Source organism: Lissotriton vulgaris, chromosome 1_2 (genome assembly GCF_964263255.1).
Source record: "Lissotriton vulgaris chromosome 1_2, aLisVul1.2, whole genome shotgun sequence".
Classification (NCBI taxonomy): Eukaryota; Metazoa; Chordata; class Amphibia; order Caudata; family Salamandridae; genus Lissotriton; species Lissotriton vulgaris.
This window is the reverse complement of record NC_141686.1, coordinates 254,748,868-254,820,956: the sequence shown is the minus strand read 5'-3', so window position 1 is coordinate 254,820,956 and position 72,089 is coordinate 254,748,868.

Genomic DNA, 72,089 nt, shown 5'->3' with positions numbered 1-72,089 from the left:
TCTCAAAGTAGCATCCAATCAACGCAGGGTGTGTTACTCATCTGATGAGTGTTCAACCACAGCCGCAATGACAACCACAGGTGCAACAAGGAGAGGCACAAGGAGAGGCGCAAGGAGTGGCGCAAGGAGTGGCGCAAGGAGTGGCGCAAGGAGTGGCACAAGTAGAGGCGCAAGTAGAGGCGCAAGTAGAGGCACAAGTAGAGGCACCTCTACAGGCGCATGGAGAGGCACAACTGCCCACAATGCTTGTTCCTTCAGAAGTAGGGGCACATCAGGAAATCGAGATTCAAGCGGAGGTATCATCCAAGCAAGCCACTCCTCCTGATGATCCATTGTCTTCCAGATCCCCAGCAAGGAAAAGGTCAAGGAGGGCTAGTACAAGTTCTTCTTCAAGCCCCCTTCCTTCTGATGATCTAGATCTTGATTGGCACCCACCAATGCAGTCTGAGAGGGAGGCACTCCATGGGCCGACAAAGCTAGGTAAAAGGAAGGTTGCAGCAAGGCTTTCACTTATGGGTGACGACGAAGAAGAAGTAGAAGTGGTGTATTCTGCTGCTGATGAACAGTCTGACGATGACGACCCAGTCATCACAGTCGTCACTCCAGCCCCAGCGAGCATGCAGCAGACAGACATTTTTACCCTATCCAAAAATGCTGCTGTGCAGGATGTGTGTGGCGTGGCACCACTGGTGGTACCAACACAGGTAACTACTACACCAACACGACCTACAGCTTCCATATTTTCTCATCAGAAGGGCCGGCAGAGACCTCCATCCAGCTCGACCTCCATTACCTCAAGTAAGTGGTGCTGTAAGTGCACAACAGAGTCAAATTCCGCCACGCCTATCCTCCACTTCATCTGGCATTGAAACTAGCACCTCCACCACCACCAGAAATCTCAACTCTCCAGTTTGGGACTTTAGTATTAGCAAAAAGGCGGAAACCTAGTCATTTGTTCGATTTGTAAACAAGTAGTTAGTCGGGGTAAACTTGGTACCAACTGTGGTACCGGAGGCCAGAGAGGTCATCTCAAAAACCACCACATTATCCAGTGGGAGGCGCACCTAAGTAACATCCGGAAAGCCAAAAGTAGAAATCCAAATGTAGACATTGATATTGCATCTGATGACGAGGAGGAGCTGATCGTGCAGGGGGGAGGTGAAGAACCGAGAGATATTTTTTCTGGGACACACAGTACCCCTGGCAGCAGCACTGCACTGGTAGCGCCCACACCCCCCTCTTACCCAGCAACATCAAGGAGGCACAGTAGTCTGGTAAAGAAAGTAATGCGAAAAAGTACATCAATGAGCCTAACTGAGTTGAAGAGGTCTGGATCCTCATCACATATGAAAACGGTCCAGACCACCATTAAAAGCATGTTTTGGTCGGAGGCGCCATTTGAAACGCAACCACCCAATGTAATGTAATGCTGGCTAAAATGTTAGCGCGGACCTTCTCCCTTTTTCTTTCGTGGAAGGGGTGGGTTTTCTAGAATTTGTGGCAACAGTCGGCCCTAAATGGAAGGTTCCTATCCGGTCCTATTTTGCCAGAGTTGCGGTTCCAGCACTACATCAAGATGTGCTGGAGGTGATTGGGGCAGCTTTGCAGAAGAGTTCTGTTCACACTATCCACCTGACAACAGACATGTGGACCAGTTGCCAAGCCTTTGATTACATGTGCAGCACTGCACACGGGGTCTCTTTTGCAGGGGTTAGAGACAAGATAGCTGCAGGTGTTGACAGTGCCACAATTTTTCAAGCTACTCGGAAACATGCAACAGTAGCCATGTTTGCCCTGGAGAAATCTCATACTGCAGTAAACATTTTGGAGGAGTTTAACAGTAAGGTCTTTAAATGGCTGCATCCAAGAAAGCGCATGATTGGTTATGTTTCCACGGATAATGGCAGTAATATAGTTAGGGCCATGGCTGATGGTGGCTATTTCAGAGTGCCGTGTTTGGCGCACAGTATTAACATTGTTATTTATGATTTCTTGAAAAAAGAAAACAAAGTCAGTAAGTTACTGACCACCTGCCGAAGAATCTGCACACATTTCAGCCATTCTTTTAAGGCCTGGAAGCAGCTGAGGATCATTCAACGTGTCCCTAGAGTGCTAGTCAGAGGACTCATCCAGGAGGTGGCAGCACATTGGAACTCAACCTTCTACATGCTTGAGCGTCTGTTTGAGCAGTACTTGGTAATCAATGAGAATGTCTTTAACGCACGGGGTGCTTCTATGAAAGACATGAGGCTAAAGGTTGAGCAATGGGACCTTGTTAAGAGCGTGACAGACATGCTTCGTCCGTTTGAGGTCTTCACACGTGAAGTCAGCAGGGAGGACTGAACTTTGGGCAAAGCTATCCCATTGATGCGCATGCTAGACCACCAACTGAAGGCGATTCTGTGAATTGGGCCCATCCTTCTTCGTTTCACATGGTGCTGCTCTTTGTTTCGCTCGAAGTCCAAAAGCAGGGGGCGCTGTTGTTCATGTAACACGGAACCAGCTTGAGCCAAGAATGTGCTTGGAAGGTTGGCTTTATAAGCTGGCGCTTTTGTTTCTAAAAAGACAGCAGCCGATGATCAATACCGTCATGAGAGCTCGAGCCTCACTTCACGAGGGTTCTTTAATGCATTTTCAATACAACGTCACGTGCAGCAAAGAGGTTTTAAAGCTTAGAGCACCATCAGGGCAATGCGCATTGCCTGTTTAAATGTTTTGTTTTATAAAGCGTTTCACGCTGAAAACCACGGGAACATCATCAGCATTTTAATGGTAGTTCCTCAACGTTACTTCATCTTACAATTATGAAATTAAAGGATTTTGAAATGATTTTGTACTTGTAACGCGCACTTATACCCCAACCGGGTTTCAAGGTGCTGTACGCATACCGCTGTGGAACCCTTCCTGGCTTTTCCCTGTGAAATGTCCACTCCTGGGTACCCCCAAGGTGAAGCCAGGCATCCTAGCGCTGTTGGGGCCGTTGTGGAGATTAAGCAAGCTATTGCCCAGAGTTGCAGAGTGGGACCCATGATTACAATAGGCACTGAGGCGAGGATTATCAGGTTTGAGGAAATTGAGCCCAAGACCCGCCAAGGGGGGAATTGAACCGTGGTCCTGGGCCAGACCTCTGCATCAGCATCTGCCACTCTAACGATTGAGCCACACTTCTCCCTGTGAAAGGAGCTGAAACAAAAAAAATAATACTTTTAATGCGTTTTTTAAAAAGCGTCCCAGCAGCACGTCATTTGCTGGCCACCGCTCTGTAATAAAACAAGCATTGGCCACACAGCCATAAAAGAAACGGGGCTCGTGGCCGTGAACGCGATCGTGGGTACGCGTTCTGTGGTGTGGCAAAAAAATGACACACCTATAAGATATTCATTAGGATGTTATTACCCCTCATCTCCCTGTCCAACTCATTCGGTTTTTCAAAATCAATCTTTTAAACATTTGCAAGACAACCAAAGTCCTCGGAGACGACCTGGTATTGGGTTGTGGACAGTATGGGAGACAACAGAAAATACCCTAAGTCTATCGATCCCTTCGTATTTCACTTCTGTCCTTGGAGAAGTAGGAGCTGTGCTTGGAGTTCACCTTTCAACACATCGTGCACTGACCTCACTGTTATGGAGCAGGGAAGAATGTGGTATACAAGAGCGAACATCGTATGTCTGATTTATGTGCTGAGAAAGATGATGGAATTTAGCGGAGCTGCTGTTTTCTTTTTGGGTGGCAAAGCAATTTCGCAACAAGTTAATATTTATTTTCTTTGGAACGTGCAAACATGCAAAGGGTTAGGTTTTCTAAGTGGCAGCCGAGTATGTGAACATAATGGGCGTTTTAGGGTTGGAATTATGGGGCATATTATCAAGAGGGTTTATCTCCGCTTTTTTGGCTTTAAAAGCCAAGAAAGCGGAGATAAAATTATCTCCCTATTACCTAGCTGCAGCTAACACCAGTTAGTGACAGCTAGTAGGAGATAGCGACCATCTTGGGCCCCACTTTGCATGTCAGTGATATTTATCACTAATGAGATGCAAAGTGGGCGTGCCAAGATGTTAGAGACTGAAAACAGTCGCTAACATCACTATCTCCTATTACCAACTTTTGGAGATATTCGCGCTAAGCGGGAATATCTCCAAAAGCTAACACCTGCCCTGAGCAGTTCTTAGCCATGTTATCCAATGGGAGGTGGATAACATGGCTAAGAGCATTAGCTCGCTAATGCATGAATATCGCTGACTTTTCAGCGATATTCATGCTTTGCGGCGATTTTTACCACATTTGCGTTAAACCTTGGTAATACCAAGGTTTATTTGCGGTAAAAATCGCCGCAGCGCTGCGGTAAAGTTTTGTCTCTAACCAAGCAATAGCGATAATTATCGCTATTGCTTGGTAATATGCCCCTATGTTTTTTGCCATTCAGTGAGGCTATATTTGGCAATTCAAATGTATGTACTGAATGAAGTGCATGCAGGGTTTCTGGTACAGTGTTTTAACTATATAATGTTTTACAGAATGTAACTTATTTCTCATCATGATAAATGTTTAAAGTGCGACAACGCACCCTCAAAGGGTGTGTACCTACTTCTGTAAAGGAGATGGGAATCAGAATATATTCTTCAGAAGCTCGTATATAGCTTCGTGCAGCTCTCGTGCTTCATGTAGGTGCCTATGTAAGGCAGATGGCGGTGCCGCAAAAGTGAAAGTAATTGCGGTCGTAAGGGTGCCCGCGAGATGGCGCCTCAGCTTGTAAGCACCCGCCCGCGGGCTTAACCGCAAGCTCTAGGTCACCACCAAATGCGTGTGATATTATTTCCTAAAGCCCTTACTAAAAGTCTCGCCAGGGCAGCGCATGCGCTGGCTCAGGCAAGACCTAAAAAGGGACATGTTACACATATCACTACACTCAGTGGCAGGCCCAATGAGGTGCCTGCCACTTGGTGCAGTGATTTGTAGGGAGGCATCATAGATGCCCCCCAGGTCCCATGTCTGTGGGCTGTGGGGAAAGGGGCCTGCAATGGGCCCCCAATGTCCCTTTCCACCAGCTTTTCCATGGCGGGTGAACCACCATGGCTGGGATGGCGAGTAAGGGACATCGTAATCCCTAGTGCGGTGCCTGGTAGGCACCACTAGCATTGCAGGAACAACAAGCCCCTCCGCCGCTCTGGTGAGCTCAAGGAGCCCGTCGGGTGTGTGGCAGTTGGTCTTTCCGACCACCAGTGAACCACCCGCCATTGTAATATGGCGGGCGCTGATACACTCATCGATGGAGGTTGGACCGCCACCGTTATGGCGACATGGCGGTCTCACCGCCATTATAATCACCCCCTATGTTTGGTGTGCATGCAAATCCTACATTGCGAACGCCTGGTGAGTTGCACTACTACTGCTGAAAAAGGCCAATGGAGGTAACAATGGGTCAGGTGTACTAGCCTATAGGGTCTTGTGACGTGACAGAGTCACTGTCGATCTAGGGTGGGCTTCTTCGTATGCCTGCTCACAAGACTGGAGGTGAACTGCAGTATGGATTGTGGTGGACAGGCCTTCAGGGTTAACTCACACTTACCACCATTAGGGTCCACCTGCGGGTGCTAAGACAGTAGGGCTTCTAAGGTCTATCTGTATAAGCTAAAATAATTAGAACTGTTGAAAACAATCGTATTAAATGTTTCCACTCCACCCATCAACCAGGTATCGCCGTCCATTTAGGAATGGTGCTCTTCATCACCCTGGGAAAACAATGTTGTTCAAAGAAAGAAGATAAAAAGAAAGTAGCGCTTTCACTGGCAAACTCTGTAAAGTGGCGCTAATGTGAGTGGGTGTAACGAACAATCTGGCCTGTCTGCTGATCACGCTTTATTGCCTTATTTAGGTACTAGCAGCCCGTCTCGACGTTGTCCGGGTATGAATTGCTGTCGGCCAGTAGTATATTGTTTTGTAGGACTTCGTTTTGATAGCATTTCTTATCTGTGACTGGCCAGTGAAACGCTCCAATTCACAGTGCACTGCTGATGCACTTAAGAGTGCGCGTTCAGTAGTGTGTGAACTCGAGTTTCCCTACTTTATTTTTCCTTGCAATATTATATAGCGCGAACTCGACAATGTGGCATGAGCACAATTTACATTACAGAAGAACACATTAATTTGTGGTAGGCACGGGGAGACAAAGCAATTTGCCTGGAATCACAGGATGTTGACCTGATGCCGAGATTCAAACGTAGCTCCCCAGCTCTAAAGTTCGCAATTTTAGAACTTGTGGCGGGAGGTGTGTCTAAAAGTGTATGTCAGTGCTGGCCATCAAGAGAGAGACCTGTGCATTTTTCAAATCGGTGTTGAAAAAATATGAGTATGTTGCTGGAGATGTGGGTCGCCATGCCACCAATGCACTTACCGGGGGAGGGTAAACACCCATTATTCTGCAACTTTCTTTCCGCAGACCATCACTCCGCATACTTTCATTATGAAAGTACCATGACTCCGCAAGGCCATTATAACGCATGGCATTACATGTTATATGCTTTTACCATGCATACATTTACAATGAAATACGTTGTAAATGCATGAATGGTAAAAGCATGTTTTTTTTAAATGTTCGGATAAGGTAAGTATAGGTATAGGGGTATATGTTTTGGGGTACTGAGGTATATGTTTTGGGGTGTTTGGGTATTTTAAGGGTTCAGATATAGTTTTGGGTTATGGGGTACAGGGGTAGTTTTAGCGTTTAGGGATAGGTATGGGTTTTGGGGTACAGGCGTATTTTTAGGGTTCAGGGCTAGGTTTGGGTTTTGGGGTATAGGGTTATTTTTAAGGTTCAGGGGTAGTTTTGGGCTTTGGGGTACAGGGGTATTTTAAGGGTTCAGGGCTAGGTTTGAGTTTTGGGGTACAGGGGTATTTTTAGGGTTCAGGGGTAGGTTTGCGTTTTGGGGTACAGGGTTATTTTTATGGTTCAGGGCTAGGTTTGGGTTTTGGGGTGCAGGGGTATTTTTAGGGTTCAGGGGTAGGTTTGGGTTTTGGGGTACAGGGGTATTTTAAGGGTTCGGGCTAGGTTTGGGTTTTGGGGTACAGAGCTATTTTTGGGTTCAGGGGTAGGTTTGGTTTTTGGGGTACAGGGGTATTTTTAGGATTTAGGTATAGGTTTGGGTTTTGGGGTACAGGGTATATTTATAGGGTTACGATGGGTTAGTGTTTAAGGGTGTTGGGGTATTTAAAGGAGTAAGGGTGGCTTTTGATTATGGGGTGCAGAGGTACTTAAAGGGAGCAGGGTGAACATCGGAGCTGGAATGTGCAGAACCTGGGAAGAAAAAACAATGAAATATTTGACACGACGCGCGCCCCGCAGCCGCCCACACCCCCAGCACGGTATATGAAACATGGCATGAAGTGCAGATTGTTTAAACAACAGATGATGGACAGAATGCAGAACAATCTCATACGTTCACCCCAATACAGAGATCTGGGCCAAAATCCATCATTTTTTTTGCACTCCACTCCTCCTCAGCCATGGCCCTGTGCCTAAGAGAAACATTCTAGGCCCTTTGAACTACTAAGCCATGTCTTTCCTGGAGCTGACTCACACATGCTGGGACCAATTTCTGGCTATCAACCATTATCAATTAAGATAGCTTGACTCTAGAGGCGTGGAGAGCATGGCACTCACGTCTGAGCATACCCATTCCACTCGGGGTGACAAATGCAAAAACAACAGTTGATGGACAGAATGCAGAACAATGTCATACATTCACCCCAGTACAGAGATCTGGCCCTAAATCCATCGTTGTTTTGCACTCCACACCACCCCAGTTCAGACATGGCCATATGCAAATCAGCCTTGACCCTGTGCCTCATGGGAACAGACCAGCCCAAAGGGTGGAACATACCACATGCCCCCAGCATTTGTCACGCCCCCACAGCACAACGCATACACGCCCACAAGGGACTACTTTGCTGTCACGGTTCTTTAACTTTTTAAATGTATATGGTGGGCGCCTGCATAGCCTATGTCCTTCTGCTGCAACTGCCCTTTCCAACGCTGTATTGGGTGTTGTGATTGGTGCTGTGGTTCCTGAGATTACCCGCCTCAAAGGTTTGGGCTCTCTCTTTATTATATTAGTATGGATTTAATTATTTTTTCTCTCTGTGCTGACCACTCTCCATTGCTTTATTTAGGTATTTAATTATCTTTTGAATAGAAAACGGTCAGAAAACGATAACATTTCTAGTCAAAGTGTTCCAACTTTTTTGGATCCCTTTCACAGGGGAACAAATGAAGAAAAGGAGAGATAAGAGAGAGTACAAGAGCCGTCTCTTGAAATCAGGACGTAAGGAGGAGTGAGACAGAGACAGAAAGAGATGGAGGAATAAAGAGAGAGAAAGGGGAGGTGGGCAGCTGCCAGAGGCTTTCTCCTGGCATGAAGGAAAAGAAACAGAGATTTTTTCCTTCCCTGCCCTTCCCAGAACGTAGAGCCTTCCTACAGCATAGCAAAGGGCAGAGGGCGGGTAGTCTCTGACTCCAGGCAGGTCTAGTGCAGGGCCATTAGGTGGTGCTTTCACGCACAAATGGCCCTGCGAATACCAGAAGGGGGAGGGGAAATTCTTTTGTCCCCTCGTCCCCCCCACCCTTGTCCCCCGTGTTCCCCCCACTTGAAAATCTGGGGGGATATATCCCCGCGTCCCCAACACTTCCTACGCCCATAAACATAAGGGGCATGGGCTTGGTAGGGGAGAATAAAAAGGACGGGTGATTGTGGGGAAGAACAAACAGAAATTTGAGAGAGAGGAGGGAGATTAACACAGACAGGGGCGGGAGTGGAAGGAAGCAAAATGGACGGGATATGGTAGACAGCCTGAAAACACACACAGAGTGCTTGCAAAATTAAAATGTTGCTTTTAAATTATATGCATTAAAACACCTGTTCTGTAAATTTATGTCATAAAAGCAGTGACAATCGGTAATGCTTTAAAATTTAGATGTATGTTCTCAAGGACTTATCGCCGAGTTAAGGGCACTTTATCGCAGCCAAAGTGTAGATAGATTTATCGCACCATTCACAAGCTGGTGATAACAGCTGATATCGCCAGTTATCCTGCGATAGCAGCCGCAAAAAACATCACCAAAGATGACCCCGGCAGCTAACGCTAATGAGATGCAGAGTAGGTGTTCCCGTGCAAGCAGCTGCAACAACTCCACTTCGCAACATTCAAAATGACCAGCCAGATCGGCGATAAGATCACAAAACATGCGATAAAGCGCGTTAGCAGCAGTGATTTAACACCTGCTCTTACCTGGTGTTAAGTCGAACGATAACCTGCACCACAAAAGGGAGCCCAGCCCACAGCCACTCCTGAAGAACAACAGATGCCGTGAAGCTACTGATCTTGCAACTGGGAGTCCCAAGAGGACCACAACCACCACCCCCCACCACCCCAGGACACCTCCCCTACCAACCACTGCAATCCCCCGGACTATCACAGAGGCAGCGCAGACGAAGACAGCAGACCTTCAGAAAATGCACCAGCTTCACAGACTTAAAGCCAGAGGAAGTCATTACCTACTACAGGCTCAAAAGGACAACCATCCTCCGCATTGCCCACCAGCTGACAGTACCAACACAGCGGACAGTCAACATCCCTCCCCAGAAAAAACTGCTGGCTCTGCTGCACCTGTTGGCCTCTGGGACTTTCCAACCAACAATGGCTAAAGTTGGAGGAGTCTCACAGCCAGCCCTATTCACACACCTGTCTTGGATGCCATCATCAGCTTGGTACCCCATCACCTTTACTTCCCACACACTACGCAGAAACAGTTGGAGACCAAGCAAGACTTCTATGCCATACCTGGCTTCCCGCACGTGTTGGGGCAATCGACTGCACACATGTACTCCTCGGGCCCCCAGCCGCCACTGCACACAATTACCGCAATAGGAAGCACACACATTCTATCAATGTGCAGGCAATAGTCGACCACCGGGGACTCTTCCTTAATGTCATCGCCAACTACCTAGGCAGGGTGCATGATGCCTTCATCTTCCGACAGTCCATCATTAACCAGAGCTTTGAGGCTGGCACCTATGGGAATGCACTGCTCTTTGGTAAGTACCAAATGCACATACCACACACATCAACTCCACAATCATGCAAATCACAACTCTGGGAATGCACATATTACTAACTCACATACAACATGCCAAACAACATGTCCACCTATCAGACACAACAACACAACTTACTGTGGTAACCTGGGCAAGCCATGTACACAAGTCATCCACGCCATGGCACCTCAGCCTCACAATAGCAGAATGTGGGGAGATGTAGGAACCATGCATGTGCAAAGGGGGCAAGTGACCCATGAAAGAGAATGTTCACAAGGCAAGTGCAGTGAGGATGTGCTGGTACAGAATTCAGTATGCAGACCACATACATTACCATGTCGACATACTCTGCTGGGGTTTAGAGTGTAGTGGAAAGTGGACGCAACCATGTGACCTTAGCCATTAGTATGCCAAGCCAGCGTAGCGGTGTGAATAAAAATCCTGTTGCCCTGGGCGTGTTTCTCATCCGGAATTGCAGACGTGTCTGCCAGGGCGGCTCCTCTCACCCTGCCATGAGGCCGACGTCGTGAGCGGTGGTGCCTACAATCCTGTGCGCCTTTTGCAAACCAGGCCGCTGGTCCTCAGACTCGTCTAGGCTGCCCCTGCCGACCCAGGCCTCTCTGCTGCCCTGCAGACACTGGTGTGTGTCAAAGAAGGCCCACGATGTGCCGGTGCAAGCTCCAAGCCTGAGGCCAGAGACCTTGGCAGCCTCCTCAGACCATCACGGCCTCCGGGACACACGACCGAAGCACTCCTTTCTCATTGATGTACTCCATCGCTGCCTCCGGCCTACACTGCGGTCAAGTAGGTCACACATTTGGAACTGAGTCTTGATTTAGTAAAGGCAGAGTACGTACCATTGAACAAGTCTCATCGCAGACTGTACCCCCTTTCTGCTCCGGGGCCACTAACTTTGTGCAGCTCAAGTCATGGACCCTTACGGTTTGAATTTTGGACTTCTGAATGTCTGATCACTAACCTGTGTGTTTCTGTTGTAGTGTTGGCACCAACCGTCCCGCAATGGATATAATTGCAATGTAGCATGCCCCCGGAATGCGTCCTCGGCCAAAGGGATAAATGAATGAACGCAAGGTCGCTTGGGGTACAGGAGATGATAAGCGTGGCTCAAATCCACCTGAGCGACTTACCTCACTCATATACCATTACCATCCGATAAGCCAGCCGGACAGTGGAGAAGAATTAGTAATATATTTATTTGGCCATAATATTCATCTGCAGATGGGCCCTGTCAGGTCTACACCCCAGGGAGTGCACCGAGAGGACTGCCCCATCCCATCACGACAATACATTATAACATAGCAATTCAGAGTAAAACCACGCCCAGACTGGAAAAGTACTGGGCTCAGCAGAGGGTGAACAATGAACTCACACACCAGGCATCTGCACATGCAAGGGCAACATTATTATCTTTACTCCAAGGCCACAGAGCCGAGACTCTGCTTCTCCAGAGCTCGGAAACATTTCTGCTCATAAAGGAGGGGGGAAAACCGTACCATGAGATATAGGAGCTGCAGAGCAAATGTCAGCATCAGAAGTCTCTCTGCTATTGACAAGCTTCTCTCTCTTACAGGAAAGTATACAGAAATATCAATAATGGGAACCTAACCAAGGGAAAGCATTGTACTACAGCAGGTCTCCTAACTTAGAAGACAAAAATAAGACAAAAGCTTACACATTACAGAAACAATTCTATCCATCTGAAGCTTGCATATTACAAAAATAGCTCAGTGGGTTGCAGCACATGAATAATAAGCTGTAACTGCATATTGGTTAGACACATTAGGCTAACATATTCACAACATCATTATGCCATTCTGTAAGAGGAAAATTACAATCTATCAGGAGATACATGTCAACAGTTGTGTGAGTCGCTATTACTGCAGCATAAGCCAAAGGTCTACCCTCAACTGCATTGATGGGTTCAGACAGACATGAACTCTACATCTGTGTCCACCCTATCCTTACCATAGACCTACACACATGTTGCCAGCCACTTTGAACGCACAACATCACAGTATCGTTGACAGGCTTGTGGACATGCGCAAATAGGCATGACAATGTTGTGGCGTAGTAGTGCAAGTGAAGCAACAGCGCTGCGCCCACTAGAAAATAGGCTCGGGGGAGGTAGGAGGTAGGAGCAGCAGTGATGCTAAGAGATACACATTGATGGTGCTCATTTGCTAAAAGCAGTACATGTTATACAGGAATCACTGAGTCATACACACATCTCACAAACCAATGATCTAGTGAGGCTGCCAATACATCATGTAGAACCAACAATTGACTCATGTCTCTCTGCACTGTCACAGGTGATCAAGGATATGCACTCTGCACTTGGATGATGACACCCGTCCAAGCCCCGAACACACTGGCCGAGAGGCAGTACAATTGGGCTCACAAACGCACCATGGTGTCATGTTCCAGGTGCCTGGACACATCACAGGTGGAAGGCTCCTGTACAGCCCAGACATCATGTGCAAGATGATCGTTGCATGTTGTGTGTTGCACAACATTTGTCTATGCACCAATACCCCATGGCTACAACTGCCTGATGCACCGGATGATGATGAGGAAGATGAGGCAGGTGGACCACCCACCACTGCAGCTGCAGCAGGAATGGTCCATATGAACAACCTAATTGACAATTTCTTCACATGAACACGTCACATTGTGACAGTCCTTAGCAACCATGGGACAGGACAAAATGACCACTGGCACAGCATGTGCTAATAAATTAATTCATTGTTGTCGTTGTTGAGGTGCTCTTATTCTTAAGTGTGTGTGCTGCCTTGTGTATGAGTCGCCCCTGCAGCTCTGATTTGGCTGCCCCATATCCCTCTCAGCCGGTGTGCCTTTGACTTCTGTGCTTCTATAGTGATGCGATGTTGTAGACTTGGGTAAATTGGGCTCTTGGTTGTGTTGTGACTCTAGGGCATGGTTTGTCTGCAGATGTGTTGTTGACGTTAGGGGTTGTTTGTGCACGTGGATGTGTCAGTGTGTGGCCTGCTCCTTTCTGGATGTGGTCCACACTCAGACAGCTCTAGTGTCCTGGGGCCCGATTCACAGAATGAATTTAAGACTCAATCAAAGTAAGTTAGGATTGAGTCTTAAATTCATTCTGTGAATCAGGCCCGTGGTGTGCAAAATGTTTTGATGATTGGACTGCAGCCATGCTAATCGTCATGTAGTGTCACTTGCATTGTCAGTGTGGCTCACAAATACGGTATTGCACCGTTACATCGCAACTTTTACAACGCACTTCTATTACAACGCAACTTTTACAACGCTGGATCCATTACATCGCATGCCTTTACAACGCATGACATTACATAGCAGATGCTATTACAACGCATGTTATTACAACGCAAGTATAGGTAAGTATATAATTATTTTTTTTTATTTAACTAATTTAATTAATAATAATAATAATAATAATCAATATATTAATTTATGTTTTTTATGAGTATAGGAGTATATGTTTTGGGGTACTGTGGTATATGTTTTGGGGTACAGGGGTATTTTTAGGTTTTAGGGCTGGGTTTGTGTTTTGGGGTACAGGGGTATTTTTAGGTTTTAGGGCTGGGTTTGGGTTTTGGGGTACAGGGGTATTTTTAGGTTTTAGGGCTGGGTTTGGGTTTTGGGGTACAGGGGTATTTTTAGGTTTTAGGGCTGGGTTTGGGTTTAGGGGTACAGGGGTATTTTTAGGTTTTAGGGCTGGGTTTGGGTTTTGGGGTACAGGGGTATTTTTAGGTTTTAGGGCTGGGTTTGGGTTTTGGGGTACAGGGGTATTTTTAGGTTTTAGGGCTGGGTTTGGGTTTTGGGGTACAGGGGTATTTTTAGGTTTTAGGGCTGGGTTTGGGTTTTGGGGTACAGGGGTATTTTTAGGTTTTAGGGCTGGGTTTGGGTTTTGAGGTACAGGGGTATTTTTAGGTTTTAGGGCTGGGTTTGGGTTTTGGGGTACAGGGGTATTTTTAGGGTTCAGGGCTGGGGTTGGGTTTTGGGGTACAGGGGTATTTTTAAGGTTCAGGGCTGGGTTTGGGTTTTGGGGGACAGGGGTATTTTTAGGTTTTAGGGCTGGGTTTGGGTTTAGGGGTACAGGGGTATTTTTAGGTTTTAGGGCTGGGTTTGGGTTTTGGGGTACAGGGGTATTTTTAGGTTTTAGGGCTGGGTTTGGGTTTAGGGGTACAGGGGTATTTTTAGGTTTTAGGGCTGGGTTTGGGTTTTGGGGTACAGGGGTATTTTTAGGTTTTAGGGCTGGGTTTGGGTTTTGGGGTACAGGGGTATTTTTAGGTTTTAGGGCTGGGTTTGGGTTTTGGGGTACAGGGGTATTTTTAGGTTTTAGGGCTGGGTTTGGGTTTTGGGGTACAGGGGTATTTTTAGGTTTTAGGGCTGGGTTTGGGTTTTGAGGTACAGGGGTATTTTTAGGTTTTAGGGCTGGGTTTGGGTTTTGGGGTACAGGGGTATTTTTAGGGTTCAGGGCTGGGGTTGGGTTTTGGGGTACAGGGGTATTTTTAAGGTTCAGGGCTGGGTTTGGGTTTTGGGGGACAGGGGTATTTTTAGGTTTTAGGGCTGGGTTTGGGTTTAGGGGTACAGGGGTATTTTTAGGGTTCAGGGCTGGGGTTGGGGTTTTGGGTACAGGGGTATTTTTAGGGTTCAGTTTTTAAATAAATAATTTAAAATAATAAAAAAAATTGATTAATTTTATTTATTATTATAGTTCTTTAATAATAATAATAATAATAGTTCTTTTAAAAATAAACTAGTTTTTAAAATATATATAAGTACACATTAATTATTTTTAAATAATTTAATTCATTTAATTAATTATATGTAATTAAATTTCATTTTTAAGTAAAATAATATACTTACCTATATTTACGTTGTAATGGCATGCTTTGTAATAGCATCTGCTATGTAATGTCTTGCGTTGTAAAGGTATGCGTTGTAAATGTTGCTGCGTTGTAAAAAATTGCGATGTAACGTCTGCGTTGTAAAATTACGCGTTGTAACGTCATACATCCCACAAATACGCATCTTTGCTGTGTTTCGCACATGTGCATGTATTGGTGGTGAAAGTGGTGATATGTGAAGTGGGGCCCCTTTCGGCACATGGAGGACGGGGGCGCCTTGGCATTTGTCTGTGTGCTGCAGTGTGGCACAGGGATCATGGACATGATCCAAAGTCATTGTGGGTGTGCAGTGTGCTCTACTTATTTGTGCATGTGTGCCATTGTGCCCATCTCCCCCCGTCACTCCCGGTTCCTGGGCGGTACTCACCCTGTTGATGTTGTGTCAGGTCACGTTGGGCATTGTCCGGATCCCCAACTCTTGGCACCGTAACATGACTGATGACTGTGGCCACCATTTTCGCCTTCTCATCCAGCTCCTAGAGTGTCGCTGGGCCCCCACCTCCAATCTGCATTGCTGCGTTTCCTTATTGTTTTGCCCTTCACATCATTCCAGCGCCTCTTGACCTCTTTCATTGTCCTCCTCAATGCTGCAACTGCGATCACAAAGTCTAAGATGGTCTGCCATATTTGCGTTTTTTTGCAAATGACACGGAGTTTACGAACATTTGTTGGTAGTGTTCTCTCACCTCTTTAACGGCGTCCCTGTTTTCCAGCGGACTGAACTGTGTCTTCCTCTTCCTCTTCTCCTCAGCCTTCCCCAACCCCAAGCTTCCTTGCTGGTCGTCTGTGGGCTTGTGGGTTTCGCATTGTCCTCTGCACTCGGTCTGTGTGCATCCATGGTGCTACGCAGTTGCATTATTTGGGCATTTTTTCCCCCCTGCTTTTATTATGCAATTCCCGCATTAAGCGTGGGAATTGCAGGGCTGTCGCTGGTTATCGCATATTTTTTTATCGCTGTTGGCCACATCACAGAATTTTTCACGATAGTGTTTCGCGTTTTTTGTCAGTCGATGTAATTTTTAGGTGGTCATTTGTCGCGTTAGCGTGATACTATCGCATGGTCCCTCTGTGTTGAGAATATGACATTAACACAGAGGGCCCGATTCACAGAACGAACTTAAGACTCAATCCTAAACTTACTACTATTTTGGTATTCACAGAATGCACTTACTACTTTTGGCATTCACAGAATGAATTTACTACTTTTGGTATTCACAGAAGTTAGGATTGTGTCTTAAGTTTGTCTTAAGACAGACTTAAGACAGACTTAAGACAGACTTAAGACAAACTTAAGAAAGACTTAAGACAGACTTAAGACAGACTTAAGACAAAATCCTAACTTAAGTCTGTCTTAAGTCTGCCTTAAGTTTGTCTTAAGACAAACTTAAGACAACTTCCTAACTTCTGTGAATGCCAAAAGTAGTAAGTGCATTCTGCGAATACCAAAAATAGTAGTAAGTTAGGATTGAGTCTTAAATTCATTCTGTGAATCGGGCCCATAGTTATTTTCCCGTGATAGACTGCGATATGCAAAGTTGCGTTAGGCAAATTTAGCGATAACTAACACCCTTTTTGAGAATATACCCCTAAATGGGTTAAAAGACACAAGGCCTGTCATGGAAGTTAAGTTTATAAATGCAGTGCTGAAAGCAGCGAGTGGTCAGGAGGTGAATATCTAATAAACACCAAATACAGGCAGCCTTTGGTAGATTAATTGAAGAGAGGAGGACAAAAATGAAACCTCACAAAGCCACCAACTCTGCATGCCCAAAGGGGCGAGTGTCAAGTAGTGTTATGTGGGTAGAAACACACAGGGGGAGCACATTAACAATGGGGCACCCGAGGACACCAATAAACACAACAGGGCAGATTTACAAGCCCCCTGTCCCCCAACAGTACATCACTTTTTGTGACGCACTGGTGAAGTATTTGAATGCTCCATATTTACAAGTACAAGAAAAGCCACCCTGCGTGGCTTTTCCTGCCTTTGTAAATATGGCCCCTTTACACGCAGCATTTTGCATGGAAGGGGTGTTCCATGGATGTTGCTGTGGGTGTTCCCACGCAACACCCATGGAACCAGACACATTTACAGATTTACGAGGAATCGTGAATCTGTAAATGTGTGTGAATCCTACGCCTCCCCAGGTGAGGCGTAGGGAGGCGCAACGAGGAGAAATGTTTTAATTTCACCTAGTTTTTTCCTGTTTCAATTAGGCCTGGGAGGTAAATTCCATTCCGCTCGTGGAATTTTGGTAATTTGGATAATTTCGCTTTCTGCGGAGAATGCAAAATTGCCCAAAATTCTGCGTTCCGTGACTTTGCGATTTTTTGCTTGTTCGCGCTCTCAAAAAGCATGTTCGTGAGCCCCCGAGCATGCAAACAGAAATTCAGAACAGGAAAAAAGCATTGCGAACAAGCAATTCTGCGTGTTCGCTGAATTTCTGCGTTTGCGCGGAGATTTTTTACCGTTTTGCAGAGATTACGCAAATTCCGCCCCTCCCTACTTTCAATGTGTGCTGCATGCTACAGCACGCATTGATAGAGGACATTGCCTGTAGTGATTGTTTTTGTGCAGAAAGGTTCCTATTCCTGCACAAAACAATCTCCCCATGATGCAAGCATCCTTGAACCATGGTGCAAGGGTGTCTGCGCCTGCGCATGGCTGCAGTATGTGTGCCAGCGTAGGGGGAAGCACAGAGGTGTGACATATTCTTGTAAATATGTTGCATCCCTGTGCTTCGAAAATGACTCCGTGCGGCACAGCCAAATGGCTTGCCGAATGCACGGAGTCACTTTCTCGTAAATCTGCCCCAACAATTCTAAACCAGAAGCTGAGGCAATCGTAAAAGTAGTGCGCCGAAAGTAACGAATAAGGTCGATCCATGACACAGGGCGAGTCTCCAGGGCATGAATAAAAGCAAAAGGATGGACAAATGTAACCTAATCACCAACTAAACCATGGTAATTTTGAAAGGCGCATGAAGGAACCAATCACAAGCCATGGGCGTGCTGCTACTTCATACAGTGGATACAGAATGTCGAGAGATAGCGCATGCGCTGCCAAGGCTCGACCTAAAAATTGTGATGTATTGGGGGAATTGGCTCGTATTGTAGTATTGACAATATTAGGAGGGAGACAGCTAAAATTAATATTTTTTGGCTTCAAAAACCGTAAATCTTCCACCGGAACTGCGTTTGTTGGCATGTATGTTTAACCATCAGCACAGACTATTAAAAAAAACAAAAGATTACAACATTGTTGGTAAGATTATGAACAAAATAAAGACCCTTGATGTGCACAGCAGTGACATAACAAAACCTTAGGGGCCACATGTGCAAGGTATTGCGAGGGGGCCCCCCATATCCGATCACACTACCACCTCCGTTTTCAAGCCCCTCACCCTTGCAACTTACTCCCAAGCTATCCGCAGGATTTTCAGTGATACAAAGAGGTACAATTATTCCCACTCACACCTTCACTCAATATAACTCACTCTCATTCATTCTCACTCACTCCTCGATCATGTGATTGCAGTGCAACTCCATGCACTATATCTGTGAAGCCTGAAGTGCCTATGGCTGTATGTACAGAAGATGCTGCAGCAGATCCAATGGGTGCGTCGGAGGCTTGCCAGGGCTCTTAGGCCAGAACTAGAACTTCTCTGGGCCTGGAAAAGCTGTCTGGTGGCTGGTGATTACCTCTCTGTTAAGCTTGGTGTGCAGCCACCTGTTTACACTATTGAAGCGCACTACGTAATGACCCTAAAGGGTTCAACACAAATTAATCAATTATTCGAAAATAAACTTTTTTTCATATACAACTCCAAAACAGTATCTTGTTCACATTCTAGTGTATTTTCAATTCAATGTTTCAGGAAAGAAATGAAAATCAATACATAATTGAAGGTTCACTTCAGATAAGACAAGTCTATCAAGACATTAATGTTCAAATCAAACAATATCCGCAAGCGTGTTTGCTTTGACGACCCCAATGCAGTTGAGGTTCCAAGAACCCTTTTTCAGGGGTAAAGGCTTCATGAACTGAGAAATGATAATAGGGCACCTTCTCATGATGCCTTAAATGTTTTCAAAATCTGCAACGAAGAAACAAAACTGTCATGCAACTCTCTTTCTGATTTGAATATTAGTAATTGAACGTTCATCAGATTCACTGCGCCACCTCGTTGATAATTACGTATGCTCTGTGGAGTTTATCCGTCAAACCTCTGTGCTCAACGTCTACTTGAAAAAAGTTTATTTTTGATTAATTGATTCATTTTCGTTGAACCCTTTAGGGTCATTACGTAGTGCGCTTCAATAGTATACTCAGGTGGCCGCGCACCAAGTATAGGGGGTATTTTTCCTAAGGCTATTGTCAGATCCCATGAATGAAGCTGCACACACTGATTCATTGCAAGAATAGAGTACCAACAGTAGAAATTCATTAACAGGGTGTGTGGGTTGAAGCAATTTATCAGAAAACTAGCAGCCCGTCCCGACGTTGTCCGGGTATGAATTGCTGCAGGCCAGTAGTATATTGTTTCGTAGGATTTCATTTTGATAGCATTTCTTATCTGTGACAGGCCTGTGAAACGCTCCGATTCACGGTGCACTGCTGATGCACTTAAGAGTGCGCGTTAAGTAGTGTGTGAATGCGTTGTAAATGCATGAATGGTAAAAGCATGTTTTTTTTTCAATGTTTGGATAAGACAAGTATGGGTATAGGGATATATGTTTTGGGGTACTGAGGTATATGTTTTGGGGTGTTTGGGTATTTTAATGGTTCAGATATAGTTTTGGGTTATGGGGTACAGGGGTATTTTTAGGGTTCAGGGCTAGGTTTGGGTTTTGGGGTATAGGCGTATTTTTAGGGTTCAGGGCTAGGATTGGGTTTTGGGGTATAGGGGTATTTTTAGGGTTATGGGGTAGTTTGGAATTTTGGGGTACAGGGGTATTTTTAGGGTTCAGGGCTAGGTTTGGGTTTTGGGATACAGGGGTATTTTTGGGTTCAGGGCTAGGTTTGGGTTTTGGGGTACAGGGGTATTTTAGGGTTCAGGGGTAGGTTTGCGTTTTGAGGTACAGGGGTATTTATAGGGTTCAGGGGTAGGTTTGTGTTTTGAGGTACAGGGGTATTTATAGGGTTCAGGGCTAGGTTTTGATTTTGGGGTACAGGGGTATTTTTAGAGTTTAGGGATAGGTTTGGGTTTTGGGGTACAGGGTATATTTATAGGATTAAGATGGGTTAGTGTTTGAGGGTGATGGGGTATTTTATAGAGTAAGGGTGGGTTATGATTATGGGGTGCAGGGGTATTTAAAGTAGGGGTGGGCGGAATTGTCGTGAACATAGTACAATAAATCCGCAATATTTCGTTCCGTCAGATTTCCAATTATTAAAGCAGAAACCTCATATATTCAAGGTAAAATAACAAGTATTTCTACATGCTAAAATGCATATAGTCATTTCACAAAAGTGCAATTAGCTTCCAGCAAGCAGTGAGAGAGGTGATGATTTTGAAATCAAGCCTCTGGAAAGCATTATGGGACGAGATTAGCAGTGGGAAGTGAATATTATAGTATCCAAATAATTCTACAATGAGCTGCAGTTCACCTCATCGTCCCCAGTTGTCCCCGATGAGGCACATGCAATAGCATTTAAAATATTATACATCAAACTACAGTTCACCTCGTGGTCCCTAGATGTCACTGATGAGGCAAATGCAACAGCATCTATACTACTATAATAAAGGAGAAACTTTCAGGCTTTGAGGCGGGTAAACTCCGGAACCACTGCGCCAATCTACACACCCGATACACCGTAGAAATCGTCAGAGAGTGTAGATGGTTATAGGCTATATAAAGTTTAAAAATAAATCTTATTTAAAAAATGTGTTTAAAAAAAAAAAGTAGTCCCCCCAAAGTAGCGCCGGCCGCGACGTGCGTGCTCACGTTGAGGAGCGGCGTCAGAGTGGCGTCAGAGGAGCGGCGGACATGGCGCGGGGGAGGAACGGTCACGTGAGTAGCAGCAGACAGGCCAGCGGCGGTGCGACCAGTGGAGAGGCGGACATGGCGCAGGGATGGAGGGGCGGCGGACAGGCGGTGAGGAGCAGAGCGGCGAGGAGCTGTCAACTCAGAAGCAGCGCCTGAGGTAAGCAGACGGGTGTCGGGCCAGGCGGGGGACGGGGAGTTACAAAGGGCAATGTCGGGGAAGGCCGGGGTCGGGGAAGGCGGGGGACGGGGACTAACACCTCCAAAGACTCGGGCCAGGCGGGGGACAGGGCGGGCGGGGGCACGGGCTGCTCGGCAATGTCTTTTACCATGGGGCATGCGGGGGTAGGGGGAAGCCTGAAAGCTCCCGGACAAGGTCGGGACGGGCTGCTAGTTTAAAATATTACACATCAACCTGCAGTTCATCTCGTCGTCCCTAGATGTCCCTGATGAGGCAAATGCAATAGCATTTAAAATATTATACATCAAGCTGCAGTTCACCTCGCCATCCCTAGATGTCCCTGATGAGGCAAATGCAATAGCATTTAAAATATTATACATCAAGCTGCAGTTCACCTCGTCGTCCCAAGATGTCCCTGATGAGTAAAATTCAAAAACAGTGAAACCCTTTCATGAATGCTAAAAATGATGCTAATCTTATCCCATAATGCTTTGCAGGGCCTTTTAGTTGTATTTTCGACCATAACTGTGCTTGGGGTGGTTCTAAGAGAATGGGACCTCCACTGAATTACTATTTAAAGGGAGCAGGAATGTATAGAACCTGGGAAGAAAAAACAACACTTGTGACGTTGTCACGCCCCCCAGCACACATCCACAGCACAATGCAGACACGCCCCCAAGGGACTACTTAGCTGGCACGGTTCTTTTACCTTTTAAATGTATATGGTGGGTGTCTGCATAGCCTATGTCCTTCTGCTGCAACTGCCCTTTCCAACGCTGCTGTGGTTCCTGAGATTACCCGCCTCAAAGGTTTGGGCTCTCTATTATATTAGTATAGATATCTTCATTATTTCTTTAAAGGTGCAAATATTTATATTTTTTTCTTTTCTCTTCTGTTGTGTTTTCTTTTCTTATGATTATTTTTTGATATGACAACATTCAATTAAAATCACATTAAAAAAAGTACATAATCAATAGACATGAAACTACACAAATTGTTGAAGGCAAAGCGGTAGGTGACACAGAATGGAGAACAATATCATACATTCAGCCCAATACAGAGATCTGGGCCTAACTCCATTATTTTCTTTACACTCTACACCACCTCAGCCTTGTCGCTGTACTTAATGGGAACACTCCAGGCCGAACTGCCAAACCATGTCTTTTCTGGACAGAACTCAAACATCCTAGGACCAATTTCTGGCTATCAGCCATCTTCAGCCAGGATAGCTTGACTCCAGTGGTCTGGAGAGCATGGGACTCACGTCTGAGCATACCCATCACACTCGGGGTGACAAATGCAAAAACAACAGTTGATGGATAGAATGCAGAACAATGTCATACATTCACCCCAGTACAGAGATCTGGGCCTAAATCCATTGTTTTTTTGCACTCCACACCACCCCAGTTCACACATGGCCATATGCAAATCAGCCTTGACCCTGTGCCTCATGGGAACAGTCCAGCCCGAAGGGCGGAACGTACCACACGCCCCCAGCATTTGTCACGCCCCCAGCACAAGCCCACAGCACAATGCAAGCACGCCCACAAGGGACTACTTTGCTGGCACGGTTCTTTTATCTTTTAAATGTATATGGTGGGCGTCTGCATAGCCTATGTCCTTCTGCTGCAACTGCCCTTTCCAACGCTGTATTGGGTGTTGTGATTGGTGCTGTGGTTCCTGAGATTACCCGCCTCAAAGGTTTGGGCTCTCTCTTTATTATATTAGTATGGATTTCTCTGTGCCAGAACTGGTCATCAGAATCAAATAAAATTCAAGGGCATATTTACAAGTCCATATCGTCACGGGAACGTTACTTTCCACGACGTTCCTGTGGCGATAGGGGCTTTGCCTGATTTACAAGGCAGCGTTAAGCCACTTTACGTGGCTTAACACTGCCATGTAAATAAGGCCCCCTTTCACGCTATACTTAGTGTGAAAGGGGAGGACAATCAACCTCACATCCGTCATGTAGGCGAAATGTCCACTGTCTTACGTCAAACAGCCAGCTCCTCAAAAACAGTCACAATATACATTGTCATGCAGTCTGTATGTACACATATACAATGCGTTAACATACATGGGACACACCTACATCTCCCCTTTGCATTGCAGAGGGAAAATCAACACCTCCTTCAAAGCAGACTGGACATCTCTTCAGTGAAGATGAAGAGGACCCCATGGCCATTTGCTCCGACACCCTCCAATGGCTCGTGGACAGTCTCCGCACCCCACCTCCAGGAGCAGGGCAGCCCAGCTGAACCGAGGTGACCCTACCCCCTTCACAGACCACACAGCAGGAAGCAACCACCACCACTGCTGGCTCCCACCACCTCACGGAAAGACACATGGCATTTCAAAGCCGTGTGTTAGGCTGCCAGAAGGAGCTGGCTGAACAGGTGCAGTTGGTTTCGACCTCATGGCAGCCAAACTAGATGCCATATGTGGGTGTATAAGTCCCATCAGGGACCACTTACAGTCACTAATGGACGCCGACAGTCTGTTCCATGCTCTACATCAATACTTGGCTGACCTCGCTGGAGCCATTACTCGGATACAAGAACTGTCTAGTCAGACAGGCCCCAGCGATGACAGCACGGAGTTTGCACAGCTGCGGAGGATAATAGAGAACATGAGGATAGAGGCTGGAAGGATGGCTGCCACAGCTGAACACTAGCGAGATGTAGCTGGGATCTTCCATGCCCAGCAGATCCTCATCATGGCATTGCTGCCACAGAGGCTGTCCTAGAAGACTGCTGCAGGAACTTCGACACACACATCTCTGCTCCCTGATGTGTCAGTGGCACACACTGATGCAGTCATACCACCTCCTCCCCCTGATGTGTCAGTGGCACAGTGATGCAGCCATGATACCACCACGCACACCTGACACAGAAGACATGTCAGCGGACTAAGATGTGGCTGGTAATAACTCTGTTTGCGAAAGGAGGATGTTGCATTCATCTCCGCCATATGGCCTGTTCCTGCTTGGTTCAGCCCTCTGCATCATGTCCTGGAACAACACCTTCCACTGTCCCCTGAAACACCCTGCGACATTCACCTGGACCCCAACATGGACTGGCATATCTGCTATGGTTACCAATGACAAAGCAATCCAGCTGCAGACTGAACTCGTCCTCTTCCAATTAACTTAACGTTCCACAAAGGACTCTGGTGGCCCCTCCAGTGGGCAACCATGCAACATGGGATCCCCCTGGTTCTGTCACGTGGACCCAAAACTTGGATTCAGTCACTTGACACACTACTTATTTATTTGCCCAACCGGGGGTCCTGACCCAATGAATTTCTAATAATTGCAGTCTGGAAGGGTGGGGCGGAGCTGTCACCCCACAGCCCTGTCATGTCCCCGGGTCAGCCTCATATGACAATAAAGTGTGGCTCGGTGCAGGCCTGCTGGCCGATGGGTTATTGCAGTGCAATGGGAGAGAGTCCATTTTGCCTAATTCAGACCGCGGCTGGAAGCTGCTTCACAGTCTCCAAATAATGGCTGGGGGTGGGCGGCCTTTCACAAGGTGAGAGTCTCCCCTTCTCCCTAGCAGGATTTACATTTCTTAACCATCCGCTTTGTGCAAACAGTGCATTGCAGTGATTAAAAGAGCCTTGTTTGGTATCGACTCGAGCCCCCGTGGAACGCTAGAAAGTTCACTGCGCAAAAACAATGACCGCACTCCCCCACCCACCTCGGCACCCGTCACTTCAGACCTTCTCCCCTTGGGCCCGATTCACAGAATGAACTTAAGACTGAATCCTAAACTTACTACTATTTTGGTATTCACAGAATGCCAAAAGTAGTAAGTGCATTCTGTGAATACCAAAATAGTAGTAAGTTTAGGATTGAGTCTTAAGTTCATTCTGTGAATCTGGCCCCAAGGGTTTCATTAGAAGGGATGCGCCTGGAATCCTCGCTTGTATCTAGTGTGCGATCTATGTTACTTTTGTTGCAAATATAAGCAAAGCAACAAAAAAAAGGCTAAAATTGTGGATGAAAAACTAACAAACAAATGCCGACATGTGGTGACAGTAGGGCGTGGTTACCAAGGTACGTGCCATTTTTACTTCGTTATATGCAGTCTATGGGGCATAATATCAAGAACGGCGATAAAATTATCGCCACTTTAGCGGCAGGAAACTGGCGCTAAAGCGGCGATAATGGGCTTGATAATATGCTCTTGTGAATTCCCATAGCAGCCCATGTTCTGGTTTTAACCTTGGCTGCTATGGAAATTCACAAGGGCATATTATCAAGCCCATTATCGCCGCTTTATCGGCAGTTTCCTGCCGCTAAAGCGGCTTAATAATATGCCTCTGTATTTATAAAATATTCACGTTGTGTGTGCGTGGAAGCGTATTTAAATTACTGATAAGCAAGAACTTCAGAGTGCGTGTTTAAGTCACCCTTGTAAACGTCATCTGAAGGGGAGTGCAGAAGACAGCCGAAGCCTGGCCGTGAAGATGTAAGGGGTCATGTGGGTGCATGGGCAGGGTCAAAGATGACAACTTTCTTAGTCTAGCACCAGTCTAGGATCACACAGTGTCACTGAGTGGTGCTAGCTGCAAGCATACTCGGTTCATGCTTGCCACCTTCTTGCCTCCCTGACCATTCAATTAAAATGATTTTAAATTAAGGCAACTGAAAATGATTTTAAATGAAGGCAACATTTGCATTGAGTTTACAAGCTATTGGCAATGTAAATGACAATGCCTTTTGTTTATGTTTTAAAAAACAAAAACAAAATAAAAGGCATTTTTATTTACAATGCCATTAGCTCAAACTTACAAAAATGCGAGACCTAGTGCAATTGCCTGTTTGTATAGGCCTGACCAGTATATTAATGTCCCAACATAAAAAATAAAAAATCACTTTTTAATTTTATCCTCATGTCAGTGCACATTTAAAACCCCAAACATGAGATTTAAGCACTTTAAAATGTGTCCCAGTGCTGCTTTAATGGTCCGTACTAATAAAATAAAGTAACTAAAGAAAGAAAAGCAGTGTTAAATATGAATACTGACTATTAAGTATAAAGTCCATTTGATCATGTGTGGGCCCTCACAGAATTTTAAAACAGTTTAGTGGAAAAGGAGATAATGCGACTGGACTATCTCACTCCACCTTGACCCATTCACAGCATAACTCACGAGTGACAAGTGCTGCCCAGTAACTTACTGCCAAGTCATCCAAGTACTGCACTGTATACATGCTGGGGATGCAATACTAGTATAGATGGTCACTAGAGGTCCCTAATTATGTCTGCGAGGCACTGCACTGTATACAACCCTGAGGGTGCAGCACCAGAGGCTTTCACTAGGAGCTAGTGGAGTCCTGTACGGCAGAGGTCTTCAAACTATTTTGCTCTGAGCCCCCCTAATCAAAATGTTTGAAAGTTGCCCCCTCTCCAAACCTATATGGTAAGGATTTGGGGAGTGGAAGCTGGAGGGGTGATCACAAGGGGTGGGGATCATGAGGTCATTTTATGGGTGCTTCTCTGTAGCTTGCGATCCACACTAAATGTGGGACTTATAAAAAAGCAAGTTATATGAGGATGGCGGCACTCCTTGGTAAACATTCAAATAGGTTAGTATCAATGCGAGGATAATCGTATCTTTGTGTGCCAAGGAATAAGTCCCTCCCGGCCAGTAGGGGCTCAAAGTTCAAGAATAAGGGGAGTGCAGGAAACACCTGCACTACTTCCTAAGGCACACCTGTAGGAGACTAGGGCTCCTTTTAGTACATTCCAATATTTGTAGTTGAGATACAGGAACACAACTATATCTTTTTCATTGGTAGTCCATTTAAAAATGAATTTATTTCATAGGTCACATATTACATCATAGTGACAATGTAGCAGAACGGTGCACACAATTTATAGATCAACAACATCCAATTGTATCGGTAATATCCCTATGCATTTCGGGACGTGGCCCTTCATCAGGGGTGGATTAACAATCTGAAAATGGAAGACTTTGTATCAGGGAGAGGAGAAAGCTGCCACAATATGTACGCATCACTAAACAATGAAAAAGGGCTAACTAAATAGATGTCCAAACCGGTACACAGTCAAAATATCGAGTATTAAATATCGACCTACCAAAATGTCGTGTTTGAAATTTCGAAGGTGCTGAATATCGATGTCAAGAATATCGTTGGACAGAATATCGACCCTAAGGTAAGTAATATCGAAATTCTTTATATCGATGTAAGTAATATCGAAGTTAGTAATATCGATAGCATATATATCGATGTTACTACTTTCGATGACACTAATATCGATATTTGTATAATTTTTTTGTTTTTTATTATGTATGTGTTATATGATTTACTTAAGTATTTAAAATAATTAATATTATATGTGTATTAATTTAATATATTAATACATTTATTTATAAGCAAATTATATGTTTTAGTACCTGAGCAGGTTGTGGGTTTATAGGGGAATAGGGTGGGAAGTAATTTAATTATGTTAAATTGATTATTAATTAGTAGGATTTATTAATAAATTGTAATTAATTGGTAATTATTTTTAATTAATTGGAAATTAATTTTAATTAATTGATTAATTGATAAATATGTTCTGTAGCAGGTTATGGGTTTATAGGGAAATAGGGTGGGAAGTAATATAATTAGGTTAAATTAATTAATAATTAGTAGTTAATATTAATTAATTTTAAATAATTAGTAATTACATTTAATTAATTGGTAAATTATTTTAATTAATTGATTAATTGATAAATATGTTCTATAGCGGGTTGTGGGTTTATAGGTGAATAGGGTGGGAAGTAATTTAAATATGTTAAATAAAAAATTAATCAGTAGTTATTATTAAATAATTTTAAATAATTGGTAAATAAATTTAATTAATTGGTATTTCATTTTAATTAATTGATTAATTTATATATATGTTCTGTAGCGGGTTGTGGGTTTATAGGGGAATAGGGTGGGAAGTTATTTAATTATGTTTAATTAATTATTAATTAGTAGGAATTATAATTAACTTTTAATTAATTGGTAAAATAATTTTAATTATTTGGTAATTAATTTTAATTGATTGGTAAATAATTTTAATTAATTCATAAATAGATAAATGTGTTCTGTTGCGGGTAGTGGGTTTATAGGGGAATATGGTGGCAAGTAATTTAAATATAATTAAGTAATAATGTTTTTAAAATAATTGTTTTGTTAATAATATAATTGTTAAGTAATTAATAATTGGTAATTAAATATTATAAAATGGTATTTTTTAATATTTATTTTAGGTTAAATATATTTAGTTAATCATGTTTTTTATTATTATGTATAGGTATTGTATCTGGTTTATATTTATTTAATAGTTTATATTATTTTTATTAAAAAAAGCTTTTATTTATAAGTATGTTATTTTAACCCCTACGCTATCCAACACTTTCCCTACTGTTGCACTCTCTGGAGTTGGGATAGTAATTGTTACCCCTACGCTATCCAGAGCTTTCCCTACTGTTGCACTCTCTGGAGTGGATATAGATATTTTTACCCCTAGGCTATCCAACACTTTCCCTACTGTTGCACTCTCTGGAGTTGGAATAGTAATTGTTACCCCTACGCTATCCAAAGCTTTCCCTACTGTTGCACTCTCTCGATTGGGAATAGTAATTTTTACCCCTACGCTATCCAACACTTTCCCTACTGTTGCACTCTCTGGAGTGGGAATAGTAATTGTTACCCCTACGCTAACCAACGCTTTCCCTACTGTTGCACTCTCTGGAGTGGCAATAGTAATTTTTACCTCTACGCTATCCAACACTTTCCCTACTGTTGCACTCTCTGGAGTGAGAATAGTAGTTTTTACTCCTACGCTATCCAACGCTTTCCCTACTGTTGCACTCTCTGGAGTGGGAATAGTAATTTTTACCCCTATGCTATCCAAAGCTTTCCCTACTGTTGCACTCTCTGGAGTGGGAATAGTAATTTTTATCCCTACGCTATCCAACGCTTTCCCTACTGTTGCACTCTCTGGAGTGGGAATAGTAATTTTTACCCCTACGCTATCCAAAGCTTTCCCTACTGTTGCACTCTCCGGAGTGGGAATAGTAATTATTACCCCTACGCTATCCAACGCTTTCCCTACTGTTGCACTCTCTGGAGTGGGATTAGCAATTTTTACTCCTACGCTATCCAACGCTTTCCCTACTGTTGCACTCTCTGGAGTGGGAATAGTAATTTTTACCCCTACGCTATCCAACGCTTTCCCTACTGTTGCACTCTCTGGAGTGGGAATAGTAATTTTTACTCCTACGCTATCCAACGCTTTCCCTACTGTTGCACTCTCTGGAGTGGGAATAGTAATTTTTACTCCTACGCTATCCAACGCTTTCCCTACTGTTGCACTCTCTGGAGTGGGAATAGTAATTTTTACCCCTACGCTATCCAACGCTTTCCCTACTGTTGCACTCTCTGGAGTGGGAATAGTTACTTTTACTCCCACTCTATCCAATGCTTTCCCTAATGTTGCACTCTCTGGAGTGGGAATAGTAATTTTTACCCCTACGCTATCCAAAGCTTTCCCTACTGTTGCACTCTCTGGAGTGGGAGTAGTAATTTTTACCCCTACGCTATCCAACGCTTTCCCTACTGTTGCACTCTCTGGAGTGGGAATAGTAATTTTTACTTATACGCTATCTAACGGTTTCCCTACGTTTGCACTCTCTGGATAGGAATAGTAATTTTTACCCCTACGCTATCCAAAGCTTTCCCTACTGTTGCACTCTCTGGAGTGGGAATAGTAATTTTTACTCCTACGCTATCCAACGCTTTCCCTACTGTTGCACTCTCTGGAGTGGGAATAGTAATTTTTACCCCTACGCTATCCAAAGCTTTCCCTACGCTGTTGCACTCTCTGGAGTGGGAATAGTAATTTTTACCCCTACGCTATCCAACTCTTTCCCTACTGTTGCACTCTCTGGAGTGGGAATAGTAATTTTTACCCTCACGCTATCCAACGTTTTATATAATTAATTGTAAAAATATTAAAAGTATATTTAATTGTTTATGTTTTTAACATTTTATTTATGTTATTGTTTTATGTTTGTAAATGTATTTGTAATTTAGAATATATTTTATTAATTTATAAATTAGTAAAATAATTATTACAACTTATTGTTCAGTACATATATTATATATTTACTGTATATATTTAATTAATGTATTATTATTATATATGTATTATTTATTAATTTTAAACATTATTAGATACTTTTAACTATGTAGATTTTATTTATTAGTGTTATTTACTTTATTTTACATTCATATTTAAAAAAAAAACGATATATTTAACATCGATATTTTTAACATCTATAATATTTTTTCGATATTTTTGTACTTACCATGTTGTAGATAGGATGTCGATATTCTTGCCCTCGATATTTTTGACTCGATATTCCTGTAGGTCGATATTTTGGAGGTCGGTATTTTGTCAGTGATCCGTCCAAACCAGTGGATTAGTACTCAAATTGGTGTATAGGAGAAGCAAGCACAAAATTTGAGTCAACAAAGTGACTAATAGAAAACAGGAATCCGAATGTGAGGGTAAATCAGAATCTCAGTGAGTTAAAGTGAAAACCACGTGATGAAATGGATGTAATAGAAGGCTAAGCAACCTTATGCCGGAAAAACCAAGATTATAATGGGCAGTGAAGCTGTAAAGCCCATAAAGTCTATTAGATATATGCAGCCCAATGTCGTGAGCACATCCTCCGAAAACGTAAAGGATAGTGATAAACACACAAAGTAAACAAGCGAGTGGCAAGGGCAGGTCGCGTTACGAGTGGCGCGCCTGAAAAATAAAACAACAAAAGAAATCCATGCTCGAGGCTTACCAAATGTTTTGCGTGAAAGAACGCATAGTCAATCTGGCTCGTAGGTCAGCGTTCCGTGAATGAACACGGAAGAAAATAAAGTTAAGCGAAATAAAAGACGGACCAAAACACGGAGGGGTAACTATGCCAATGCTAGAAACGTACAGTGCTAACACCAAAAGTCTATCGAGACAAAGCCCCAGGAAAACAAGTAAGAGGTATGCCTAAAGACTCGTAAAACGGGATTCAAGTAGAAATCGCAATATTTTTTGCGATTCCTACAGGTTCCTTATTTGCGATTAGGCCCATAGGCAGGCCCGGACTGGCAATACCGGGCACCGGGCAATTCCCCGGTAGGCTGGACGGGGTGGGGGCCGGTTTGGTGACAGGGGGCCGGTTTTGTGTTGCTGGGGCCGTTTTGGAGCCTGAGACGTCAACGAGAAAACAACATGCAGCTGCTGGAGTTGCACACACCGTCCGGGACCGTTTCCGACATGTCACTCCCCCGATTTTATTTTATTAATAAAAAATGCACCTGTGACCTCTGACCTGGGTTGGGTGGGTGCACCGTGATGCGCGGCGCGCAGTGACGTCTACTCTCAGTCTGCGCGCCGCGTTACAGTCAATCATCTTTAGGGTGGAGTCTGGAGACAGCGCAAGCGCATTGGGGGTAGCGCTGCGCAATACAGACAGACTGTCATGGAGCAGAGCCTGTCCCTGTGTCTGCCGCCCGGCGCGCGCCCGCAGCCGAAGGTGAGTGAGAGGCCGTTGACGTCCCCTGCATGAGTTTCCTGGCCGGAGGGGGAGTTAGGGTGAGTGTGATACATGCGACCGGGCCAGGGCCCGGGCTGCAATTTAATGCAAAAGCTATTAGGCCCGGGCCTACCCATGATGATCGGCAATATGAGCAGCGCTGGGTAAAGGAGCAGGTTGTGATTGTAAATAATGAAGGTCTGATCTGTGAACTCAGTACCAGTCTCGATCCCAGTCTTTCAAAAATGCTGGGGCGCTTTACTTTTGGATGGACAAGCAGCTTACTAATGTATCGCAGAGGCCTCTCTGCCCCCTTCTCAGTCTCTTCTGTTCTCGGGTCGAGTATATATAACATCTTAAAAAAGAACCGTCCCTCTCATCAACCTCATTGGACGGGTTTATTACTGTAACGTCTGGTCTCTCTATATATATTTAGGCACAACGGGAAGACACCTGCGCTCAAGGTCACACAGCATGCCTTTGAAAAACGGACCCAAATAATCCCCAGGTGACTTCGAGCATGGGACACTGCATTGGTTCGATAGCTGCAGAGCCATGCAGTGCTCCCACCTCGTGGACTGGTGCACTACTCCTTGACCCCCCCCCCCCAGACTGAGTATAGCACAGAGAGTTGTGTATTTAAATGTCACCCACAGAAGAAGCACAGTGTCAGCAGATTCAGCACCAACTAGAAAGGCAATCACCCCTCCTTCCCTTCACCTGATTGAGTACAGTAATAACTATTTATAAACTGTGCGCGTTACGAGACCTCAAAAAAAGGCAATATACGTGACTGTCACATTAGAAGGTAGTTTCTACAACTAGACCCAGAGACCACTCTAAGTTTTACAGCACCACACTTAATGCACAAACCAAAGCACCCTCTCTCCTCACGACAACTCTTCAGCCACACTGCCCAAGACCCTTGTTTACTTCAGTTAGAGTTACCCGAATAATCCGTTTTATAGACCTTCCAGAATGCAACCTACATGCCCTACTCTAGTCCATAATGGTATGTTGTATCATCACACCGGCACCAGGATAGCGCATTTCAACCAGCTGTGTGAACCTGTAGTGCTTTCGGAGTATGTATAACGACCTTCCAAGGTTCTGTGATTCTTATTGACTGGAGCCAGGTGGTTTCATGTCACTGTGTTGGGGAAGATTTTTGGGTCCAGTAAAGAGAAGCGGAGAGTGTTTGTGTGTGTGTGTGTTTTTTCTTCAATAGCTTGTCCAAAGGAAACTGTTCTGTTGAGCGCAATCATTGGCTGATTGAATTGCTTTGATGAAATGCCAGGTAGGTGTTGTCTCCCTCCTACTCTTACCACTTCCTCTATTCCAAAATTCGTTTCTGGACATACTTGAAATGTGTGTCTCAACCACAAGACCATCCACACATGAAAAGCCAGACAATTAGCTAGAAAATGAATCTACTTTGTTAATAATTAAGGAGAACTTCCACACCAAAGCTACTCTCAGTGGGACCTCTCCTTCACACTACGTTACCCAATACTTGGAAGGCAGTGTCCCTGAACGTTAGGACCACAACAGACCGACATAATGATCATGAGCGACGGTGTTGGGCCCTTTCTGATGTTCATGCAATGAGGGCAAAATGAAGGTTTTGGGCCCTTGTCACCCACTTTGATTTAGAGAATCATTGTGATTGCGTTGTAGCGACACCTTCGGTTCTGGAGAAGGCACTGTGGTAGTGAGGGACGTGATTGCTTTATCATATATTGAGCCACTATTAAAGCACAAACACAACATGGAGCAGCAGCAGCGCCCTGACTGAACAAAGCTCCCTCTCGCTTCCACTTATGGCGCTAACCTGACCCCCCTTTCTCTCTCCCATCGGGTCACTCTGCACATGGGACTCAGATTCCCTTCCTTACTTCCTGATCAGGCTCCACCGAGTATTTGTAAACGGAGCAACATTCTAGTCTTATTTAGGCATATCCAAGAGAAGTTTATGTAGGGCGCGCATCCAGAACTGAGTTATGTAGGCGCTTTCAAACGCAATTATTAGGGAAAGGAGGCGCACTGAAGTAGTTTAACTGTCTACTCCAGTTATTTACCCGGCTCCATTACTTGCGCCACCCAAATATACCATTGTTATGCACACTGCCTACATTGACAACTCGAGAGCAGCCAAAATCAAAAATAAAATACTCCCTGAGAATTACAACAATGATTATAACAGTCCACTTATTTCACCACAGCATTCATTTAAACAAAATGCATTTGAATGAGGGAAATTATTATATCTATCAAAAATGACAATGCCAGAGCAGAAACTCAGTGCCTTTACTATGAATTGAAGTCTTGTGTTCTATCAACTTCACTATGCATCAAATCTCTATGGTAATCTCTGTGAAGCGCCTACAGGCACTTAAGTTCTGCAGTGAGCGCTATGGAGAGGGGTATCCATTAATACATAAACATTGAGTTAGGGGGTGGTACGAGGAAACAGATGAAAGAACACCTCGGAGTTCAACAAACTTTTTCTGGATAGAATCAAGTTAGTGTGAAAGTGTGCAATGTTTTATGGAGGTGCTGGCTCGATGTGGAGGGCCTAGAACACCCACACTTCACTAAAATGAGGTAGAAGTGCGTTTTAAAACTATGTGTACGGCCTCTTTCTAACTCGGGAATAAACCTCTGATCTCTCATTTGCGGGCTCACACAAATTACTTTTTCCATTCTACTTATGTTATTGACAAAATATGGTTCATGTCATGCTGACAATAATTGTAAAGCAGTAAAACATGGAAGAATTGTATAAGCAGGTTATCAAGCAAACTCAACTTCCAATCCCGGCTTTCTCTGTTAACAAAAATGTGTGTTCCTGGGCAAATTGTTTTCATGTGCGGACCTTTATGATCTGTTGCAATGAAGCGGTGTTTTTAGAAACAAAGATGGGTAGACTGTTAAGTGCTATATGTAACAAAAGCAGACAATTCAATTCAGCGCATAGAAGCATTTTACTTTATAATGTTTTTGTGTGAACGTATGGCTTTCAAACATTCAAGGTATCCAGGCACTGGACTGTCCAGTGGGGATTAAACAGTCCACCTAACAACTTTTTTGTTTATTTTGTAGTGAATTTATGAGCGTTTGTGTAGCACATGGACACTATTATTTTGCTCCCCGGACGTACGTTTTGTCTGCCTTCCTTTTTAGTTCTGCAATCCACAGAAGCCCTACATATTCACACATTGCCGTGTTGTTGACAAATGTTGTTAATCCTCTTAAAATTTTGTGTGTTTAATAAAGAGCAATTTTCCAGCAAGGTTGCTTCCGAGCACTAAAATGCCCTGATACAGCTAGGACAAAACACACACAAGGTGGGCATGGTGCAATGCCACTTGGTAGGCATACACCTTTTGGTGCAAGAGCTTTAAATTCTATAGATGTATTAGTTTGCGAGAGTAGTCCACTTTCAAGTGAGTGCGCCCAGCACCAGCCAAAGACTTTAATGCCTCTGGGCACAGGCTGGAAGCAGAAGCGAAGCTGAAATTTTCACCTGAGTTTTAATTCCAGTTCCCTAACTTGACTTTACGGTGTGATCATAACCGTGAGCTAGCCTCTCAAGTGCTTAAGGAGTGCTTAGAAAACCGTTAATGACCAAAAGTAAGCATTGTGCACTCACTACAAACTTGACAACCCTGGAGCTTTAAACTTCTTTATGTGACGAGGGCAGAAGACAGACACTAACAGAATTCTGACTGAGGCAGCACACAATCCCATCTTTGAAAAGGAGGAAGGCTGCACCCCTTTAGCAGGCTCCCTTGATTTAGTGGCCTAGGATGGTTGGAGGTCATAGGTTGCTTTATCCCTAATTGGTAAAGTGGAAATGTCAAACGTAACATTTTCCATAGTTCGATCTCTTCAGCATCACACAGACCGATCCATCCCATTCTGCGCTCTTTGAGACTGCATGATGCAGAACTTGCACAGATGCTTATGCTCAGTAGAGGCAGACACTTTAAGGGACTGTGTGCGTTAAGAAAGGACCACAGTCCTGAAAAGTAACACATGCATCATGCCTCCACAATACACGTGCATCTTGTCTGAATCATCGAGGGCCAGGCTGTAAAGACATATCAGGCAGACAGTCCTTCAGCAGGCATAGTCATTTTGAAAAGTTATAAGGAATTCTGAGTGCAGGAGAAGAGATTTATAGTCCTGGCCCTCTAAAGTAAGTGCAGGTGCTGAGCACAGGAAAGCACTGGCACATATTAAGCACTGGAGGAGGGTAACTGCAATAGGCGCAGGTGACATGTCACCGACTCAACCCCGGCTCCTCTGACCTGTTAAAAGCAGCGTCTGGTCTGAATATCCCTATTTCAGCCTTATAAGCCGTCTGCTGGCTGGCGCTCATCCACCTACATCAGTGTGGCATGTGGCTCGTTCTTGTCCAGCTGGTGCAGGTTGCCAATGAAGGGCCAGGGCGGCGGCACGGGGGTAGGTTGGGGTCCCTCTTCTTCCAGGAGGCCAGAATCAGGAAGAGCGCCAGGACCACCAGGGCGCCCTCCACCAGCAGGGAGAGCAGCGCTACACACCATGTGGGGGCTGGTCTCACTTTTACTTTGTTCTCTCCGATTCACTACTTCTGTTTATTTTTGGTGCTCTGTGAAAGAATTTCTATGGGTACATATGACTGGGTGGATAACCTGGTGTTCTTTAAGGTCACCATCTGCTATTTACTGTGCTTTGAAAGTTGATACAATTAAATATGTAATGAAAAATGTGCTGTAAAACTCACCATTTTGGTCTGTTGTTTTCCAAAATATTCTTGGTGGAAGAATCCCCCCCAACCTCCTTAGTAGCGGGTGGGCGCGCACGCTGCTCTCGCGCGCTAGGCGCTGGTGGGGGCTGGTCTGGCAAAATTTGCCAGGGCTGCTTTTAGTTCCCAGTCCGGCCCTGCCCATAGGAATGAATGGGGAGTCATTCCTTATTTGCGATTAGCAATTAGCTAATCGCAAATGAGATTGCGATTTCAAGAGTGCAGGGGTGTCCAAAGGACACCCTGTAACACCCCTGAAATGTAAATTCACACAGATGTTACACACACAGATGTCCAAAGGACATGTGTGTGTGTAACATGCAACTTAGAAAAATGCATTTAAATGCATTTTTCTAAGTTTTCGCTATTTACCACGAGGTTTGACTTCGTGGTAAATAGCGGTTCTAAATTGCGAATTCGCAATTTTTAAATGTTTCATGAATAGCATTTAAGGAATCTCTAATAGAGATTCCTTAAATGCTATTCCTCGCAAATTTGCGAGTCCTTAAATAGCGATTTTTGCATTTGGGATGATGAATCCCAAATGCAATAATTGCACTCGCAAAGGGCCAGATTCTCAGAATCTGGCCCTTTGCGAGCGCAATTCCGCTTGATGAATCTGGCTGTTAGTGTACAAACACATAACGGCGGCCATATTGGAATGGTCATTCACCTTAAGAGATCAGTCTACATTAGTGTAAACAAGAACAGTCATGAAAAAGAGAAAACATATGCTAACAAGGAGGTGAAGAAAACGGTTAGACAAAGGGCCTTAGTAATATAAAGTAGAGTACGCTGAGGTGAACAATAATTATACATTGATTATAACTGTAATGACATTGGGGTAAAAAACGATGTTTGAGCAGATCACAAAGTGTGATGGGAAAACGAGTGACAGAAGAATTATGATAAATGAGAAAAAGTAAAGAAACAAAGAATAAGCCAAACGGAGAGAACATATTCAAGGAATAAAGAAGGTAAAGGCAAAGTGGAAAGTCAAAACAGGTGTACGGTGATTAAGGCAAAAGGTCCGGGGGGGGACAAGTACAACAAAAACAATATTGTATTGTATTCAGGATCGAAAAATGAATGTGGGAGGAGTTGGGTACCCCAAAGGGACATCTAAGAACATAAAATAAAGAAGGAGTCTGGAAGAAAGATAATGGTAGGTGAAAGAGATAGTGGAACAGGGAATTAGAAGAATCAGGAAAAAGCTAACAGCAAGTAAGACAACATGTTAATTAGAGAAAACAACTATATTCAATCCTGTCATTGAGACCTTTAGGCTGGCAAGCGTAAAGTCTCTTTATCCAAACCATTTCTCATTGAAGGAGTCTTTTTATTGTCAATGCCTTGTCTTACTTGCTGTTAGCTTTTTCCTGATTCTTCTAATTCCCTGTTCTTGTTTACACTAATGTAGACTGATCTCTTAAGGTGAATGACCATTCCAATATGGCCGCCGTTATGTGTTTGTACACTATGGGCCTCATTTATGAGAAATGACGCACCGCTGCGTGAAAGCAGCGATGAGTCACTTCTCAGTGCGCACTCCTTGCGACATTCCTGATGCGTCATATTTAATGTATGACGCATCATGTCGCAAGGAGTTACAGATACGTCAGTATTTCAGACATATCTGTACGCGCAAAAGTGACGCATTGCTGGAGTGTGTCACAAAAGTGACGCAACTCCAGCAATGTGTCCTTTTCCATGGGGCAAGCCCCATGTGAAAGGGCCTGCTTCAGTCTTACGCCTGCTGTGAGGCAGGCGCAAGATTTTGACGCAACAGCGTCCTAAAAGTGACGCAGTGAAATCTTATAGATTTCACTGCGTCACTTCTACGACCCTTCCTTGCGTCAATACGCCCCCCTTGCATACATTATACCTGGCGCAGGTATAATGTGGCGCAGGGGTTTACAAAGTGACGCATCTACCTAGATGCGTCACTTTGTAAATATGACGCAACAAGGCGCATTTTTTACTCCACTGGTGTGTCACAAAAAGTGACGCACAGGCGGCGTAAAAGTGACGCAAGGGCTCATAAATGAGGCCCTATGTTTGTTATTTTCCAAATCCGTTCGTGTTTGAGTTTAATTATGTGTTCTCCACACTTGACTTTAGGCATACCTCTTATTTGTTTTCCTGGGGCTTTGTCTCGATAGACTTTTGGTGTTAACACTGTATGTTTAAAGCATCGGCATAGTTACCCCTCCGTGTTTTGGCCGTCTTTTATTTCGCTTAACTTTATTTTCTTCCGTGTTCATTCACTGAACGCTGACCTACGAGCCAGATTGACTATGCGTTCTTTCACGCACAACATTTGGTAAGCCTCGAGCATGGATTTCTTTTGTTGTTTTATTTTTCTGGCGCGCCACTCGTAACGCGACCTGCCCTTGCCACTCGCTTGTTTACTTTGTGTGTTTATCACTATCCTTTACGTTTTCGGGTGATGTGCTCACGACCTTGGGCTGCATATATCTAATAGACTTTATGAGCTTTACAGCTTCACTGCCCATTACAATCTTGGAAGGTTGCTTAGCCTTTTTTTACATCCATTTAATCACGTGGTTTTCACTTTAACTCACTGAGATTCTGATTTACCCTCACATTTGGATTCCTGTTTTCTATTAGTCACTTTGTTGACTCTAATTTTATGCTTGCTTCTCCTATACACCAATGTGAGTACTAATCCACTGGTTTGGACATCTATTTAGTTAGCCCTTTTTCATTGTTTTGTGATGTGTACTTATTGTGGCAGCTGGCTCCTCTCCCTGATACAAAGTCTTTCATTTTCAAATTGTTAATCCACCCCTGATGAAGGGCCATGTCCCGAAATGCATAGGGATATTACCGATACAATTGGATCTTGTAGATCTATAAATTGTGTGCACCGTTCTGCTACATTGTCACTATGATGTAATATGTGACCTATGAAATAAATTAATCTTTAAATGGACTACCAATAAAAAAGATATAGTTGTGTTCCTGTACCTCAACTACAAATATTGGAATGTACTAAAAGGAGCCCTAGTCTCCTACAGGTGTGCCTTAGGAAGTAGTGCAGGTGTTTCCTGCACTCCCCTAATTCTTGACTTATAAAAAAACAACAGCATCAAATAAGAACAGATTTGACCAAAAACACTACTGCCCATAATTCGGGTGCTGTGGGCCCCCATATACTCCACCAGCTCCACTAATGATAGTCAGTCCGTCAGTCAAAAAATAACTTTATTTGGTTTATCTCAACCATAAAGCACATAATAAATAATTTATGACAATCAAAATTTAAAAGCACAGGGTTTCCGATCAAAAATTGTTTGAATTTTTATTTTTATAATGGGCTTGATAATATGCCGTGGAGAATTCCCATAGAAGCCCATGTTCACACTAGAACATGGGAATTCACAAGAGCATATTATCAAGCCGAATATCGCCGCTTTAGCAGCAGTTTTCTGCCACTAAAGCGGCGATAATTATAATGCCGTTCTTTGATAATATGCCCCCAAGTCCTTCGAGTTATGATCTCCTGATTGGTACTGCATAAATCTCTTTTTTAATGTTATTCGAAAGTGAACCGCTAAGTAGGCTTCTGGTTTTAGTTTTGTACATGAGTTTATTGCAGCCCAGGCGTGTCAACGTTTGGTTAATCTTCTTTTATCTTCCATAAAGAATCATTTCTTAGCTGGGGCATTGCACACTCTGTTAAATTCTTTCTTTCCATCTTCCTATTCCAAGCTTCGTCGATTTCTAAAACTTCCAGGGCTGTACACAAGTAATTGCCTCATGTGTTTGGTTTTTTCTGATGAAACTGAGACCCTATTTTGGTCCAGCATAAGATGAGATCCAGATTCTGATGTTCGGAATTTCCAGCACAATTTTGCAAAAGTTGCTTTTCTTTGATATTCCTGGTTCTGAAGACAAAATTCCAAACGTATCTGTGCTGGAGATGCTCCTCTGGGAAGGTTAAAAACTGCTTTACATACTTTTGTCTGCAGCTCATTTAAAATATCAATGTCATGACCATGCCATATTTCAAGGCCAATAATGATACCTGAAGCCCTGAGAAGCAGGCTTTCTCCTCTACTTTCACTCCTTCCCACAATGTCTGCCCATCACATCGATCTCAAAACAAGTCTCTTTCTGAAAGAAAATGAGCTACAGCATGCTAACCCCTTTTCTGCACCAGGAGCGCCATCTAGCCTGATACTAGCATGGAAACTGAGGGGCATATTACCAAGGGTGTCGATAGGCAATTATCGCCGCTTTAGCTGCCATTTTCGGCCAGCAAGCGGCGATAATTCCATCGCACTATTAGCAAGCTGTCGCTATTAGCAGTTAGCGACAACTTTTAGGCGATAGCGAGCGGTTTGGGGCCCGCTTTGCATGTTAGCGATATTTATCGCTAATGACATGCAAAGTGGGCGTACCCAAACTTTTAGCGACTGAAAACAGTCGCTAACATCGCTATCGCCTATTAGCAAGGCAGGTGTAGCGATGGAAATATTAGCGCTAAGTACGAATTTCTCCAAATACTAACACCTGCCCAGACCAGTTCTTAGCCATGTTATCCAATGGGAGGTGGATAACATGGCTAAGAGCATTTCATCGCTAATGCGTGAATATCGCTGTATTCTCAGCTCAGCGATATTCATGCATTTCGCCGCTCTCGCCGGAATTTGTATCGCTATGGAGATAACCGTTGCTAATAGCACGTTATCTCACGATAAATTCCGGCGAAGCTCAGCGATAAAAAAATTGTCGCTAAGCCTATTAAGCGATAAATATCGCTACTTGTTGGTAATCTGCCCCTGAGCCCCCAGGTCTTCTTTTTATTGTAAAGCATTCCTAATTGTGCTGCAGTGGGCCCTGGGCAAAAGTGTCACTGCACCTGTTTCATCGATGACAGCTTCTGCCTCCCTGACACCAGACAACACGGGCTCCGATTTCACACCATCCCTCTCCCTATCCCTTCTGTCTCTCAGTGTAATGCCCGTCTCTCACGTCCCTCTCCCTATCCCTTCTGTCTCTCAGTGTAATGCCCGTTTCTTACGTCCCTCTCCCTATCCCTTCTGTCTCTCAGTGTAATGCCCGTCTCTCACCGTCCCTCTCCCTATCCCTTCTGTCTCTCAGTGTAATGCCCGCCTCTCACGTCGCTCTCCCTATCCCTTCTGTCTCTCAGTGTAATGCCCGTCTCTCACCGTCCCTCTCCCTATCCCTTCTGTCTCTCAGTGTAATGCCCATCTCTCACCGTCCCTCTCCCTATCCCTTCTGTCTCTCAGTGTAATGCCCATCTCTCATGTCCCTCTCCCTATCCTTTCTGTCTCTCAGTGTAATGCCCGTCTCTCACCGTCCCTCTCCCTATCCCTTCTTTCTCTCAGTGTAATGCCCGTCTCTCACCGTCCCTCTCCCTATCCCTTCTGTCTCTCAGTGTAATGCCCGTCTCTCACGTCCCTCTTGAGAGAGCGCAAACTGTGTTAGAAATTGTAGGGGTGCATCATATTCACAAGTAACCCGCACCCGCATATATAGAGGTTTATAATCATGTTTGAAAATGACACGGAGCTATGAAACTATGTACCAGAATTCACATGGCTGTAACGTAAAGCGTTTCCTTTGAAATACTGATGTCATGTTGATTTAGAAATGTATTGCAGTGTATTACTAATTCAGTTAAAGGATGCAATTAGGCATTGATGTATTTGAAGTGCTGGTTTAGACATTTACTATTGTATTCATGTAACGACATAGAAGTGTTTAGTTAGAAAATGTATTCTTTCCTTTGCTATAATGATGTAGGTCTAATGAACGAAAATGTTTTGCAAATGTTAGAGGGTGACATCTCGAAACGTGCAGAGGCCCAGGTGGGGAGGAAGGCCGTGTAGGCCAAACTAGGAATGTTTCCCCTCACATTAAATCATGAAATACTTTTCCTGGAAGGTTGTTTTAGAGAAATTAATTGCAAGTAGCATGGGGTTGCGAATCGATTTATGTGCTTTCTTTTGCAGGTGCAAGGTTAACTAGAGATAGGAGAGAAGGGCCCATTGTATATGAGCGTTAGGATGTTAGTTCTAGACATGGAGGAGTGGCTGCGGAATTTTAGGGAAGCAACTTCAAGAGAAAACGACTCTGGGACCCAAGGCCGTTTTTCAACGAACAAGGATGAAAATGGCGTAATGAAGATGCTTTGAAAATTGATGGTTAGAGGGGGGGCGTCCCTCGGGGCGTGTCACCCTCATTGTGGACTTTGTATTAGGGACAGCACCCTGGCAGGAGAGCAGAGCAGAAGTGCACGAGGGCGAAGAAAGATGCTGGGTAGGCAGAGAGCTTTGCTATGCGAAGATGAGTTCATAGACTAAGTCCGGACGAAGTGAGTGAACTTCTTTGGAAGTCACCACGGCTTACACCTTTGTTAGGAGGGAACCGGTGTGTAGGGATGTCACTTAGTATAGAGTAGGGACAGATTATTTGGATGTATTTCCTCTTTTCTTCCATGTCTACCAAGACTCAGATTATATCAATTCTTGCAAGCCTAGTGGTCTTGGAAATTATATTGGTGTTGAATCTTAGTAGACTTAGACTTTTCCGTAGGATTATGTTTGTATTAGTACCTGTATATTTACTGAATTTTCTACTGAGGTGTATACATACACAACTGCTTTTGGCTTTATAATAAATCTTTAAACTTGACTTTTTGTCAGTGGTTCTTTGGAGGAGGCGATGGAGGTAGTTCGAATTGACGTGTTGAAAAAGATTACCTTCTACACTCTATGACAGGTAAAAAGGTCTAGTCGACCTGTGACGGGATTCTAGAGTTCTGATTCAAATTCTAGATTAAAATTTCCCGCCTTTCCAGTTGGTAGCAGAGTAGGATGGTTTATCTTCTGGAGTGAAGGCAATCCAGATAGGCTAAGATTTCCCCAAGGCCCATAGAGATCTGGAGATGTGCGTCCATAGAGCAGCGGATGAAGGATGGCGATCCACGGAAGATGACGGAGAGTGACGGTGCGGCAGAAAGCAGCAGGTCGTAAGAGTGTGAGTATAAAAAGGGTCATGCGTGTTAGATTGCGGGGTGTACTATGTTGCTGAATTGTGTTGTCTAGCGGAGTTGAGTGCCTGTAGTGTGAAAGGATAACAGGTTGTGAGCGCGCGCAACCGGTGAAAATCTTAGACTCAAGGAGAGTTTAAGTGGTTCAGGTGTATCGAACACCTACAGTAATTGTCGACCATTGAAAGGGGATCATGAGGTACCATTGATCGCCCGCAGGACCGAGATAGGGGGAACGAATGTGTGAATGCGTGGGTAACGGACGCTGGTCGGAAGTTACCGTGTGTATGAAACCTATCAGAGAGGCGATTGTTTGCTCTTTAATTGGACAGACAGTTGCCAGTCGGTGACAATTACAGTCAGACTGTGGACGTACAGTCAGAGAAGTGGTTGCTTGGTCGGAAGTGATCATTTCAAATTGTATGATTGGGACGCATGCATGACCGAGAAACGAGCAGAGAAAGGAGGGGAACTGCTGCAAAGCGGAGGCGAGTGACGTCAGGAAGCGCCGCGCTGGGATAGGACGGCTAGCGTGGAGGCGAGTGACGTCAGAAAGAGCCGCGCTGGGATAGGACGGTTATAGTGAAGCCGCGCTGAGATTGGTGGATTGTCATTGTGAAGTAAACGAGCATAGTAAACAAGGAATTGTTGTGGATTTCATCATGAAATGTCTAAAAAGTTTGCGAAGTTGTTTTTCGGGAGAAAAGAGGCTAGAACCTCGGGGTGGGGAAGAGGCTCCACCCGAGGATACGCCAGCTCATTATATGTCTACGAATGTTGGGTTACATACTATATTGTGGCTTGAGAACTGGTGTAAGATGACTGAAGGGAACGAGGAATTGACTTTCCCTAGGTACGGGACATTCAGATTAGAGGTGTTGTACCAACTAAAAGCGATCATGTCTTCTTTGCGACCTTTGCCTAGGCCAACACAGTTCGAAGCATTGAACGCATGGATCAGGGCAGCCCACGAAAAAAACAGGGATAGGAGACAGGAAAGAGTGAATAGATCAGTCAGGGCAGTGCAGGATGCGAGGTGGGATGCACTAGCCAAGAGATGGAGAGTACAGACATAGAGGGAGATAGGCTGTACCCATTGTTGGTCCACGAAAGGGAAACGCAGAAAAAGAGTACAGAGGATGATGACAGTGAAACAGAAGACAGTCTGATAGAAAGGCTGTTGTCAGACAGACCACCCCCATATAATACAGAAATAGAAGGGACCTCACCACCACCAACAGGAAGAGAGACATCGACAGGGGATATTGGAGTCCTAAGAGAGAGCGACTTAGGTCCGGTAGGGAACAGGGCTAGCTCAGTGGAAGGTGAGGGGGTACTTCAACGAACCCCAGAAGCGAGAGTAGTGGGAAGATTCACTGTATAGCAGGTACATTGTGAAGAGGGGGCAAGCGCTCAGAGACTACCAGACGCTCTTACAGTACCAGTTACCATAGGTCCTATAGTATCAGTATATAATCCGGAACCGACTCAAGGTGAGAGTCTGCCACAATTAGATAGAGAAAGGAACGTCAGCGAAAATAGAAGTAATGTGGCGGACGAGTGGAACCAATGGTCCTGACCTGTAGAAAAGAGCACTCCTCTGGCAGCATCAGCAGATTCCTCTAGGGAACACGGGGGTTTGAGAGGACCGATGGATCTGAGAGGACCACGGCCCCGGTCGATTAGGGAATTGAGGCCAGATTTGAGGACTTGGGAGACAGTCGCAGATACTCAGAGCGACAGGTCAAGAGACGATTGTAGGCATTGGGGTTCGGAGAATAGGGAAGGATCCCAGTGCAGGTCTAATGGAAATAGACAGGAGGGGGACCATGGGAGTGAGGAAAATAGGGGTACGTTTACCCCTGGAACAGCAGAGAGAAGACAAGAGTGGGACTGTGAAAGATGGGAGAGAGGAAGTGTTCCCCATAACACCCCTGAGGAAGACAGACGAGTGAGTCAGGAATGTAAAGGGAAGGACCCAAGCGAAACTTCTAGTCAAGGCACATTGAGAGCGGTGATAAAGGCAAGGAGAATAGATGTGCTAAGGCTCAAGTCAGAGGTAGAAGAGATAGTGGAACGTACAATACCCATGGAGAGAATAGAACTTTACGAACCAGATGAACTGCTGTTCGTAGCGAAGGATGTTACTCGTCGAGCTAGAGCCGCTCACGAGAAACTAACGGAATTAGCGAACAAATATTCAGTGGATTTGACCAGGACAAAGGCGTTACAGGGTGGCCATAGGCTGCAGTATACAGATCAGGATCTAGATGAGAAGAGGGTGATCGGATTGAAAACCCACATCAGAGAACTAGTAGTGGGTATCCGAACATGGATACAATTGGATAAGTGGGAAGAAAGGTGGTCCAAAAAGAAGAGTGTTAGGCGGAGCACTATAGAGACTTCTCCAGGAACAGGATTGATGCATGCGGAAGCTTACCCTTTGAGGGAAGTAGCTCATGGAGGATAAGTGCATGTACCTTGGAGTAGGGGAGATTTGGCTGCCTTTACGAACACCTTTCCAAAATTAAGAGAAAGCCCAGTAGAATGGTACAAGCAGGTAGAGAGGTTTGTCAAAATTTCAAAGGTACTGTGGGTCGATCTGAACACATTGTTTGACATTGTGGTTCCGGGAGATCTGTGGGTGGCATGCAAAGTCAGTGTCGAATGGCCCACAGAGGAGCCAGAAAGAGAGGCACTCACAAATGGACCTTCACCAAGAGTAATGATAAAGTACGAGCAAGTGATTACGTGGTTGAAGACCAAGGTGCCACCACAAGACATAGATTGGGTGAAAATAGATCGAACTAGACAAGAACTAAAAGAGACAGTTCATGAATACTATGAGAGATTGTTACAAATATTCAAGCAGTGCAGTGGCCTGGATGTGATGGATCCAAAGGACATGGGACAGTTTGTGTCCAAGTTTGTTTTGGGACTGAGGCCCGAGATCTGTCTAATGATACAGCAACATTTGATCTGTTGGCAGAACAAACCTCTAGACGAGATCCTGAGGTACGCCAGGTACTGCAGTGATGATATAGACTCTAAGACTAAGAAGCTCAAAGATAAGCTGATGCTAGTTCAAATGCAACCGGGACAGGGTCAGTCTGGAAATGGGACGTTGGGGAGAAGATCGAGTAGTCAGAAAAGGGACAGCGAGGATGGCCAGAGGCCAAGGGTAGATCTGGCTACTCTGAAAAAGACAACCAGGTGCCATCAGTGTCATGAGATCGGGCACTGGAGGCGTGAGTGTCTCCATAATCCAGAAAATCAGGTACAAGAGGAAGAAGAGGAGAGTCAGGCTCCCCAAGCTCCGAGGTCAACAGTGGTCAAGCTCAAAGTGGCAAAAAGGGGGACCTCCGCTCCTAGAGCTCCCATTCCCCAGCCACCGAAGATCGGAGCAGGGAACAAGATATATCAACAGATGCCTCTTCTGATAGACGGAGACGAGTATTATGCCTTTAACCCAGTGACAGGAAGGTGTCTGGATGGAGAGGAAGAGTGTACCTTAGGGGCAGCTTTAGAGGTAGATCAGAGAGGACCCTTTGTAGAGGCGGATGTAGCTGGACACCCCACTACCTTTCTGGTGGACACGGGTGCGACTTGTTCTACTGTACGGTCCGCAGTGGTCCCTAACTTGCCTCTTTCCGGACAGACCATCCAAGTAGTGGGAGTAGCAAATAGGAAAATGACGAATACACTGACCGAACCAGTTCCAGTAAAAATAGGAAACTTCAGGGACAATCATCAATTTGTGGTATGTGATTCTAGTCCCGTGTGTCTGTTAGGAAGGGTTGTGTAAGCTTAATTGTGCCAACTATTGCACACCCAAGGGAGTGGAGTTAGAGACGAATGATGATGATGCTACCTTTAAGGTTGCAAACACCCGTCTGTGCATAGAATTGTATCCTGCACTAACCGTGGAGGAACTCCCCTGGGATTTGAGGGAGACAGTTAGACAGGAAGTTTGGGACTTTACAGGAGAAGAGATTGGACTGATTAAAGGTGTAGAGCCAGTTAGAATACAAGTGAGACCTAATGCAGAATTTCCAAGAACACTGCAGTACAAGTTGACTCCAGAAACAATTGCGGGAATAAAACCTGTGATTGAATCCATGATTAGACAGAGAATCCTAAAAGAGATAATAGGCAGTCCGTGTAACTCTCCGATCATGGGCTTGCAGAAGCCTAGCGGGAAGTTCAGGATTGAGCAGGATGTACGAAAAGTGAAAGGCATCGTTGTTCCATGCTGTCCAGTGGCACCGAATCCATCAGTAATATTGTTTCAGATTCCAGCACAGGCTGAATGGTTCACCGTGATTGACCTATGTCAGGCGTTTTTCTCAATACCGTTACATGAGGAGAGCCAATTTCTTTTCGCTTTCAAACTGTAAAACCGTGTGTTAACATGGTGTCGTATCCCACAGGGGTATACAGAAAGTCCATCAATCTTTAATCAGATATTGAAGAGAAATCTTGAAAGTCTAGTACTGCCCCAGAACTCAGTTCTTGTACAGTACATAGACGACCTCCTTGTTGTGTCAGAGACAGAGGATGCCTGCAGAATAGACACCATCGCTTTGTTGAAACATCTGGCAGAGAATGGTCACAAGGTATCTCCCAGCAAGCTACAATACTGTCTTCCAGAAGTACAGTATTTGGGACACAGAATAGAGAAGGGAATAAGGAAAGTGTCCCCAGACAGAATAGAGGCAATAATGAAAATGATGGTGCCTACCACACAAAGAGAGGTTAGAATGTTCCTAGGAATGGTTGGCTACTGTCGCCAGTGGATTGCAAACTTCTCACTGAAAGCGAAGCCCTTACAGAAACTGACGCTCAAGGGCGTGAGTGATCCGGTACCATGGGACACAGACTGCATGATGGCTTTCCTATCGTTGAGAGAGGACTTATGTCGTGCTCCGGCCTTGGGAATGCCTGATTACACCAAATTGTTTTCATTGTTTTGCTGCGAGCGAGAGGGCTGTGCGTTAGCAGTTTTGACCCAAGATCATGGGGCGCATGTAGACCAGTTGCATATTTCTCGGCTACTTTAGACCCAGTAGCCGCAGCGTTGCCCGGATGTCTCAAATCCATAGCTGCAACAGGTGTCAGCATTGAGCGATGTGAGAGTATTGTGATGGGGCATTCATTGGTGGTACACGTCCCACATTCAGTAGAATTGTTAATGACTAGGACCAAAACACAGCATCTGACTAACAACAGGCTCACACGCTACGAGCAGGTTATACTTGCTGCGGAGAATGTGACCCTAAATAGATGCTCAGTTTTGAACCCTGCTACATTGATACCATTGCCAAATGTTTTAGATGATGATTGTGAAGACCATGACTGCCTTGAAGTGACTGAACTGTGCACCAAACCGAGACCAGACATTGTCGATGAGCCTTTGGAAGACCCAGATGAAATTCTCTTTGTAGATGGCTCATGTATAAGGGACAATGCTGAACAGCTAAGAGCGGCTTTTGCCGTTTGCACGATTCATGGAATAATCGAAGCTGCCTGTTTAGAAGGAGTACACTCCGCTCAGGTGGCTGACATAGTTGCGTTGACGCGTGCCTGTTTGGCAGCCAACAAGATTCGAGTCACCATATACACCGACAGCAGGTATGGGTTCGGTGTGGTTCATGACTTCGGTCAGTTGTGGTCTCAAAGGGGTTACATGACATCATCAGGTTCCCCTGTCAGAAATGGGGAGTTTGTCAGGTTACTACTGGAAGCTCTGCAGGGGCCAGCTGAAATCGCGGTAGTGAAATGCACGGCACACAGCAAAGGTGCTGATTTTGTGTCACTAGGGAACAGATATGCAGACGAGGTGGCACGTTATTGTGCCGAGGAAGCTTACTCGTTCACCGACCAGGTTATCGAGGGAATGCATAAAGGGACCGAGCTAAACATGATACCTGAAGTGGCAGACACTTGGGATGAATTGAGAAAAATGCAAGAGCAGGCGTCAGACTTCGAGAAAAGAGTGTGGGTGACTTCTGGCTGTACCAGAGAGGATCTGGATTTGTGGATTTCGGCAGATGGGAGAGCTGTGTTGCCGAATGAACTGGTGAGCCCGATGGCTCGACAGATATATGGGTCTGTGCATTTGGGAAGAGATGCAATGATACGAGTGTTCAGGCAGACTTGGTATAATCCCAAATTCAGAACGGCTGCAGAAGCGGTATGTCAGAGGTGTGTTACGTGTCAGCAGATGAATGTTGGGTAGAGAACACCGGTCACATTAAGTCATGTGTGGAGGTCTGGAGGGCCTTTCAACAGAATGCAACTGGATTTCATAGAGATGCCGAAGTGTAATAGCCTCAGATATATCTTGGTAATTGTATGTGTGTTCTACAGATGGGTCGAGGCATATCCCACTCGTAGGTGCGATACACTCACAGTAGCTAAATTATTGTTGAGGGAATTAGTGCCTAGATGTGGGGTCCCGACCTCTTTAGAATCGGACAGAGGGACACATTTCAACAGTGAAGTTGTGAAGATGCTCTGCTCCGCACTGAACATTGATCAGAGACTGCATTGTAGCTATCGGTCAGAGGCTTCTGGAATAGTGGAACAGATAAATGGGACACTTAAAGCACGGATGGCAAAAGTGTGTTCATCCACGTCCCTGAAATGATGCTTTACCTTTGGTGTTACTGAGCATGCGTAGTACACCAGACAGGAGAACGGGACTTTCACCTCATGAGGTGCTGATGGGGAGAGCTATGAGGTTGCCATTCGTCCCCTCAGCGGCCTTGCTGAATATCACAGATGATCTGATTCTTGATTACTGCAAAGGACTATCTGACGTCATCCATTCTGTGTCTCTTCAGGTGCAGACGGCCGAAATCCCGACTTCTAAAGACCTTTGTCACGATTTGTGTCCCGGAGACTGGGTTCTAGTGCGGAAGCACGTGAGGAAAAGTTGCCTGAACGTCCGCTGGCGAGGGCCGTTTCAAGTCATCTTGGTGACGAACACTGCCGTGAAGTGTGGTGGACTGCCAAATTGGATTCACGCTTGCCACACTCGAAGAGTCCCAGCGCCCCTGGAAGAAACAGCTCCTCTCGTTGAAGAAAATCCAGCTGTGGAGGAAAATCTACTAGAGGGGACAAGTCAAGCTGTGGGGGTGTCTGAAGAAGCAGGTAACTCATCTGACCGAGCCCAGGGAGATCACGACGGCAGTGACACTGAATCTGCCTCTGAATGGGAAAGCTGCTGTGAAGGTGATCTCAACCCTGAAAAGGCTGAAGGTATTGATGAGCAGGTTGTGCTGACGAGGAACAGAGGAGTGAGAGGCACAGAGTCAAGTTGGCCTGAAAGACGGAAAAAGCTGAACGTGAGGCTGACCACTGAAAGAGATCTTACACCTGTATCTGAAGAATCAGACCCGGAAGGAGAAAGCCAAGAGTCAGAGGAAAAAGGTCAGAGGAGATCGAGGAGGGTGAGGGTACCTTGCAGAAGATACGCCACTCCGGAGTGGACCTACCCTTTGACAAATGCCAGGTGTACTGAGATCCGGGAGGGTGAGGACGGTGCTTGTGACCGATACGACTCCGAATGTTAAATTGGAAGTGATACTGTTGGTACTGGGACTGGAAATTGAAGGTTTACTAACAATCACTGTTCCTAATCCCCCTCTCCTAAGCAAGATAAATGATTTGATCCTAAATAGACTGGTTTTTCCTACATTCAGCCCTGAAATACCTGCCTATGAATCAATAGTCCTTCACATGGAACTCTTGGATTACGTACTCTGTGCACTTGGAGAAAATCTTATTATTGATGTGCAGTGAAGACTTTGTAAATAATTGCTAAAAGTTACTTAGAGCCAAGTGGAAGAAGAAGAAATTCAGGGACATCCCTTAGAGGACGGAGAAGGGTTAGGGTACCCTGAATACGGATTAGACAATGAAGAATTGAAAGGGGATCTCTGCTTCTAGGTGTGGTTTGAGAAAATTCATAAAGCCAAGCAAAAGACTTTGCATTGCTGAGACTTTGTGTTGCTGCTAGAATCGAATCATACTGTCTGAGACCATGGAGGCTGGGAACCCGACTCGTAGGGCAAAATGTATTATAGGTACACTATTAGGGTTAGTGATTTTCTTTATATTTGTAGTAGTTTTAGTTTCTTATTTAGCACCACAAGAGCAGGAAGCGGAGTTTAAGGGAACCCCTACACCTACCAATCCTAGCCACAAAGAGGTAAACATAGGAGCCGAGAAAGCTTTGCTAGCTGAAGAGAGCCGTAGATTACATGCTGACTTGTCCAAAGGAAACTTTGGGAAGAATGCGTATGCTAAGTTGTTGTATGAGTACATTGATGCGATGAATGTGAAAGATTGTTATGTGTGTATGCAATTGCCAGCTTCAGTAGACGAGGGTATTAGATACCATCACCTGCCATTAACATATGGAATTTCATGTAGTTTGCTGCTTAGCATATTTTATGGGAGATCTCATTTTGAATATTTCTTTTCAAATTATGATGCTGTGTTACCGGAAGTCCCAAATTATAAGCACCTGAACAAGTGGGATTATTATAAATTAGAGGATAGACTTAGATACTTTTTCATTCCAACGAAAACCATAGATACCTCATACGCATACCGACACAACTTGACCTGCTCCTTGACTGAGGTAGAGAAAAAGCTTGTGGAACAGGTAGAAGATAGATATCAGAAACAGAAGCAGTTACAGACGTCAGGTCAGGCCAAGGTAGATTGGACGGATGAGGAACTTGGACATAAGTCGAAGGGGAGCTATGGTCCCATAGCCTTGGATGTGGTACAGAAGGGAAAGTTGTGTTTGCATAGGCCAAAGACGTATTACGAAAATGTGTATGTGGGTGAGACAACTTGTGAACACACTTTCAAATTAGAATATTACACCAAAGATTTCCTGAAGAGCGTGGTGCAAGTGATCCCTACGGTGTATTTTGTTTGTGGAAGAAATGCGTACGTGAGGTTACCGGATAAGTGGTATGGGACATGCTACTTGGCGATTGTCTTTCCTAAGATATATCACACTGAGGATTTTGATCAAGTAGAGAGTGGCAAATTGACTAGGGTGAAGAGAGGAGAAAGTGCTGGTGCAATAGTGGGAGATGTGTTTGGAGCTGCGATACCGATGTTGGGAGTGATTTTAAATGACGTAAAGATACGAAGATTAGCAACAGTGGTGGATGAATTATCGATGAGTACGGCAAAATCACTGGTGTTGATACATGGTGAGATGTTGTCGATACGGGCGATGGTTTTACAAAACCGCCTTGCCTTAGACGTCCTATTAGCGAAAGAGGGCGGAGTCTGTAAACTTTTGAAAGTTCCGGAATGTTGCACGTATATTCTGGACAATTCTAAAGATTTGAAGAAATATATACGCAACATTATGTAGCGTTCTAATCTAGGACCCTGATCGATACTGTGACCTTATGCTCCTATTCGGCTATAAATCCATTTATTCCCTATATTGGCATAACCGATCAAATGCAATCTTCAGAAACTCGTCTCTGGCCTCCCACGAACAGAGCCCCATTTCAGAATCGCTTTCTCTGCCACTTCCTTTGCAGCCAATTAGTGCAATGACATAGCTGAAGTTACTATCTAAGATTCCTAGATTAACACTCCGAGTTCTTCAACAAGATAAAAACTCAGCAACCTGGAAATCCCCGCTTGCTGTGTTTTGATTAGTAATAGAACTCTAATGAGCACTGATAGACGATCACTTCCTAGTGACATCTTTATTGACGTCTTATGTCCAAAAACTTACGTCAAACAAGGCACCTTTCAGGTATAAATATTACCAACATTGCCTTAAGCAAATGCTGCCTCGCTGCTGAAGTTGCTGCTGTTATGCTGATGATAGCATCTCTGCTATCACTACTGCTATCGCTGCTAACGAGCGAACGATGGTGTGGTGAACTTAGGAGCTGAACAGGAGTCCCCCTGCAAAGAACCCAGCAGATGCAAGCTGCCCGCGGACGCTGCCCCTCCTCCTCCTCCTAAGCGCGCTGAGAGAGACGCTGTCTGTTCTCCTGCAGAGAAATCGAGCTCCGGCGTTTCCGGCCTACCCTTGCGGGTGACTGGGATATCGACCCCCTTAAGGAGATACCAGACCTCCATCATTCTATTCCAGAGGTATGGTGTTGACTAAACCCTTAGAGAAAATTCTTGAAGCAAACCTTGGCAAAACCAACTTAACTTAAAGCTACTTACTTACTCCCCTCCCAAGTATTAGGCTTAGGTCAGGTACACTGGGGTAGGCATAGTTAGAAGCACCAGTTGAGTATTTTAGCCTAATGTATATATGAATGTATATATGTTTTATTCATTTTAAACCATTGTATGGCTAAGAAACCATATCAATGCTTTTACAGTATTATTTCGTAATACTCATCTTAGTGTACATACTTTTTATAATAACAAGTCTTGCAATTGTGGCAATTCATTTCTCTTGTACGAGAAGAAAGACTGTTCAATAAATGTTACCCTTTATTGAAAACGCCCGTCTCTCTATTCTCTACATATTGTGAAAGTAAACTGCACAACCACTGACTAATTAAAATAACTGTCTATTGTTTCACACGACCCTAGAAATTGACTCTTGATCTGAGGAGCAAAGTTGTCATGTTGCACGGTTGTTGGAAAACTGAATCCCTTCTTGGCTGTGCCAGGGAAGCTGATCACTTCCTATTGAGTCAAGAAAGTTTCCAGTGACCTCTGAGCTAGTTGGTAACAAACCCAATTAAGTTTAGCATAGTAAGTAGAGGCCTGGAAGATCCGCACTTCTATGTCGATACTACTGTTTATGTTATTCCAATGCGCAGGGCCTATTGGGAAAATAGGAACTACACTACATGGCGGCCAACGTTTGGTAAGGCGATAAACTAACACAAGACGTTAGAGTAACTCAGTCGTGCATATTTCACACAGACCCCTTTCTCCCGTAAATACTCCAATAGACGTCTGGAGTGGGTGAAAGGTTAAAATCCGCCCGAACTCAGTAGGAAGAGATTCCTATGTAAAGCTCTGGTTTATTCAATGTTGAAGGATACAGTGTTCCAAAATATTGTGCACCTAATCTTTGTCTCCTTGGAGACCTACTCTGCAAAAAACATGTCTGACAATATAATGGCAGACTTAGAAAACGGAGCTGATGCCGCAGTAAATGCGACTCAGCAGGGTCCCTATTGAACCGGGTGCAATAATCATCCCGGTACATTTAAGAAAATGTATAACTTTAAAACTTATAGAACATGGACTGGCACCACAAGGTGGTACAGTAGTCTTCGTGATAGAGGCACACGAATATCGGCAGACACAGGTATTCTATTCATGTATAAACTTTCCAGCGGCAAACGCTAGAACAAAAGAGTTTCACTATTACAAAATAGAGAAACCACCGGATGAGTACGCTCCTTTCGAGGAGACTGAAATCCCACTAAAAGTCCAAGAGCACCTGCTCTGGTTTAATGGCGCCCTACAACATAATGATCATATTACCAGGCTCGGTCCACTAGGTAGGCCAGGAGCAACGTGGCCGGTTCTAGCCAGCTACACACCACATCCGGACATTAAAAAAATGTCAAAAGAAGAGCTGTTAGTACAGCTAAAAACACTTATAAAAATACATAGGCAATAGTCCAACCAGCTGTTAATGTACCACAGCTGCCCCCTCATCAGGGGAACACTAATAAAATCACACCACAGAACATACAATCATGTCTTGGTAAAACACCCGTAAAACGGGAACAAATTCCGTTCTGGTTAGCGCAGAAAATCCCTCAAATAGAGGCAGTATTTCCGGATACTACCCCTATCGAGAAACACAGAATCTTGACCACCTGCTTTCCGATGGGAATCGCACCACACGTGGAGGACTGTGACACTTGGGGTACAGTCTTTGCTTCCATTTACACAAAAAACACATGGTGTTCCGTCTATGGCGGTAATACCAGATGTACTACGACAGATTCAAAATGAATACGGTCCAGAACCTGCTTTAACTCTTGGTATGAAATTACTGAAAGACTTCAAGCAGGTCTCAGCTATATTATTAGCCAACATAAAAGGAGAAGCAGCATCTGTGGCGATCCGCCAGAAGTTGAAGGAAACAGATATAACAGATCAACCAATCGAGCTTGCCAGAATCATAGAAAAATGCTATGAAGAATTAGGTAGAGACAGCTTAGGTGGAAAACCAATGAAGCCCCAACTGCTCGAAAATCCTGAAAAATTATTTATTAAAAATAATTCAAACACTCCTAAAAAGAGCTGGGATGGAAATAAACAATCCCCTCCCAAGGGAAAAAATTTCCAATCCAGAGGAAGGTCTCCTCGACGGAGGGACAGAACTCCGACTCGAGAACACCAGTCTCCCCAGAGGGAGCCCTCTGAGAAAAGATACAACCTTAGAAATAGGGATAATTTGAAAAAGCCTGATAGATATCAAAGTATTGATACACGTCCCTCTCGATCTTTTTCACAGAAATCGGAAAGAAGAGGACGGTCAGACCCAGGAGAGCACACCAAGTCTTAAGACAAGGAACCTGCTCAGAGTAAAAAATCTCAATTTCCAAAAAAGAAGGTAGCCAGTATTAGAGTAATCGAACATGCCGAGAATACTGAGGACACAGTTGAAAAACGGGGAGTGGGCACAGACAATGCTGGACAGTGCAGCAGAAATCACTATAGCCCGCAAGATCTTGATGAGTCATCTGGAGACAGTGGACACGAATGAATACATTCAGGTTGAAACTGCCGACACCAGACTTAGCGAGCCCCATAAGATATACGAAATAACATTGCATATAGAGGGTGATAAGACTAGGAAAATAAGGGGCCTATTTTGGGATAAACTCTCAAAAGGCTATGATATTCTGTTAGCTGAAAAAGATTGGCCCCCAGAGTTTGTCAGGGAGTGCCCTCGTGGCGAAGAAATGATTATGCCTGCCTTCTCGAATCACATTCCGATTCACAAAAAATATACTTATGCAAGGAAATGGGCAGTAGCCCAGGCACCGGCATTATATAAAAATCATGTAGGATGGGATGAGGACTCACCTCCTCACAAAATCCAGTTAAAAAGTGAACCAACTGCCCAACGGCAGTATCCCATTAAGCAAGAAGCTAAAAAACAAGTCAGGGAGATCTTAGATCAACTTGAATACCAGGGGGTGATTGAAACATGCACCTCTCAAATGAACAATCCTTTGTTTCCTGTCTCCAAACCAGACAATTCATATCGTCTAGTTTTGGACTACAGACACCTTAATGCATGTTGCAAAACTTTTGCAGTACAAAACTCGCATAGTGCTGCATTAATGAACAACATAGTTAGGAAAAAATATAAAACAACATTAGACATATCGAATGGTTTCTTTTGTCAAAAGATTGCACCATAAAGCAGGTATTTGACCGCTTTCTCCGTAATGGGGTCTCAGAAAATTTCTGTAGGCTCCCACAGGGGTTCAAGAACAGCCCAGGACTATTCTCAGCTAGGGTAACAGAGTTACTACAAATATATGATGATGAGGCATTATCTTACGTAGATGATATCTATCTCACAGACGACGACTTGGATACTCACCTGAAAAGAGTGAACACCATTATACTTGGGTTCGCAGCAGAGGGTTACAAATTCAACTTTAAAAAGTCTCGAATTGCCCATCTGACAGTATTATTTTTAGGATACGAATTATCAAATGAAGGAAAAAGCCTAGCGGACAACTTCTTAGAGAAGAGCGCTGTACTCCAAGCTCCAAAAACGCTGAAGAATTTACAATCCATACTAGGTTTTCTGAATTTCGGAAGAACTTACATTCTAAATTACGCAGAGAGGGTTAAACTTCTCTACGAACTAAAAAAACCTGATTTTAAACAAATCAATTGGACTCAAAAACACACAAAAATTTTGAGATCACTGCAAACAGACATGTTAGCAAAAACAAAATTAGATAAACGTGACAACACACGCGATCTTGTAATCCGAGTTATCCCAGGAAGATGCGGATTCACGTACCTAACCTCTAATGAGGGAGAAAAGGTACCAATTTCAATTAAATCTCACTTGTACACACATGTAGAAAAAACATTCAGTCACACAGAAAGAACTGTGAAAGCAGTGCAAATTGCATTAGCAAATAAACGAGAATTAGTACGTGGTCAAAGGATTAATATCCTCACAGCGGAATCCGCCTTCGAGGCGCTATTCAGCCCAGTAAACCTGCCTACAGTGTCACTGGATCCCAAATGGATACAGTGTATAGATTCTCTAGGAGCGGAAGATGTGAAATACTATTTCGCCCCGCAATTCGAAGAACTGAATGATTTAGAATATGAAGAAGAATATCCTCTGCCAATTGAACTTCTGCCTCTCCCACAGTACGCCTGTATAATCTATACAGATAGATTTGTACAGTATTTCAACGTAGAGAACAAATCCTACAATGCAGCCTATGCGATGGTTAAAGGTCGCTGGCTGGGCGGTAAATTCAGACCGAAAGTAACAAAAACTGAATCAGTGAGGTACTGTTCGGCTCAGAGAGCTGAAATCAGATCTTTAAAGATGGCGCTCGAAAATGCAGAACGCGAATTCCCCACACTAATCGTGTGCGATTCTCATTTATGCGTCAACTCTTACAATAATAAGTTGCAGAGCTGGATTGAAAACGATTACAAAGATGACGCAGGTGCCACAATAAAGCATGAATTGCCCTGGAACCAGGTAGCTCTTTTACAGAAAGAACTACAAAAGACTCATGTGATACACGCACAAAGTCTTCAACGTGATGGCGTTCACGTTGCAGGGAATTCATTGGCTAATACAGCCACAGCGGAAGCAACTAAACCGGCTTACGTAGTCACAAAAAAACGTACAGAAAAATACATAGACGGGGAAACCATGCTGGCAGTAAAAACGACCGTAAAAGGCGACTGTGCAGCGCTACCCGTGAACTATCCACTCAATTATGCATACGTAATTGATGCAAACTCCGTTCTTTTTGCTCGAATCCCTGGAGTGGGGGATAGGGTAATTCCAAACATGAAAAGGAGAATATTTTTAATAGCAGACGCCCACATGGGATTGGGACCTAGGCACCAAACAATTAGGGACTCTCTGAGAGAATTGGAATCTGTATACTGGTGGCCGGGAATGAGTGTACAACACCAAATATATGCAAACAACTGTGAAAACTGTAACAGGGACCGTAGTAGTGAACTACGCTACCGGCTACCAATCAGAAACAGCGAAACGCTGTCTACATCCCATCCTGCGTCCTATTAATCATTAAGGCTAAAACACACTTAAAAAATGTGGCCTCCAGCGCTCGGCTGACACCAGAACGGTTATAAAAGATCTGCGAGTCTTTATCGCCACATACGCAATTGCCATGTTCCATTCTGACCAGGGTCCTGCTTTTAGCTCTCGAGCTTATAGGGAGGCCATGGCCAGCATGGGAGTTGGGTTGCGGTATTCTTGTCCGTCACACCCCGAAGGGAATAGTGTGGTAGAAAGAAAAAACCGAGACATAAAGCGATCTATAACAGCGAAGGTATTAGGTTCAGGTGATGGGTGGGTCAAACATCTAGTAAGTGCCCAAATCAGTCTTAATAACTTGCCAAGAAATTCTCTAAAAGGTTTCAGCCCATACGAACTATTGTTCGGAACTAGAATGAGAGTTCAGGACTCAGATAGTCAAGTATCAGTGGCACAAGATAAGAAAACAGACATTGACATCAAAGATCGTTTGGCTGTTTTACAGGACTTGAATGAAACAAGAATATCCTTAAGCAACATAAAGTGAAAGCAATAGCCAGATACCACTGACGAGGCACCACAAGCAACAGCCCCAGCAAGGCCTGTCTGGATTCCAAAGATTGGGGATCTAGTCAGAGAAAAAAAAGCGGTGAAGAAGGAATTTGGGCCTTCTTACAGAAAAGCAGTACCTGTCTTTGCAGTTACCGGAACAAGATCAGTAGTACTACCGCCCCTTGCTGGTAAAAAGGAGAACAGAGTTATATCTATCAACCCGGTAAAACCACAAGCATGTGGCCTATAATCAACAGTAGGCCCAGTGGACTCCCAAGAAACAACAGAATACCCAAACTTGGAACAATCCAAGAGGTTCAAACTGAAAGACTAATCACATTCGATCAGCCTGCAGTGCACAGAGAAGGACTATGCAATAATGCCATGGAACTCGTGCCTCTTGAGACACAGATTGAAACAGTTTGTCAAGAAACACCAGTCTACAATGATGTGGCATCAGAAAGAGCTACCGTAAGACAGATTGAAAGAACAATCCCAACAATTGACAGAACTGCCTCTGGTTATTTCATCGACTTCGACAACTTTTCCGAGGATCAAAGCAACCCCGAAGTGATGCCAGAAATAAAAAAGACTTTTAAAGAAAAAGCAACGGAACTCTTTCATTAACTGAAGGAAATCCACCTTATTTCCCCTTGGTTAGAGTTATGGTTTGGTCTAGGTGTATTTTTCCTCCTGCTTTGGCTCATCATGGTACTTTGTTTGGGAAAATTCATTGAGGGAAAATATAGTACAATTGACACAGCAAGTCAGAACATCAACCTAGTCCTCAAACCACACAGATCATCCCACGTGAAGAAAAGAGAACTGTCAACAGTAAATGTCACAGCCATTCCAATACCCGGTGGGGTAGTATGGGAGAAAACTGACTATGAGATCTATGGTCCGGTCGAGATCCTGAAGTATCCTCATCAACTGAAGGTTTCCTTAAGTGACTTTGCAAAACCTAGTACATTCTCTGATGATTGGGACTTTAACAGTATTAATGACATGATGTCTGATTTAGTAATGTCAGCTAGATTCACAGAACATGATTATTTACAAGGTTCGTCTAGTTATGAACAGTTGTTCTGTTATACACATTATGGCGATCATTATTTGCATAAATCTGCACAGCCTAGAAATATTTTTAGGTATAATCAATGGGAACATTGTGCTACACCACCTAAAAGCAGTTCTAAAACATTCTTTGAGAAATTCAATTACTTCTCAGGGTTTAACACCAGTGATGCAGAAACGTTTTATTACAAACTGTTAGATAAAACAGGATTGAAAACAATGCTGACAAACACTAAATTAATATATTCAGAAGCATTTTATGAAAAAATGATGACATTTGGTTTTGATTATTGGAAAAATAACATTGAAACAAAAACCATTTGGGGTTCGAAAGATTGGCAGGTACAAGGCCTAGAAGCACTATTCAGAACCTGCATGATACCAGAACAAATGATGTTTTTAAATAACACAATTCACCAAACATCCTGTCTTGGCCTAGCTAAGATCAAAGCCCTAAACAAACCGTCTATTCCAAAGCCAATACCTGAAAATACAACAACAGATATTGAGATAGACGTAACTAAAATTTTACATTTTAACAGAACACATCCTGATTGGAAAAAGTGGTTAATCTGGCCTACTGACACAAACAACTGTCAAGATAGATTCCTGAATAAAACACAGGGGTTAAAAATGACCAGAAAAGACCCTAGATATTCCCAGAGACAACATCCAGGGATAGTAACAACATATAGTGTAGGGAAACTCTGCCTCGAATATCTAGGATCATCCACACTGGCTGAAATTAAGCAACACTTATCTTTACTTAAAGATGGTGCTGATTTGCGCGATTTTATTATGGGACCACGCAAACAGCGTCAAAAGCGTTTCATAGTGGCCAGCATCTATGCTGCGTACAACGAGGCTTGGAAAGTCACACAAATTGAAACAGCAGAAAAAATACGAGAAATTGATCGTATTAATTTGGAAAAATCACTTTCTGTAGTGGACAATGGGTTAATGACTCTGTCCTCCAGAATATATTCGTTTGACAATATTGTATCCTCTGCCTTTGATATAATAGACAGAGACTTGCTAATGTTACAGCATGGCCAGTCACAATTACGTTCTATTGTACAATTAGGCTGGACGCTGCAAAATCTTCGTTCAGGCTATGTGCCGTGGCGTTTAATCAACACAACGTCATTGTTTTCCATTTTTAACCTTACTGATAAACAAATCAGCTTGGCACAGAAAGGAGCAGACTATACAATCCTGAGCATCGAAAAAATTGAGAGATTACCATTGACAATGTCAGAAAGTCCAGTCATTGAATGGATAATACACGGAATTATCACTATTCCGATAACAACTTTCCGATTTAAAAAGTGCCTTGAATACATACCTACTGGCCAGTATGAACGATTGGGTAAAGGATATGTTAAGTCAGCATGGAAATTACCATACACACATTCATGCTATAGTGACAGCGACAAAAATGTATTTCTTAGTGGTGAAAACTGTAAACGTTCACTAAGCGGTATACTTTTGTGCCAGGGTATTAATTTACACGGACAGTTTTGGAAAGTGGTAAGTGTGTTCTCCACATAAAATTACAACGATTTTCCAAGATTAATATCCATTCTTTCCAGATCGTAGTATGGAGGACAGAGACTTTTTTATTTGCAGTGAATTATTCTTTATTTTTATTCATAGAACAAGGACAGCCGACACGTGTTTCGCCCCCTCTTGGCGATTTGCGCCGGGGCTTTCTCAAGGCTAGGTTGGTTAAATCACGTTGGCGGGGATTCAACCCAAGAACCACCATGTCGGAAAGACTTTAGGCTCAGGGGCATTAGCCTAATAAAAATATGTTTTACTTATGAAGAACTATATTCTCGTATATTGGACACTGTAAATATTTGGAAACGACAACTGTTTACGTGATTTAACCAACCTAGCCTTGAGAAAGCCCCGGCGCAAATCGCCAAGAGGGGGCGAAACACGTGTCGGCTGTCCTTGTTCTATGAATAAAAATAAAGAATAATTCACTGCAAATAAAAAAGTCTCTGTCCTCCATACTACGATCTGGAAAGAATGGATATTAATCTTGGAAAATCGTTGTAATTTTATGTGGAGAACACACTTACCACTTTCCAAAACTGTCCTTTTATTTGAAGCCCAAGAGGTCCAGAGCTTCGAGTGTGTCTCCACCCACCCATCAAGACTACTTATTCAAGTGTTGTTCAAAGCCTTAAATTCCCTGGACCTTTGCTACCCCACTCACATATTAATTTACACGGAGCCTGTGTAAGAAGGTAATTCTAACAACCTTTCATGCCACCAGCTTGTCACACCTGCAACGCAGATAGAGCCCTTCTTTATGCAACTCGCAAATGGGAGTTACATTCTAAGAACGGATCACAGATGTTGTGGCCTTTTGCCAGGAAAAGCGTATCTCGTAAGCGTAACTTCCATGGTCAAATGCTGTATGCAAGCATTGTTCCCGAGCGGCCCTGGAGACATAGAGACTCCCATCTGGCCTCGTCTGCATTTCTCTTCTATACGAATTGATACTTTAAGCAAAATGAAGTCTGTGCTTTTGTAGACAACAGTGCCCATCACGTCATCAAAAGAGACGTATGATCTCCTAGTTGCAAGGACAGCTACGGAGGTTCATGACCTTTTATCAACAAATTGCCCCGTGCATTTCGTAGAAATGTTGAGTCAACTCCTTAACATGTCTAGTGCCACAGGCATCCCAGGCATATTTAAGACGATTTTTACGGGGCTGCAAACACCGTTTCAAGCAATTCTGGGAATCGTTCTAAATTTTGTCCACTCTGTTTTTGGCGGCATACCCCTATTTTTGGGACTTGTAGCAGGGATTTTATTTTTGACCCTCCTGCTTCGATATGGCAAGCCACAGCTCAGACATGACTCCTATGGGAATGGAAGAAACAATCCTAGCAGTGCGCTACCGGGACAGAATAACTAGAGTCCTTGGATCGGCCAGGCTGAGAGATCTAAACATGACCTAGTTCCTTTCATTCAGACGGATATGGCAAAACTTCATCTTACCTGTACTACGATGTATGCTATGCGGAGATGAGTGCGTGTTGGACACCTGTCTTTCACTTCCATCAGCAGTACCAATGGATATTGATACTTTGCTAAGTCCGATAACGGCTCACGCATTGTGTTGTCCCCAGCGGCTACCAATCCTGATGACGGCATTCGTTGAGACTCCTGTGCTACGACTAGGTGGTAACAGTGGAGCGAGTGACAAAAGCAACATCACCAAGGTACGACCTTCTGTGAGCAGTGCTGATCCAGCCTTTGATGACAGCAATCATTCTCACACCTGCCAAGTTACAGCACTATCGAATTTGGTCGAACTGTCACCTGATTTTGTAGACCAATTCTTTGAGAGCCTGTCTGATATGATGTTCTCACCCGAACAGAAACAATAACTTTAGAGAAGCATTACGACACACAGCGTTCCCATGAACTCTGAATTCGGCCTTCAGTTTTGAACAACAAAAACTGCTAAAAGCGTTGGAACTCTAATTTCCCCGTTCAAGCAATAATTCTTTTGAATTAAACACTTTTTAATATTCACCCTTTTTCTGGCACAAAAAATTCTTTGCTTACGGTAGAACTATTCATAGAGAACAGAAGCTTATACTTCTATTTCCTAAAAACATCTAGAGACATAATAACTTTACACCAGCCTCTAGCACATTTTTACTGCAATGCATTTATATGTGATGAAATTATCTCGCCCTTCTTCTGTATTCAGAGATATTTCATGTGTAATTCTTTTTTTGCAAAATCGTTCATTGATTTCATATGCTATAATTTTTGAATGATTTCTATGCTTCAAAAAACGTACAGTACCTAAATTTTCACGTATTACAAGTACGCCTATTTCAAATGCATATATGTATTTTGGGGGGGGCAATGTTACACATGCATCTTATTGCTCTAGTTTTAGTAATTTGTTGGACATGAATTCGTGGAGTGGGTGTAGCGTTCTAATCTAGGACCCTGATCGATACTGTGACCTTATGCCCCTATTCGGCTATAAATCCATTTATTCCCTATATTGGCATAACCGATCAAATGCAATATTCAGAAACTCGTCTCTGGCCTCACACGAACAGAGCCCCATTTCAGAATCACTTTCTCTGCCACATCCTTTGCAGCCAATTAGTGCAATGACATAGCAGAAGTTACTATCTAAGATTCCTAGATTAACACTCCGAGTCCTTCAACAAGATAAAAACTCAGCAACCTGGAAATCCCCGCTTGCTGTGTTTTGATTAGTAATAGAACTCTAATGAGCACTGATAGACGATCACTTCCTAGTGACATCTTTATTGACGTCTTATGTCCAAAAACTTACGTCAAACAAGGCACCTTTCAGGTATAAATATTACCAACATTGCCTTAAGCAAATGCTGTCTCGCTGCTAAAGTTGCTGCTGTTATGCTGATGATAGCATCTCTGCTATCACTACTGCTATCGCTGCTAACGAGCAAACGATGGTGTGGTGAACTTAGGAGCTGAACAGGCGTCCCCCTGCAAAGAGCCCAGCAGATGCAAGCTGCCCGCGGACGCTGCCCCTCCTCCTCCTCCTCAACGCGCTGAGAGAGACGCTGTCGTTTCTCCTGCAGAGAAATCCAGCTCTGGCGTTTCCGGCCTACCCTTGCGGGTGACTGGGATATCGACCCCCTGAAGGAGATACCAGACCTCCATCATTCTATTCCAGAGGTATGGTGTTGACTAAACCCTTAGAGAGAATTCTTGAAGCAAACCTTGGCAAAACCAACTTATTTAAAGCTACTTACTTACTCCCCTCCCAAGTATTAGGCTTAGGTCAGGTACACTGGGGTAGGCATAGTTAGAAGCACCAGTTGAGTATTTTAGCCTAATGTATATATGAATGTATATATATTTTATTCATTTTAAACCATTGTATGGCTAAGAAACCATATCAATGCTTTTACAGTATTATTTCGTAATAAACATCTTACTGTACGTACTTTTTATAGTAACAAGTCTTGCAATTGTGGCAATTCATTTCTCTTGTACGAGAAGAAAGACTGTTCAATAAATGTTACCCTTTATTGAAAACGCCCGTCTCTCTATTCTCTACATATTGTGAAAGTAAACTGCACAACCACTGACTGAGTAAAATAAATGTCTATTGTTTTACACGACCCTAGAGATTGACTCTTGATCTGAGGAGCAAAGTTGTCATGTTGCACGGTTGTTGGAAAACTGAATCCCTTCTTGGCTGTGCCAGGGAAGCTGATCACTTCCTGTTCAGTCAAGAAAGTTTCCAGTGACCTCTGAGCTAGTTGGCAACAAACCCAATTAAGTTTAGCATAGTCAGTAGAGGCCTGGAAGATCCGCACTTCTACGTCGATACTACTGTTTATGTTATTCCAATGCGCAGGGCCTATTGGGAAAATACGAACTACACTACAATTACTGCAATTCACTACGAGATTAACGATTTGACGCAAGAAAATACATGGGAAAAGGTTGGCAAGGGGCTTGGAAGTGTTGGAGGTTGGTTTGCAAACCTGGGAAAGAGTTTTCTTGAATACATACTGGAGCCCGTCATCATCATAGTGGCCTGTGTGATTGGAATATGGGGTTTGCTGAGATTGTACAAATGCTATAGGTCTAATAGGTTGGCTAGGTCAGTGAGAGTACAGGCACAGAGAATGGAGGAGTTGCAGGACAATCAATACAGAAGTTTAAGAGCATTGGAAATGCTCCGGCGAGGGAATGTCGCCACAAGTGCTGTTTAGACCGGTCCCTACTCTAAGGAATGTGGGTTGGTGGTGATGGCACAGGTCATCAAAGGGGGGACTGAGAGAGTGCAAACTGTGTTAGAAATTGTAGGGGTGCATCATATTCACAATTAACCCGCACCCGCATATATAGAGGTTTATAATCATGTTTGAAAATGACACGGAGCTATGAAACTATGTACCAGAATTCACATGGCTGTAACGTAAAGCGTTTCCTTTGAAATACTGATGTCATGTTGATTTAGAAATGTATTGCAGTGTATTACTAATTCAGTTAAAGGATGCAATTAAGCATTGATGTATTTGAAATGCTGGTTTAGACATTTACTATTTTATTCATGTAACGACATAGAAGTGTTTAGTTAGAAAATGTATTCTTTCCTTTGCTATAATGATGTAGGTCTAATGAACGAAAATGTTTTGCAAATGTTAGAGGGTGACATCTCGAAACGTGCAGAGGCCCAGGTGGGGAGGAAGGCCGTGTAGGCCAAACTAGGAATGTTTCCCCTCACATTAAATCATGGAAATACTTTTCCTGGAAGGTTCTTTTAGAGAAATTAATTGCAAGTAGCATGGGGTTGTTAATCGATTGATGTGCTTTCTTTTGCAGGTGCAAGGTTAACTAGAGATAGGAGAGAAGGGCCCATTGTATATGAGCGTTAGGATGTTAGTTCTAGACATGGAGGAGTGGCTGCGGAATTTTAGGGAAGCAACTTGAAGAGAAAATGACTCTGGGACCCAAGGCCGTTTTTCAACGAACAAGGATGAAAATAGCGTAATGAAGATGCTTTGAAAATTGATGCTTGGAGGGGGGGCACTCCTCGGGGCGTGTCACCCTCATTGTGGACTTTGTATTAGGGACAGCACCCCGGCAGGAGAGCAGAGCAGGAGCGCACAAGGGCGAAGAAAGATGCTGGGTAGGCAGAGAGCTTTGCTATGCGAAGATTAGTTCATAGACTAAGTCCGGACGAAGTGAGTGAACTTCTTTGGAAATCACCACGGCTGACACCTTTGTTAGGAGGGAACCGGTGTGTAGGGATGTCACTTAGTATAGAGAAGGGACAGATTATTTTGGATGTATTTCCTCTTTTCTTCCATGTCTACCAAGACTCAGATTATAGCAATTCTAGCAAGCCTAGTGGTCTTGGAAATTATATTGGTGTTGATTCTTAGTAGACTTAGACTTTTCCATAGGATTATGTTTGTATTAGTACCTGTATATTTACTGAATCTTCTACTGAGGTGTATATATACACAACTGCTTTTGGCTTTATAATAAATCTTTAAACTTGACTTTTTGTCAGTGGTTCTTTGGAGGAGGCGATGGAGGTAGTTCGAATTGACGTGTTGAAAAAGATTACCTTCTACAGTCTATGACAGGTAAAAAGGTCTAGTCGACCTGTGACGGGATTCTAGAGTTCTGATTCAAATTCTGGATTAAAATTTCCCGCCTGTCCAGTCTCCCTATCCCTTCTGTCTCTCAGTGTAATGCCCGTCTCTCGCCGTCCCTCTCCCTATCCCTCTGTCTCTCAGTGTAATGCCCGTCTCTCTCACGTCCCTCTCCCTATCCCTTCTGTCTCTCAGTGTAATGCCCGTCTCTCACCGTCCCTCTCCCTATTCCTTCTGTCTCTCAGTGTAATGCCCGTCTCTCACCGTCCCTCTCCCTATCCCTCTGTCTCTCAGTGTAATGCCCGTCTCTCTCCGTATCCCTCTGTCTCTCAGTGTAATGCCCGTCTCTCACGTCCCTCTCCCTATCCCTTCTGTCTCTCAGTGTAATGCCCGTCTCTCACGTCCCTCTCCCTATCCCTCTGTCTCTCAGTGTAATGCCCGTCTCTCCCCGTCTTTCTCTCCCTATCCCTTCTGTCTCTCAGTGTAATGCCCGTCTCTCCCCGTCCCTCTCCCTATCCCTTCTGTCTCTCTGTGTAATGCCCGTCTCTCACGTCCCTCTCCCTATCCCTTCTGTCTCTCAGTGTAATGCCCGTCCCTCACGTCCCTCTCCCTATCCCTCTGTCTCTCTGTGTAATGCCCGTCTCTCACGTCCCTCTCCCTATCCCTTCTGTCTCTCAGTGTAATGCCCGTCTCTCACCGTCCCTCTCCCTATCCCTTCTGTCTCTCAGTGTAATGCCCGTCTCTCACGTCCCTCTCCCTATCCCTCTGTCTCTCAGTGTAATGCCCGTCTCTCTCACGTCTCTCTCCCTATCCCTCTGTCTCTCAGTGTAATGCCCGTCTCTCACCGTCCCTCTCCCTATCCCTTCTGTCTCTCAGTGTAATGCCCGTCTCTCACGTCCCTCTCCCTCTGTCTCTCAGTGTAATGCCCGTCTCTCTCACGTCTCTCTCCCTATCCCTCTGTCTCTCAGTGTAATGCCCGTCTCTCACCGTCCCTCTCCCCATCCCTTCTGTCTCTCAGTGTAATGCCCGTCTCTCACCGTCCCTCTCCCTCTGTCTCTCAGTGTAATGCCCGTCTCTCACGTCCCTCTCCCTATCCCTCTGTCTCTCAGTGTAATGCCCGTCTCTCACCATCCCTCTCCCTATCCCTTCTGTCTCTCAGTGTAATGCCCGTCTCTCACGTCCCTCTCCCTATCCCTTCTGTCTCTCAGTGTAATGCCCGTCTCTCACGTCCCTCTCCCTATCCCTTCTGTCTTTCAGTGTAATGCCCGTCTCTCATATCCCTCTCCCTATCCCTTCTGTCTCTCAGTGTAATGCCCGTCTCTCACATCCCTCTCCCTATCCCTTCTGTCTCTCAGTGTAATGCCCGTCTCTCACGCCCGTCTCCCTATCCCTTCTGTCTTTCAGTGTAATGCCCGTCTCTCACGTCCCTCTCCCTATCCTTCTGCCTCTCAGTGTAATGCCCGTCTCTCTCCCTATCCCTTCTGTCTCTCAGTGTAATGCCCGTCTCTCACGTCCCTCTCCCTATCCCTCTGTCTCTTAGTGTAATGCCCGTCTCTCACGTCCCTCTCCCTATCCCTTCTTTCTCTCAGTGTAATGCCCGTCTCTCACGTCCCTCTCCCTATCCCTTCTGTCTCTCAGTGTAATGCCCGTCTCTCACGTCCCTCTCCCTATCCCTTCTGTCTCTCAGTGTAATGCCCGTCTCTCACGTCCCTCTCCCTATCCCTCTGTCTCTTAGTGCAATGCCCGTCTCTCACGTCCCTCTCCCTATCCCTTCTTTCGCTCAGTGTAATGCCCGTCTCTCACGTCCCTCTCCCTATCCCTCTGTCTCTCAGTGTAATGCCCGTCTCTCACCGTCCCTCTCCCTATCCCTTCTGTCTCTCAGTGTAATGCCCGTCTCTCACGTCCCTCTCCCTCTGTCTCTCAGTGTAATGCCAGTCTCTCTCACGTCTCTCTCCCTATCCCTCTGTCTCTCAGTGTAATGCCCGTCTCTCACCGTCCCTCTCCCCATCCCTTCTGTCTCTCAGTGTAATGCCCGTCTCTCACCGTCCCTCTCCCTCTGTCTCTCAGTGTAATGCCCGTCTCTCACATCCCTCTCCCTATCCCTCTGTCTCTCAGTGTAATGCCCGTCTCTCACCATCCCTCTCCCTATCCCTTCTGTCTCTCAGTGTAATGCCCGTCTCTCACGTCCATCTCCCTATCCCTTCTGTCTCTCAGTGTAATGCCCGTCTCTCACGTCCCTCTCCCTATCCCTTCTGTCTTTCAGTGTAATGCCCGTCTCTCACGTCCCTCTCCCTATCCCTTCTGTCTCTCAGTGTAATGCCCGTCTCTCACGTCCCTCTCCCTATCCCTTCTGTCTTTCAGTGTAACGCCCGTCTCTCACGTCCCTCTCCCTATCCTTCTGCCTCTCAGTGTAATGCCCGTCTCTCTCCCTATCCCTTCTGTCTCTCAGTGTAATGCCCGTCTCTCACGTCCCTCTCCCTATCCCTCTGTCTCTTAGTGTAATGCCCGTCTCTCACGTCACTCTCCCTATCCCTTCTTTCTCTCAGTGTAATGCCCGTCTCTCACGTCCCTCTCCCTATCCCTTCTGTCTCTCAGTATAATGCCCGTCTCTCACGTCCCTCTCCCTATCCCTTCTGTCTCTCAGTGTAATGCCGGTCTCTCACGTCCCTCTCCCCATCCCTTCTGTCTCTCAGTGTAATGCCCGTCTCTTACGTCCCTCTCCCTATCCCTTCTGTCTCTCAGTGTAATGCCCGTCTCTCACCGTCCCTCTCCCTATCCCTTCTGTCTCTCAGTGTAATGCCCGCCTCTCACATCCCTCTCCCTATCCCTTCTTTCTCTAAGTGTAATGCCCGTCTCTCACATCCCTCTCCTTATCCCTTCTTTCTCTAAGTGTAATGCCCATCTCTCACGTCCCTCTCCCTATCCCTTCTGTCTTTTAGTGTAATACCCGTCTCTCACCGTCCCTCTCCCTATCCCTCTGTCTCTCAGTCTAATGCCCGTCTCTCTCCCTATCCCTTCTGTCTCTCAGTGTAATGCCCGTTTCTCACGTCCCTCTCCCTATCCCTTCTGTCTCTCAGTGTAATGCCCGTCTCTCACCGTCTCTCTCCCCATCCCTTCTGTCTTTCAGTGTAATACCCGTCTCTCACTGTCCCTCTCCATATCCCTCTGTCTCTCAGTGTAAAGCCCGTCTCTCTCCCTATCCCTTCTGTCTCTCAGTGTAATGCCCGTCTCTCACGTCCCTCTGCCTATCCCTTCTGTCTCTCAGTGTAATGCCTGTCTCTCACGTCCCTCTCCCTATCCCTTCTGTCTTTTAGTGTAATACCCGTCTCTCACCGTCCCTCTCCCTATCCCTCTGTCTCTCAATGTAATGCCCATCTCTCTCCCTATCCCTTCTGTCTCTCAGTGTAATGCCCGTCTTTCACCGTCCCTCTCACTATCCCTTCTGTCTCTCAGTGTAATGCCCGTCTCTCACGTCCCTCTCCCTATCCCTTCTGTCTCTCAGTGTAATGCCTGTCTCTCACGTCCCTCTCCCCATCCCTTCTGTCTCTCAGTGTAATGTCCGTCTCTCACCGTCCGTCTCTCTATCCATCTGTCTCTCAGTGTAATCCCCATCTCTCACGTCCCTCTCCCCATCCCTTCTGTCTCTCAGTGTATTGTCCGTCTCTCACCGTCCCTCTCTCTATCTCTCTGTCTCTCAGTGTAATACCCGTCTCTCACCATCCCTCTCCCTACCCCTTCTGTCTCCCAGTGTAATGCCCGTGTCTCACTGTCCCTCTCCCTTTCTTCTCTCAGTGTAATGCCCGTCTCTCACGTCTCTCTCCCTTTCCCTCTGTCTCTCAGTGTAATGTCCGTCTCTCACCGTCCATCTCCCTATCCCTATGTCTCTCAGTGTAATACCCGTCTCTCACCGTCCCTCTCCCTATCCTTTCTGTCTCTCAGTGTAATGCCCGTCTCTCACCGTCCCTCTCCCTATTCCTCTGTCTCTCAGTGTAATGCCCGTCTCTCACGTCCCTCTCCCTATCCCTCTGTCTCTCAGTGTAATGCACGTCTCTCTCACGTCCCTCTCCCTTTCTTCTCTCAGTGTAATGCCCGTCTCTCACCGTCCCTCTCCCTATCCCTCTGTCTCTCAGTGTAATGCCCGTCTCTCACGTCCCTCTCCCTATCCCTCTGTCTCTCAGTGTAATGCCCGTCTCTCTCACGTCCCTCTCCCTTTCTTCTCTCAGTGTAATGCCCGTCTCTCACCGTCCCTGTCCCTATCCCTCTGTCTCTCAGTGTAATGCCCGTCTCTCACGTCCTTCTCCCTATCCCTTCTGCCTCTCAGTGTAATGCCCGTCTCTCACGTCCCTCTCCCTATCCCTTCTGTCTCTCAGTGTAATGCTCGTCTCTCACTTCCCTCTCCCTATCC